The sequence below is a fragment of the Perna viridis genome, chromosome 11 (assembly GCF_037379345.1).
Source record: "Perna viridis isolate PV_CMFRI_1.1 ecotype Kerala chromosome 11, ASM3737934v1, whole genome shotgun sequence".
In the NCBI taxonomy this organism is placed as follows: Eukaryota; Metazoa; Mollusca; class Bivalvia; order Mytilida; family Mytilidae; genus Perna; species Perna viridis.
Genome location: NC_142455.1, coordinates 36,860,175 through 36,932,263, shown reverse-complemented (window position 1 = coordinate 36,932,263; position 72,089 = coordinate 36,860,175). Strand labels below are relative to the sequence as shown.

At 32.6% G+C, this 72,089-nt stretch overlaps 2 long non-coding RNA genes across 4 annotated transcripts; one reads left to right on the top strand and one right to left on the bottom strand.

Moving 5' to 3' along the window:
- The first annotated feature begins 33,650 nt into the window (after nucleotides 1-33,650).
- On the top strand, nucleotides 33,651-36,063 carry LOC148603954 (uncharacterized). The gene is made up of 2 exons (XR_015916495.1): nucleotides 33,651-34,238; nucleotides 35,283-36,063. It is a non-coding gene; the product is annotated as an uncharacterized LOC148603954 (long non-coding RNA).
- Nucleotides 35,702-55,777, bottom strand: LOC148603953 (uncharacterized). 3 transcript variants are annotated; one of them, XR_015916481.1, is made up of 13 exons: nucleotides 55,740-55,777; nucleotides 53,828-53,901; nucleotides 53,401-53,460; nucleotides 53,030-53,091; nucleotides 52,085-52,143; nucleotides 51,749-51,808; nucleotides 51,378-51,439; nucleotides 50,437-50,495; nucleotides 50,099-50,160; nucleotides 46,166-49,426; nucleotides 37,101-42,068; nucleotides 36,828-36,882; nucleotides 35,702-36,358 (listed from the first exon to the last, which is right to left on the bottom strand). It is a non-coding gene; the product is annotated as an uncharacterized LOC148603953 (long non-coding RNA). The 3 variants fall into 3 exon arrangements; XR_015916480.1 differs by lacking the exon at nucleotides 55,740-55,777 and adding an exon at nucleotides 53,991-54,380; XR_015916479.1 differs by lacking the exon at nucleotides 55,740-55,777 and having other exon boundaries at nucleotides 53,828-54,380.
- Between the last annotated feature and the right edge of the window lie 16,312 nt (nucleotides 55,778-72,089).

Below are 72,089 nucleotides of genomic sequence, written 5' to 3'. Positions count from 1 at the left end.
GGTCTGAATCTTTTGTATTTGCTAGTAAATAATATAAATAATGTGAAAAAAAACTTATATATGCATTCCATTGATATTCATGCATCTAATGTAAGTCACTACATGTATATACCTTGTGATGTCTCAAAAACACCTAATTTTAGAGTTCCGCATACAATATAAAGTTTCAAAAATGAAATTTTTTGTAGAGAAACTGGAAAAATACAGCTGACTGTCTGCTTATGTACCTGATAAACTTAGAACCCTACATTATCTTACATTTGTTTCATATTTTTCATCATTCAAAACCCAAATAAAGGCTAACTTTTAATATCGGACACAATCGCACTTGAACAAGCTCTGTACAAGTCTGGTTTAAATTGATCTGGAGTGACAGTTTTAGCTTTGAAACCACTTCTTATTGTTTTCAATGTACATTAGATATGTGTAGAGCACTTTATGTTTGAAGTTGATCAATTTAAGTCATTGTCAGCATCATAAAATGAGTTTTCATATGTGTACCCCTATACATGGTCTAAAAGTGCATTGACCATTGCCGCATGTATAAAAACCCAATTTTTGGCCTTAAAGCAGCTGGAACTTGAGTAAACTGAACTGTATTGCATCAAATACACATAATATGATGCAACCAATGTAAACAATCACAAAAATATTTCATTTACAAAAAAAGATGTACATTTTAGAGGGGCCTTATTTCCTTCGACCATTGGACATGCGAGTCATGCAATGTACCACTGATACTAAATTTGCTATAACTTATAGATTAAAAACTACTAATTCCACTTTCCATAGGCTTCTATGCTAATTTCACAATATTCAATGGCTTCTCTGGACTTTACCTTAACTTTAACCTGCAGAGGACTATATATCAGCATGATTCTACATATGTCAGCTCACAATCCTCAGAATGTCATGTGGGGTTAGCAGACTTGCAGTGCAGTACTGGTCACCGGAAGTGAAGGGTCTATAAATAGCATGGGAAATCCCAGTGTTTTCACAAGATAGGGGTATATTTAAAAATCATTGTGGAGATTAGGCTTCACATCACAAGAAGCAAAACACACCTATAAAATGTACAGAAATGTTTTTCCTTTCAGAAACTGTTTAAATCTTTTAAATAAGATGAGAACTTTTTTCACAGCACTATGAGGAACAGGGGTAATTTCTGCGTAGGACTATTTTTGCGTACGTTCCAAATGCTCATTGGTTGAATTGGTGGTCTGTAACCTATATATTTTTCAACTAATCATGATGAACCTTTGTACTTGAAGTCAAAAAAGGTTCATCTTGACATGAGTGCAGTTTTTATTCAAATTGAGCACATTTATTGATCTAATAAGGGGGTTGCCAGGGTATCAGAAATTGTATTTGCTAGTATTTGCTGGGGGTAATTTGGTGTTTATTTTCAAGAATTCAGTAAATTTACATGAAATAATAAGATTTTGGCCCTTTATTCTCTATTTTCTGAAATTAAAATAAAAAATATGGTTTCTATGGGATTTTCTGTTGAAATTGCACTTTTGCTAAGGTCCTAGGTATGAAATATAGACCAGTGGGGAAAATATTGTACAGCTTTGAGTTTTTCTCCACTAACTATACACTAGGAACATCAAATCAAGAAAAAACATACTTTATGAACAAGGTTTAGGCAGAAATCTGACAATTTAGTGTAATTTTTATGAACCCAGTCAATGAAATATGGCAAAATCAGGGATTTTCACAGCCTTGTCTTAGGATCTATAAAATCACAGATATGTGTTTTATTGGTCTGAATCTTTTGTATTTGCTAGTAAATAATATAAATAATGTGAAAAAAAACTTATATATGCATTCCATTGATATTCATGCATCTAATGTAAGTCACTACATGTATATACCTTGTGATGTCTCAAAAACACCTAATTTTAGAGTTCCGCATACAATATAAAGTTTCAAAAATGAAATTTTTTGTAGAGAAACTGGAAAAATACAGCTGACTGTCTGCTTATGTACCTGATAAACTTAGAACCCTACATTATCTTACATTTGTTTCATATTTTTCATCATTCAAAACCCAAATAAAGGCTAACTTTTAATATCGGACACAATCGCACTTGAACAAGCTCTGTACAAGTCTGATTTAAATTGATCTGGAGTGACAGTTTTAGCTTTGAAACCACTTCTTATTGTTTTCAATGTACATTAGATATGTGTAGAGCACTTTATGTTTGAAGTTGATCAATTTAAGTCATTGTCAGCATCATAAAATGAGTTTTCATATGTGTACCCCTATACATGGTCTAAAAGTGCATTGACCATTGCCGCATGTATAAAAACCCAATTTTTGGCCTTAAAGCAGCTGGAACTTGAGTAAACTGAACTGTATTGCATCAAATACACATAATATGATGCAACCAATGTAAACAATCACAAAAATATTTCATTTACAAAAAAAGATGTACATTTTAGAGGGGCCTTATTTCCTTCGACCATTGGACATGCGAGTCATGCAATGTACCACTGATACTAAATTTGCTATAACTTATAGATTAAAAACCACTAATTCCACTTTCCATAGGCTTCTATGCTAATTTCACAATATTCAATGGCTTCTCTGGACTTTACCTTAACTTTAACCTGCAGAGGACTATATATCAGCATGATTCTACATATGTCAGCTCACAATCCTCAGAATGTCATGTGGGGTTAGCAGACTTGCAGTGCAGTACTGGTCACCGGAAGTGAAGGGTCTATAAATAGCATGGGAAATCCCAGTGTTTTCACAAGATAGGGGTATATTTAAAAATCATTGTGGAGATTAGGCTTCACATCACAAGAAGCAAAACACACCTATAAAATGTACAGAAATGTTTTTCCTTTCAGAAACTGTTTAAATCTTTTAAATAAGATGAGAACTTTTTTCACAGCACTATGAGGAACAGGGGTAATTTCTGCGTAGGACTATTTTTGCGTACGTTCCAAATGCTCATTGGTTGAATTGGTGGTCTGTAACCTATATATTTTTCAACTAATCATGATGAACCTTTGTACTTGAAGTCAAAAAAGGTTCATCTTGACATGAGTGCAGTTTTTATTCAAATTGAGCACATTTATTGATCTAATAAGGGGGTTGCCAGGGTATCAGAAATTGTATTTGCTAGTATTTGCTGGAGGTAATTTGGTGTTTATTTTCAAGAATTCAGTAAATTTACATGAAATAATAAGATTTTGGCCCTTTATTCTCTATTTTCTGAAATTAAAATAAAAAATATGGTTTCTATGGGATGTTCTGTTGAAATTGCATTTTTGCTAAGGTCCTAGGTATGAAATATAGACCAGTGGGGAAAATATTGTACAGCTTTGAGTTTTTCTCCACTAACTATACACTAGGAACATCAAATCAAGAAAAAACATACTTTATGAACAAGGTTTAGGCAGAAATCTGACAATTTAGTGTAATTTTTATGAACCCAGTCAATGAAATATGGCAAAATCAGGGGTTTTCACAGCCTTGTCTTAGGATCTATAAAATCACAGATATGTGTTTTATTGGTCTGAATCTTTTGTATTTGCTAGTAAATAATATAAATAATGTGAAAAAAAACTTATATATGCATTCCATTGATATTCATGCATCTAATGTAAGTCACTACATGTATATACCTTGTGATGTCTCAAAAACACCTAATTTTAGAGTTCCGCATACAATATAAAGTTTCAAAAATGAAATTTTTTGTAGAAAAACTGGAAAAATACAGCTGACTGTCTGCTTATGTACCTGATAAACTTAGAACCCTACATTATCTTACATTTGTTTCAGATTTTTCATCATTCAAAACCCAAATAAAGGCTAACTTTTAATATCGGACACAATCGCACTTGAACAAGCTCTGTACAAGTCTGGTTTAAATTGATCTGGAGTGACAGTTTTAGCTTTGAAACCACTTCTTATTGTTTTCAATGTACATTAGATATGTGTAGAGCACTTTATGTTTGAAGTTGATCAATTTAAGTCATTGTCAGCATCATAAAATGAGTTTTCATATGTGTACCCCTATACATGGTCTAAAAGTGCATTGACCATTGCCGCATGTATAAAAACCCAATTTTTGGCCTTAAAGCAGCTGGAACTTGAGTAAACTGAACTGTATTGCATCAAATACACATAATATGATGCAACCAATGTAAAAAATCACAAAAATATTTCATTTACAAAAAAAGATGTACATTTTAGAGGAGCCTTATTTCCTTTGACCATTGGACATGCGAGTCATGCAATGTACCACTGATACTAAATTTGCTATAACTTATAGATTAAAAACCACTAATTCCACTTTCCACAGGCTTCTATGCTAATTTCGCAATATTCAATGGCTTCTCTGGACTTTACCTTAACTTTAACCTGCAGAGGACTATATATCAGCATGATTCTACATATGTCAGCTCACAATCCTCAGAATGTCATGTGGGGTTAGCAGACTTGCAGTGCAGTACTGGTCACCGGAAGTGAAGGGTCTATAAATAGCATGGGAAATCCCAGTGTTTTCACAAGATAGGGGTATATTTAAAAATCATTGTGGAGATTAGGCTTCACATCACAAGAAGCAAAACACACCTATAAAATGTACAGAAATGTTTTTCCTTTCAGAAACTGTTTAAATCTTTTAAATAAGATGAGAACTTTTTTCACAGCACTATGAGGAACAGGGGTAATTTCTGCGTAGGACTATTTTTGCGTACGTTCCAAATGCTCATTGGTTGAATTGGTGGTCTGTAACCTATATATTTTTCAACTAATCATGATGAACCTTTGTACTTGAAGTCAAAAAAGGTTCATCTTGACATGAGTGCAGTTTTTATTCAAATTGAGCACATTTATTGATCTAATAAGGGGGTTGCCAGGGTATCAGAAATTGTATTTGCTAGTATTTGCTGGGGGTAATTTGGTGTTTATTTTCAAGAATTCAGTAAATTTACATGAAATAATAAGATTTTGGCCCTTTGTTCTCTATTTTCTGAAATTAAAATAAAAAATATGGTTTCTATGGGATTTTCTGTTGAAATTGCACTTTTGCTAAGGTCCTAGGTATGAAATATAGACCAGTGGGGAAAATATTGTACAGCTTTGAGTTTTTCTCCACTAACTATACACTAGGAACATCAAATCAAGAAAAAACATACTTTATGAACAAGGTTTAGGCAGAAATCTGACAATTTAGTGTAATTTTTATGAACCCAGTCAATGAAATATGGCAAAATCAGGGGTTTTCACAGCCTTGTCTTAGGATCTATAAAATCACAGATATGTGTTTTATTGGTCTGAATCTTTTGTATTTGCTAGTAAATAATATAAATAATGTGAAAAAAAACTTATATATGCATTCCATTGATATTCATGCATCTAATGTAAGTCACTACATGTATATACCTTGTGATGTCTCAAAAACACCTAATTTTAGAGTTCCGCATACAATATAAAGTTTCAAAAATGAAATTTTTTGTAGAAAAACTGGAAAAATACAGCTGACTGTCTGCTTATGTACCTGATAAACTTAGAACCCTACATTATCTTACATTTGTTTCAGATTTTTCATCATTCAAAACCCAAATAAAGGCTAACTTTTAATATCGGACACAATCGCACTTGAACAAGCTCTGTACAAGTCTGGTTTAAATTGATCTGGAGTGACAGTTTTAGCTTTGAAACCACTTCTTATTGTTTTCAATGTACATTAGATATGTGTAGAACACTTTATGTTTGAAGTTGATCAATTTAAGTCATTGTCAGCATCATAAAATGAGTTTTCATATGTGTACCCCTATACATGGTCTAAAAGTGCATTGACCATTGCCGCATGTATAAAAACCCAATTTTTGGCCTTAAAGCAGCTGGAACTTGAGTAAACTGAACTGTATTGCATCAAATACACATAATATGATGCAACCAATGTAAAAAATCACAAAAATATTTCATTTACAAAAAAAGATGTACATTTTAGAGGAGCCTTATTTCCTTTGACCATTGGACATGCGAGTCATGCAATGTACCACTGATACTAAATTTGCTATAACTTATAGATTAAAAACCACTAATTCCACTTTCCACAGGCTTCTATGCTAATTTCGCAATATTCAATGGCTTCTCTGGACTTTACCTTAACTTTAACCTGCAGAGGACTATATATCAGCATGATTCTACATATGTCAGCTCACAATCCTCAGAATGTCATGTGGGGTTAGCAGACTTGCAGTGCAGTACTGGTCACCGGAAGTGAAGGGTCTATAAATAGCATGGGAAATCCCAGTGTTTTCACAAGATAGGGGTATATTTAAAAATCATTGTGGAGATTAGGCTTCACATCACAAGAAGCAAAACACACCTATAAAATGTACAGAAATGTTTTTCCTTTCAGAAACTGTTTAAATCTTTTAAATAAGATGAGAACTTTTTTCACAGCACTATGAGGAACAGGGGTAATTTCTGCGTAGGACTATTTTTGCGTACGTTCCAAATGCTCATTGGTTGAATTGGTGGTCTGTAACCTATATATTTTTCAACTAATCATGATGAACCTTTGTACTTGAAGTCAAAAAAGGTTCATCTTGACATGAGTGCAGTTTTTATTCAAATTGAGCACATTTATTGATCTAATAAGGGGGTTGCCAGGGTATCAGAAATTGTATTTGCTAGTATTTGCTGGGGGTAATTTGGTGTTTATTTTCAAGAATTCAGTAAATTTACATGAAATAATAAGATTTTGGCCCTTTATTCTCTATTTTCTGAAATTAAAATAAAAAATATGGTTTCTATGGGATTTTCCATTGAAATTGCACGTTTGCTAAGGTGCTAGGTATGAAATATAGACCAGTGGGGAAAATATTGTACAGCTTTGAGTTTTTCTCCACTAACTATACACTAGGAACATCAAATCAAGAAAAAACATACTTTATGAACAAGGTTTAGGCAGAAATCTGACAATTTAGTGTAATTTTTATGAACCCAGTCAATGAAATATGGCAAAATCAGGGGTTTTCACAGCCTTGTCTTAGGATCTATAAAATCACAGATATGTGTTTTATTGGTCTGAATCTTTTGTATTTGCTAGTAAATAATATAAATAATGTGAAAAAAAAACTAATATATTCATTCCATTGATATTCATGCATCTAATGTAAGTCACTACATGTATATACCTTGTGATGTCTCAAAAACACCCAATTTTAGAGTTCCGCATACACTATAAGATTTCAAAAATTAAATTTTTTGTAGAAAAACTGGAAAAATACAGCTGACTGTCTGCTTATGTACCTGATAAACTTAGAACCCTACATTATCTTACATTTGTTTCAGATTTTTCATCATTCAAAACCCAAATAAAGGCTAACTTTTAATATCGGACACAATCGCACTTGAACAAGATCTGTACAGGTCTGGTTTAAATTGATCTGGAGTGACAGTTTTAGCTTTGAAACCACTTCTTATTGTTTTCAATGTACATTAGATATGTGTAGAGCACTTTATGTTTGAAGTTGATCAATTTAAGTCATTGTCAGCATCATAAAATGAGTTTTCATATGTGTACACCTATACATGGTCTAAAAGTGCATTGACCATTGCCGCATGTATAAAAACCCAATTTTTGGTCTTAAAGCAGCTGGAACTTAAGTAAACTGAACTGTATTGCATCAAATACACATAATATGATGCAACCAATGTAAAAAATCACAAAAATATTTCATTTACTAAAAAAGATGTACATTTTAGAGGGGCCTTATTTCCTTCGACCATTGGACATGCGAGTCATGCAATGTACCACTGATACTAAATTTGCTATAACTTATATATTTTTCAACTAATCATGATGAACCTTTGTACTTGAAGTCAAAAAAGGTTCATCTTGACATGAGTGCAGTTTTTATTCAAATTGAGCACATTTATTGATCTAATAGGTACGAGAACACAATTAATTCCCCTTGGTACGAATATAGTTCCAACTTTGGTAGTAGGTACCTTCCACATTTTTTCATATTTTTACTGGAAACTTATTTGCTGAAGTTTTGCCTCTAATTGGTAGAAAATAGGTTAAAATTACATGGGATTTTTTTTTCATTAATCAATTCTGACTAAAAGTTGTGATTTGGTTCAGTGGAAGAAGGTTAAAATTTAGGACTTTTAACTCAGTTCATTTGTCATGTTTACCCCATCTCCGAATTATATGTATTAATTTCAGAAAATGATAGTAAAATTTTCTACAATTTATATATTAAATCCTGTTTGTACAAATCCTTAGGCCAGAGAAGTTTTATTAAGTTTGCGCCGGTGGAATTTTTTTAATCTGCTCAAATGTGTATATTGAAATGCACTTGAAAATTAATTGCGGTCTGGTGCCTAATAAGGGGGTTGCCAGGGTATCAGAAATTGTATTTGCTAGTATTTGCTGGGGGTAATTTGGTGTTTATTTTCAAGAATTCAGTAAATTTACATGAAAGAATAAGATTTTGGCCCTTTATTCTCTATTTTCTGAAACTAAAATAAAAAATATGGTTTCTGTGGGATTTTCCATTGAAATTGCACTTTTGCTAAGGTGCTAGGTATGAAATATAGACCAGTGGGGAAAATATTGTACAGCTTTGAGTTTTTCTCCTCTAACTATACACTAGGTACATCAAATCAAGAAAAAACATACTTTATGAACAAGGTTTAGGCAGAAATCTGACAATTTAGTGTAATTTTTATGAACCCAGTCAATGAAATATGGCAAAATCAGGGGTTTTCACAGCCTTGTCTTAGGATCTATAAAATCACAGATATGTGTTTTATTGGTCTGAATCTTTTGTATTTGCTAGTAAATAATATAAATAATGTGAAAAAAACCTAATATATTCATTCCATTGATATTCATGCATCTAATGTAAGTCACTACATATATATACCTTGTGATGTCTCAAAAACACCTAATTTTAGAGTTCCGCATACACTATAAGGTTTCAAAAATGACATTTTTTGTAGAAAAACTGGAAAAATACAGCTGACTGTCTGCTTATGTACCTGATAAGCCTAGAACCTTACATTATCTTACATTTGTTTCAGATTTTTCATCATTCAAAACCCAAATAAAGGCTAACTTTTAATATCGGACACAATCGCACTTGAACAAGCTCTGTACAGGTCTGGTTTAAATGATCTGGAGTGACAGTTTTAGCTTTGAAACCACTTCTTATAGTTTTCAATGTACATTAGATATGTGTAGAGCACTTTATGTTTGAAGTTGATCAATTTAAGTCATTGTCAGCATCATAAAATGAGTTTTCATATGTGTACCCCTATACATGGTCTAAAAGTGCATTGACCATGGCCACATGTATAAAAACCCAATTTTTTGCCTTAAAGCAGCTGGAACTTGAGTAAATTGAACTGTATTGCATCAAATACACATAATATGATGCAACCAATGTAAAAAATCACAAAAATATTTCATTTAAAAAAAAAGATGTACATTTTAGGGGGGCCTTATTTCCTTCGACCATTGGACATGCGAGTCATGCAATGTACCACTGATACTAAATTTGCTATAACTTATATATTTTTCAACTAATCATGATGAACCTTTGTACTTGATGTCAAAAAAGGTTCATCTTGACATGAGTGCAGTTTTTATTCAAATTGAGCACATTTATTGATCGAATAAGGGGGTTGCCAGGGTATCAGAAATTGTATTTGCTAGTATTTGCTGGGGGTAATTTGGTGTTTATTTTCAAGAATTCAGTAAATTTACATAAAAGAATAAGATTTTGGCCCTTTATTCTCTATTTTCTGAAATTAAAATAAAAAATATGGTTTCTGTGGGATTTTCCATTGAAATTGCACTTTTGCTAAGGTGCTAGGTATGAAATATAGACCAGTGGGGAAAATATTGTACAGCTTTGAGTTTTTCTCCTCTAACTATACACTAGGAACATCAAATCAAGAAAAAAACATACTTTATGAACAAGGTTTGGGCAGAAATCTGACAATTTAGTGTAATTTTTATGAACCCAGTCAATGAAATATGGCAAAATCAGGGGTTTTCACAGCCTTGTCTTAGGATCTATAAAATCACAGATATGTGTTTTATTGGTCTGAATCTTTTGTATTTGCTAGTAAATAATATAAATAATGTGAAAAAAAAAACTAATATATTCATTCCATTGATATTCATGGATCTAATGTAAGTCACTACATGTATATACCTTGTGATGTCTCAAAAACACCTAATTTTAGAGTTCCGCATACACTATAAGGTTTCAAAAATGAAATTTTTTGTAGAAAAACTGGAAAAATACAGCTGACTGTCTGCTTATGTACCTGATAAGCTTAGAACCTTACATTATCTTACATTTGTTTCAGATTTTTCATCATTCAAAACCCAAATAAAGGCTAACTTTTCATATTGGACACAATCGCACTTGAACAAGCTCTGTACAGGTCTGGTTTAAATTGATCTGGAGTGACAGTTTTAGCTTTGAAACCACTTCTTATTGTTTTCAATGTACATTAGATATGTGTAGACCTCTTTATGTTTGAAGTTGATCAATTTAGTGTCATTGTCAGCATCATAAAATGAGTTTTTATATGTGTACACCTATACATGGTCTAAAAGTGCATTGACCATGGCCGCATGTATAAAAACCCAATTTTTGGTCTTAAAGCAGCTGGAACTTGAGTAAACTGAACTGTATTGCATCAAATACACATAATATGATGCAACCAATGTAAAAAATCACAAAAATATTTCATTTACAAAAAAAGATGTACATTTTAGAGGGGCCTTATTTCCTTCGACCATTGGACATGCGAGTCATGCAATGTACCACTGATACTAAATTTGCTATAACTTATATATTTTTCAACTAATCATGATGAACCTTTGTACTTGAAGTCAAAAAAGGTTCATCTTGACATGAGTACAGTTTTTATTCAAATTGAGCACATTTATTGATCTAATAGGTACGAGAACACAATTAATTCCCCTTGGTACGAATATAGTTCCAACTTTGGTAGTAGGTACCTTCCACATTTTTTTCATATTTTTACTGGAAACTTATTTGCTGAAGTTTTGCCTCTAATTGGTAGAAAATAGGTTAAAATTACATGGGATTTTTTTTTCATTAATCAATTCTGACTAAAAGTTGTGATTTGGTTCAGTGGAAGAAGGTTAAAATTTAGGACTTTTAACTCAGTTCATTTGTCATGTTTACCCCATCTCCGAATTATATGTATTAATTTCAGAAAATGATAGTAAAATTTTCTACAATTTATATATTAAATCCTGTTTGTACAAATCCTTAGGCCAGAGAAGTTTTATTAAGTTTGCGCCGGTGGAATTTTTTTAATCTGCTCAAATGTGTATATTGAAATGCACTTGAAAATTAATTGCGGTCTGGTGCCTAATAAGGGGGTTGCCAGGGTATCAGAAATTGTATTTGCTAGTATTTGCTGTGGGTAATTTGGTGTTTATTTTCAAGAATTCAGTAAATTTACATGAAATAATAAGATTTTGGCCCTTTATTCTCTATTTTCTGAAATTAAAATAAAAAATATGGTTTCTATGGGATTTTCCATTGAAATTGCACTTTTGCTAAGGTGCTAGGTATGAAATATAGACCAGTGGGGAAAATATTGTACAGCTTTGAGTTTTTCTCCTCTAACTATACACTAGGAACATCAAATCAACAAAAAAACATACTTTATGAACAAGGTTTAGGCAGAAATCTGACAATTTAGTGTAATTTTTATGAACCCAGTCAATGAAATATGGCAAAATCAGGGGTTTTCACAGCCTTGTCTTAGGATCTATAAAATCACAGATATGTGTTTTATTGGTCTGAATCTTTTGTATTTGCTAGTAAATAATATAAATAATGTGAAAAAAACCTAATATATTCATTCCATTGATATTCATGCATCTAATGTAAGTCACTACATGTATATACCTTGTGATGTCTCAAAAACACCTAATTTTAGAGTTCCGCACACACTATAAGATTTCAAGAATGAAATTTTTTGTAGAAAAACTGGAAAAATACAGCTGACTGTCTGCTTATGTACCTGATAAGCCTAGAACCTTACATTATCTTACATTTGTTTCAGATTTTTCATCATTCAAAACCCAAATAAAGGCTAACTTTTAATATCGGACACAATCGCACTTGAACAAGCTCTGTACAGGTCTGGTTTAAATGATCTGGAGTGACAGTTTTAGCTTTGAAACCACTTCTTATTGTTTTCAATGTACATTAGATATGTGTAGAGCACTTTATGTTTGAAGTTGATCAATTTAAGTCATTGTCAGCATCATAAAATGAGTTTTCATATGTGTACCCCTATACATGGTCTAAAAGTGCATTGACCATGGCCACATGTATAAAAACCCAATTTTTTGCCTTAAAGCAGCTGGAACTTGAGTAAATTGAACTGTATTGCATCAAATACACATAATATGATGCAACCAATGTAAAAAATCACAAAAATATTTCATTTAAAGAAAAAGATGTACATTTTAGGGGGGCCTTATTTCCTTCGACCATTGGACATGCGAGTCATGCAATGTACCACTGATACTAAATTTGCTATAACTTATATATTTTTCAACTAATCATGATGAACCTTTGTACTTGAAGTCAAAAAAGGTTCATCTTGACATGAGTGCAGTTTTTATTCAAATTGAGCACATTTATTGATCGAATAAGGGGGTTGCCAGGGTATCAGAAATTGTATTTGCTAGTATTTGCTGGGGGTAATTTGGTGTTTATTTTCAAGAATTCAGTAAATTTACATGAAAGAATAAGATTTTGGCCCTTTATTCTCTATTTTCTGAAATTAAAATAAAAAATATGGTTTCTGTGGGATTTTCCATTGAAATTGCACTTTTGCTAAGGTGCTAGGTATGAAATATAGACCAGTGGGGAAAATATTGTACAGCTTTGAGTTTTTCTCCTCTAACTATACACTAGGTACATCAAATCAAGAAAAAACATACTTTATGAACAAGGTTTAGGCAGAAATCTGACAATTTAGTGTAATTTTTATGAACCCAGTCAATGAAATATGGCAAAATCAGGGGTTTTCACAGCCTTGTCTTAGGATCTATAAAATCACAGATATGTGTTTTATTGGTCTGAATCTTTTGTATTTGCTAGTTAATAATATAAATAATGTGAAAAAAAAACTAATATATTCATTCCATTGATATTCATGCATCTAATGTAAGTCACTACATGTATATACCTTGTGATGTCTCAAAAACACCTAATTTTAGAGTTCCGCATACACTATAAGGTTTCAAAAATGAAATTTTTTGTAGAAAAACTGGAAAAATACAGCTGACTGTCTGCTTATGTACCTGATAAGCTTAGAACCTTACATTATCTTACATTTGTTTCAGATTTTTCATCATTCAAAACCCAAATAAAGGCTAACTTTTAATATCGGACACAATCGCACTTGAACAAGCTCTGTACAGGTCTGGTTTAAATTGATCTGGAGTGACAGTTTTAGCTTTGAAAGCACTTCTTATTGTTTTCAATGTACGTTAGATATGTGTAGACCACTTTATGTTTGAAGTTGATCAATTTAGTGTCATTGTCAGCATCATAAAATGAGTTTTTATATGTGTACACCTATACATGGTCTAAAAGTGCATTGACCATGGCCGCATGTATAAAAACCCAATTTTTGGCCTTAAAGCAGCTGGAACTTGAGTAAACTGAACTGTATTGCATCAAATACACATAATATGATGCAACCAATGTAAAAAATCACAAAAATATTTCATTTACAAAAAAAGATGTACATTTTAGAGGGGCCTTATTTCCTTCGACCATTGGACATGCGAGTCATGCAATGTACCACTGATACTAAATTTGCTATAACTTATATATTTTTCAACTAATCATGATGAACCTTTGTACTTGAAGTCAAAAAAGGTTCATCTTGACATGAGTGCAGTTTTTATTCAAATTGAGCACATTTATTGATCTAATAAATTAGGTACGAGAACACAATTAATTCCCCTTGGTTTTCGTTGTATATGAATGTAGTTCCAACTTTGGTAGTAGGTACCTTCCACATTTTTTCATATTTTTACTGGAAACTTATTTGCTGACGTTTTGCCTCTAATTGGTAGAAAATAGGTTAAAATTGCATGGGATTTTTTTTCATTAATCAATTCTGACTAAAAGTTGTGATTTGGTTCAGTGGAAGAAGGTTAAAATTTAGGACTTTTAACTCAGTTCATTTGTCATGTTTACCCCATCTCCGAATTATATGTATTAATTTCAGAAAATGACGGTAAAATTTTCTACAATATATATATATATAATTCTGTTTGTACATATCTTTAGGCCAGAGAAGTTTTATTAAGTTTGCGCCGGTGGAATTTTTTTAATCTGCTCAAATGTGTATATTGAAATGCACTTGAAAATTAATTGCGGTCTGGTGCCTAATAAGGGGGTTGCCAGGGTATCAGAAATTGTATTTGCTAGTATTTGCTGGGGGTAATTTGGTGTTTATTTTCAAGAATTCAGTAAATCTACATGAAATAATAAGATTTTGGTATCAGTTATTGTGTTTCCTGTGGATATATGCGAATTTATTCATTTACAAGTATATTAATCACACCGAACTTCACATTAAAATGATGTTCACACTCATCAACAACTTTACTAAACTTATTGTGTTTTAGATACAAACATATACGGACATACAGGACACACTCTGGCACACCATGAACCTTCCTGGCTTACTGGACTCCAAGACACGATCCGATTCAAAGAACTCGGTTGTTTTATTTTGTTTCATTTGGCAGGGAAAGACAGAATGCTACATTTCTGATAAGGGCAGTTCATCTCTTCAAGTAATAAAACAGTCGTTCCGATCGACGATTAAGATTTGATGTACTTTAAGCAACAAAATGTTAACATATTAATCGTAAGGGACGTATCATTTTTTTGTCTGGGAGGGGGGCTGGTCAAGAAATAGGGCATATCACTGTTTTCTTTTGATGGAAAAGGAGAGTACAGGTTTTTATCTATCTCTATAGATGGTGATCATTTCTCAAAACTTTCCTAATTGCTGAGATGCAAATTATATAAAAAGACTCATGACAGTGTATAATTATATAAAAAGTCTTATATTTGCATGTCCTCATTGTAATGAAACTACCAACAAATATGACATGGCTACCAATATTGGAACACACTCGGTATCTGTCCACCCATCATATTATTGACGCTGAATTTTTACTTTGGGTTTACCGCAATTTACATATCTGTACAATAACTAAATGAAAAAGAGGGATAAAGTATTTTCCCTAGCTTGAAGAGGGGGGACCTAAAAATATCCCTATATTTAGGCGAGTGGTTCTTTGTTTTTTTCTCCAACTTTCAATTCTAAATGACTATCCCCTAGGCCTCCCAGCTAAAACAATGATACGTCCCTAAATACATATGTAAATATATTACATAGTCAAATCCCAATCCCCACTCAGCCTCTATGACGTATATGTTATATATGTATTTTCTTCAAGTCTTTGTAATTTGCTTTGTATATAATGTATGTGTTTTATGTTATGTTTCTAAAGTTGGTGATGGTGAATTGACATGTGTAATACTCTTTGACAGTAGCTGTTATATCATCATATCTGCAACTTCTGTCTCTGTGTTAGATGGCAGGTAATGATCTTACAGAGCAGCCATTGGTTTATTTAACAACAGAAAACTGATTAAATCAATATCTCTAAATTATAGAAATTCAACCTACCTTGATCAGCTTCTCATTAATTTTAATTGTACATTTTTCGTCATCGGCCTTTCATTTCTTCAATCAGTACACCCCAAAGTAGACATAGTTTTTTTCCTGCTTTTTGTACTACACTTCATTCTCATTAAAGGAAATGTTGAAATAAATCCAGGTCCTATAATTAACTCCTCAAAGTTTTCTATTAGCTCCTCCAGTAACGACAACTCCCTTTCACTATATAACATTAGTATACAAAGTATTCGGAACAAACTAGATTTTTTAAACATGTTCTGTGAGGATTTGGATATCATAACCATAACGGAAACACACTTAGATCCAAATATAAAAGATGAAGATATACTTCTTGAATCCTTTTCTAAATCCGTCATCAGAAAAGATCGTAGTAACTTTGGTGGCGGTATATTAATATATACAAAAGGCGATATTCGTGTAAAAAAACAGAATATTTTAGAAAATGATATCGACGAAACACTTTGGGTTGAGATCAGCGCAAAGGGTCAAAGATTTGTACTCTGTAATATTTATCGTGCCCTGGGAACTGATGTTGATTTTTTTACACGATTAAATCATGCGATAGGGTTGAGCTACCAGTTCACTGAAAACATTGTGGTCACGGGTGATTTAAATTCGGATCTATTTATGATTGATAACAATAGACTTGTTGACAAAATAAATCTGTTTAATTTTACAAATGTGATTAACAAGCCTACTAGAACAACTGATAATCGAAGATCTTTATTAGATCTTATTATTATAAGCGACACAGCATCGTACACCATTGCCGATGTCTTTGATATTCCCAGATCTGTAAGTGACCACGACGCATGTATTGTATATTTGGTATGTCCAAGCAAAGATCCTGTCTCTTGTCCGGCTTTACGACCAAACTGACAAACAAAAATTTGCCGAGAAACAAGAGGCCTTGGATTGGGATATACTCCTTCCCGATGGCGCAGATGTGGATGTTATCACAGAAATGTTTACGGAAACATTTCTGTCCATCGCGAAGGAGTGCATTCCAACAAAAGCAGTTATCATTAGAAAAAAATGATAAATGTTGGTTTAATAACAAACTTAGAAAGGAAATTAGAAAGCATGACCGTTCTAGAAAAAAAGCGTTGAAATCAAAAATTGAAAGTGATATTCTGAGGTACAAGAAGCAGAGAAACAGAGTCAATAATTTAAAAAAAGCTGCCATAGGTAAATTTGAAAGTAATCTTGACAATTATATCTTAGAAAATGTAAATAATCCTAAAGCGTATTCGAAGATTGTGAAAATGCTGATAAAATCAAACAAAGGTACAAATTCTATCCCGCCCCTTCAAAATATAATAAACGATGATGCATTAAGTGACATAGTATACACAGATGATGAAAAATGTACATAACTGAATAAATATTTTCTCAAAACTAGAGGAGGAAAACCATTAGTTATCAGATTTCGAAAGTAGGACAAATAGTTGTATTTCAAATATTATAATAGATGACAACTAAATCGTTGATATATTAAAGACCTTAAAACCCAACAAAGCATCGAGACCAGATATTGTTAGTCATAGGATGCTCCAGCTTTGTCCAGAAAAAGTCGCTATCCCCTTAAAGAAATTTTTTAATAAATCAATCCAACAATGCAAATACCCAACTAGCTGGAAGATGGCAAATGTTACTGCTTTATTCAAGAAAGGAGACCCCTCTTTGCCTTCAAACTATAGACCAATATCGTTAATAAGTTGTGTTGGCAAAGTCATGGAAAGAATTATATTTAAACATGCATATAATCATCTATATAGTAATAAGCTAATTTATCAGTACCAATCTGGTTTTCTGCCAAAATACTTTACCGTGCATCAACTTCTTGAGATATACAGTAACATTTTAAATTCTCCTGAGAAAAGAAAATGAACTGTTTTGTTTTTTTGTGATTTTTTGAAAAAAGTTTGATAAAGTTTAGCACAAAGGTTTATTAAAAAAGATTAAAACATATGGTATTTCAGGAAATTTATTCAGTTGGTTTAAAAGTTACTTAGATGATAGACGTCAAAAGGTAATGTTGAATACAGCATCCTCAGATGATTGCCATCTTTCAGCTGGTGTTCCACAGGGATCTGTACTTGAACATCTTCTTTTTATTGTATATCCTTGACATCCTTGTGCAGACTTTTCGCAGACGACACTTCCTTCAATTACTCAGATTCGGACAGTGAACAGATCCTCTCTGTAATCAGTCACAATCTGAGTGAATTGGATGAATGGTCCAAAAAGTAACTGATGTCCTTTAATCCAGATAAAACCGAAATTATGATATTCTCCAATTATGAAACTCCCAACTTCACGTTTTCTTGAATGGAATAGACATTCAAATCAAAAACCAACATAAACATTTAGCAGTAACATTTAGCAGTAATGCCAAGTGGAACAACCATGTAGAAAATATTATTGCTAGTGTTAAAAGACATCTAAATATTTTTTGGAAGTTGAAGTATCAACTTACTAGAAACACTTTAGAGAAGTTATATTTAATATATATAAGACCTTTACTTGAATATGCACCTGAAGTTTGGAATAATTGTGGTGTATGTAATACTTCCAAATTCGGAAGACTTCAATTAGAAGCAGCGAGAGTTGTCACGGGTTTACCTATTGTTACAAAGATAGAAAAAAATATATCAAGAAGTTAAGTGGGAACCACTAGATATTAGACGCAAAAGAAGAGAGTTACAAATGATTTATAACATTAAACATAAAAATGCTCCATCTTATTTGGTTGACATAATACCACCCAAAGTACAATCCCTTACTAATTATCCCCTTAGAAACGGAGATGACATAGCACAGCCATTTTGTAGATTATCTGTAACAAGCGAGTCGTTTTTCCCTGTTACTATTAAAGAATGGAATAAACTTGATGTATCCACAATTAGACACTATTTCCAACTTTAAAGTTAAAGAAGGATACACACAAACCACTGGTGCCTAATTATTATTATATTGGTGAACGAAAATTGAATATTATGTGGACACAATTAAGATGTTCTGCTTCTTCTTTAAACCATGACTTATATAGAGTCAATATCGTAAGTAGTTCTTTATGTAGATGCGGAGATGTTGAGGATGCTCATCATTTCTTTCTTGACTGTCCCTTACACGAATACCTTAAGTAATCCTTATGAATAACATTAGTTGGCTGCACGATGATTTGCCATTGAATGTAAATCTTTTGACTCATGGAAATCCAAATTTAACTTATGATCAAAATGTTCGTTTAATAAAATATGTCAAAGAAACTAAAAGATTTTCTGTTGCTTGATGAAATAGTGATATTCCTGTGTTTTCTTCACCATCACCACATTCCTCTCAACTCTCTTATTTTTTCTTTCCTTTTCTCAAACTCTTCTCTTCTATGTCTTATTTTTCACTTTATTTTTTATCTAGTATTTGAACAATGTAATTGATGCATGCTCGGTTTGACAAAATATTGTATATTGCTATTGTATATGGGAGAGGACCTCGTAAGTATGTTTTTATGTTTTACTTTTGTCCAATCCTTTTTGTTTATTACAAAAAAAAAAATATGTTTAAACTAACAAAATGTCGTGTACAGGGTTGTTTTAGGGTAACAAAAATACCTCCTATATATGTGATTCATTGATAAATGGGAATGATAAATAAAAATAGCCACGTTTAAAAAGGAAACTACAAAATGAATACAAACAAAATCCCAAATAATAGGGCAACATTTTTGCATCGCAGCCTTTGTCAGAATTGATAAAAAACATAAAAGAATCGGCCTTCAAAGCCGAATATAGAAGTAAGTCTTCTTGCGGTTATTAAACACTAATAAAATAAAATATTAGTTCGTAAAATTGTAAGAAGGACACTAAATCTTGGAATAAACCTGAAAACAGGTAAATGCCACTCTCTTCATGTAGTGAATCATAACAGCAGGATATTTAAGTTAGACGTGTATATGCCTTATAAATGATAAATATGACATGGGATCATATTAGTTTAATCATGTCCGTTCGTTCGCCAGTTTGAAGAGAAAGTAAGTACATGGTCTTAATTTCTACTAAAATTACAATTCTGGGGCTTAATATTTGGTTGAAAACCGATTTCATCATTTGGAATGCTCATATAAAAACTACAGATATTTACAAGACAAAATGAATAGATTTAAAAGTGGGTGTATTTCGTGTTATAAAGACATATGTTTTTTTTTCTTTATTTTCATGCGTTTTTTTGGTTTTTTTAAATGATTAGGTCGGTTTTCGTCTTTTATGAATAGTTTTACTTTATTTAGTTTGGGCCTTAGATTTACAACTCGCTTTATTGTTCAATAGACTAGCCAATCACATCAATTTATTAACAAAACAAATAAAATAATTGCTCGGTATGGAGGTGACTTCATTCCTTACTCGACATGCGTGTTACCCGTTTATTTCAAGGTTTACCTATGAATAGCCTTCAGATTTAATTCGTAAAGAGCTCGGTATTGTCACAGCATAGTTTTCATCCTTCTTCACCAATTATATTAGAGTACTTACCGAACATACAGAACGCGCTCGGGTTGTAGAGAGCTATATCAATGATGTGCGTATTGCAATTAAGGATCTATCAAAAGATCAGCCAATTTTACAGGCTACACACTCTTAACAACGGACCCGGTTTACTACTACAAATATGGTAAATTTGTAGCTTTCAGAAATACAACAACACTTCACCTATCATTACAATTCCCTGTTATAACTATTAAGATGAAATACCATGTTTTCCACATTTCGTCCTTTCATGTCCCAGTCCATAATACCACTACACAGTCAATTATTATTAAACATCTTCCGGACTATTTAGTAATCATAGAAGATAAACAACTGTATGCCAACCTCTCAAGTTATACTATTGGTAAATGCACCGATACCATTCCTAGACACTGTCTTTCTAAATCTACTTTCCACCGGATTAATAATACCACTAATGATTGTGTCCTAGATATCTATTTCGATAACCATGACTCAATCAAACAGATGTGATTTTAGGTTTATTCAAGAGGAAATTAAACCCAATATCTTACAAATTGATAATAACAAAAGTTGGCCGACTCTTAATGATTTGTTGTCACTTGTAGCTTTTTTCTTGGGCTTTCTAAACACACTCGCTACGGTTTACCTCATTTACAAATTCCATATTATCGCTGCCGCATTAACATTTCATAAACCGTTACGCGCAGAGGATTTTTTTATCTTCACTTTCCCTACCACCGAGACACCATGAATAAATCAATGGGCTCCAACAATCCGCTATAATAATGAATGAGATCACGTACTGTTCGCAGGGTCCTTTTTGATACTATTAGGAATCTGCATTTTAAGTGAATATAATATCAACATGACTGCCTCCCAGACCATGATTTGTTTCGAAATTATAGATGGAAAACAATGTGCTTTAGTGTTATTCCTAACATTTCCGGTTTGTACTACTTCTTATCATTTTAATCTACCTGATTCAGTCGACAATTTTCAGTTAATATTATCGTTTCCCCTGAGACCTAGTGTAGAATGGGCAAATTTTACAGTTATTGACAGAACATCCAGTCGTTCGATACGTGTTCCATCAATAAAAAAACATTTCATATTTTAATTCTATAAAGATAAGAACCATACTATCCCATCCATTGTTCGCCTATATAGTAGCAACTCACAATGGTATAAGATATCCGATTCAATGGAACTAGCCAAAGAAAAACTCGACCGATATTTCCAGTGATAATATTGTTTGTAAAGGGAAATAATGGTGACACTATGTCCTTAAAGATAAGTCCGCCAATGTACTCAATCTATCCATCTTTACATTCTGTTTGTATTCTGACATAAATTAGCTTTAATTTTATTTTTTTTTCGTTTGATTTTAAATTTAATAATAACAGTGTATACATTGTCATATTTTGTGGTTTCTCAGGCACTTCTAGTGAGAATTTACAGTTTGTTTTGGGTGATTTAAAAAAAATATTTATCCTACAAAGATGGAAAGGAATACTTACCTTCATTCATTTCCTACTAACAAAAGGGTATGCTTCCATAGCGCCAGATTTATTTAATTACAGACTGACAGTGTTTCCGAGTTGCAATTACCCATCTTGTTTGAAATCACATCGGCGTGAATTATATTTTAAAGAAGATGATATACAATTTCCAAAACAAAAAAACTTAAAGAGTTGATTTTTTATCCCAGGATGATAATTACTTTCTACACGTTCTTTCCTTACTACATCATGGATGGCTAGCCTTTGACTACACATAATTCATAGACGTTATATTTTTCCTATACTCATATTCATAATACAAAATATACTTGTAATTGATTGTACATGCACAAACAATGAATATCGTTCTTGCGCATACTTGTCATCGCTGATTTTACTTGTGGTCTTCTACAAGGAGTCTGTTCATTCCTGAACACGCTCCGAGTAGGTGGTATTGTACGCAGTTGCATCGACACTCGTTCAATTGTTGTAATTTCATTGACGACATCCAATTTATGTTATTATTTATATATTTGTGTTTGCCTATGTGACATTATTACAAATATTGTTTATTCTATGTATATATCTTGTTAACTTGTACTTCTTCACACTAAAAAAATAATAATTGTTCTTAACATTTATCTTATATATGTATATATACCTTAAGCTGTCATTTATGTTGTTATTATAAATTTATTACATGTACGTTGATGATTTTATGGATTCTTGTGTTTTTAAACAACTTAGGACAGCTGTTAAACTAAAAAGGGGGTGTTTTGTGATACAAAATTTAGGTTTCGTGTACTTAACAAAATATGTTAACTAGGTCAGAAAAACAAGAACGAGCAATTTCATTACTTGATTAATCCCACTAGTCATTCTTTCGAAATAGATTCAGATACAAGTTATTTCAGAATTGACATGATGGCATTAATAATATTTCTAGCTAAATTTATTTCTTATTTTAAGTCATCACTACAGATGTTTTATGATCGTCATCATGAACTCGTGGATCGTTATGGTGTATCCATCAGTACCATGAAAACTGATTTATTCAACGGTTCATAGTTTTCCTTTCCTCGTTTGTCTAATTGACTTGACTTGACTTTTTATGAGCAACTCGGCGGGTGTTTCTAGAAAAGCAGAGGACGCTTACCCTACCGGTGCACCTGTTCCATGCTCCCAGTTTTTAACGGAGTCCAAGTTGCTCCTTTGCTTTTGTTACTTTGTATGTATGATTTTAGTTACTTTATGTTCTTTGTTGTGTATGTCTGTTTTCCATGTCTGGTCTTTGTCCCTGGATTACATTATTTTGATTACCGCTATTACCTTGGTTCCCTTGATTACCCTTTCAAAGAATTAATCTGAATAGTTCGAGTGGAAGCATAGGAATTTCTATGATATTGTTCCATTATATTTTCTACCATTATAGTCAAGACTTGGACTGATTGTGGTGATAAAACATGAACCTTCCAGAAATTAGAGGCCAAAAAGGGGGCCTAAAAGCATGTATTTTCCATGTAGGGACTTTTGGATTGATTTTGCAGGTTTAACTAGAACCATGTTGAAGTAAGGGCCAAAAAGCGACTTGTTCTGGTCAAATGTGTCCATGCTTGCTCCAACTGTTTAGGGTTTGACCTCTACGTACGTATCAAGCTGTCCCTTAAGAAGTACTTTATTTCTGTAGAGGCATTATTTATATCCGGTTAATTAATTTGATTAGATCAATATTTTTGCTATTTCATTTAATTACATTTAACTTCATCACAAGCTATGCTTTTGCCATATGCATATTTGTATATCAGCATACTCATATATTCATCGGGTATGGTAACTTCCAATTTGCAGATTCACTTGTTTATACCAGGTTGAGCAAAAGTGTAGGTTAGATACATTTTTTTGTCAGCTCCACATGTCTTTAAAGCACAACTCCTTCTAAACGCTTAAGGCATTTTGATGAAATTTTATAGGATTCGTTGCATATTATATGTAGATGTACATGAAGGAATATAATTGCTGTCGGAGGACTCCAAAGGGATATTATCCAAATTAAGTAAGCACAGCTCCTCCTAAACCCCTCTTTTTAATGATTTTATGGGAAATTTTTATGAAATTTTATGGGAAGGTGCGGCATCATGTGTAGATGTGCATGAAGGAATATAATAAGTCAGAGGACGCCAAAAGGAGATAGTCCAAACTAAGGGCCTCGCATGTTAAAACCTTGTAAACACAACACCTCTGAAACCAAGTGCATGACGAAATTTGAGTCTAAAGGGAGATAATTCAAATTAAGGTCTAGGTTCAGGAAGGCGTATCTCCATAGAATAAAATTGTTAGGTGCAGTAAAAGAAATTAAATAGTAAGGCAGTGGACATTGGTCCAGTTAAAAAAAATGACTGGACCGAAAACTTTCAAGTGGACCGACAAATGTGGACGGCCAGGGGTCTGGGAGCCTCTTAAGTCAGAAGCTCTGGGGTAAATGAAGCCAAATCATGTATTCTAGCACTCTCCTGGCACTTTTTTTTTTCACTTTTAAAGACTTTGAAAAACACCATTTTTTGTGAGATTTGAATTAGAAAAAAAGATTTTTTGTTGATTTTTTTATTTTCTTTTTTCTCTAGAATAAAAAAACAAAAGTTTGTCAAGTTCGTCTTCATTCATTTTATTAAACGCATCATCCTCCACATCACTACAATCTGATTCATTCTCATCTTTTTCATCATCAACTCATTTAGAGGGTTGGATAATCAGTCCATCTACTACAGCCTAAAATAATAAAAAATATATTGAGGTTAAGTAGTTTTCCAAAATGTCACACAATTTATACCATTCATTCACTAATATTGAGAAATATGTCATTTGATAATCCAGAGGTACATGCGGCATTTAGACTTACGAGATTAGAAGAGATACTTAGAGGTTTTTAAGATAATATGGGCTGATATTTCTAAAATTTTATTATCAATATTGATAGAAGACCTATAGATCATGAGATATAAATTTGTTGTTTTTTACATATATCCTTTGTCCATTCATATTTTTTTCTGAATATTCACAAAATGTACTGATTTGTACCTATTGAATATTAAGATACATGGCAAGTTTAAGTTCATTTGCTTTCTTAAAATAAATACAACCTCCTTTACAGGGTCTGCCTCTGCACTGTCCGTGGTATTGGAGGTGGCAAAGTCATCTATATTGTTTGGGCTTTAGGTAGCAGGGCCATCAGCAACACCATCCTCTACATCGTCTATTTCAGCGAAAGCTGGGACATGTGTACGTTTTCAAGTCCTATATATTATTCTTTATGCTACGTCATCTACTGCGCCTGAAAGCATACATTTCCTTGCTAGGTGCAATAATTGGGCTATATGAGATTAAGTTGTTTGATTGTGTTTTCAAGAAATCAAGGGGATCAAACTTTTTACTAGGATTATACAATAGCAAATGTCATAATGGTCCATACTTTACTACCTATAAGGCATGAAACAAGTAAAACAGTATAGTAATAGATGACACAATATGTTGAAACACACCAGATTTTAACATTTCAAGAGCTCATGATGTCTGTCATTAGCAATGTGGTTTCAAACGGGGTTTCATTATTTTTTATTAAGCATAAATAGAAAAAAAAGTATTGCCAGAGTTCAAGGAAAAATGAATTTGCTAAACTGATCCGGTTTAATAGTATTTTACAAAATGAACATAATGGTTACTTAAGAAAGCCAGACATAGGGTCGTCTCGTCTCACTTTTTTAGATGGTTTAACTAAATTCGTTATCAGAATTTGAGAAAATAATGCACTGAAAACGAAAGAGTTCATATCAGGTGGATACAGCAATAAAGGTTGGCATGTCAATTTTATTTACACTTAGTTTTCATTGTTTTGTTTTCAAACGGAGGATGGTATATATACATGTTTGGTGCTTTAAATTTTTATTGGATAAGACTCTTTTCTGTGGCCATAAATAATGGAACATACTCTTTCGGTTTAATGGTCTTATGCACAGAATAATTAAGGGAACCGAGGTTATAGCGGTAATCAAAATAATGTAACCCAGGGACAAAGACAAGACATGAAAAACAGACATACACAACAGAAAACATGACGTAACCAAAAACATGCCTACAAAGTAACAAAGGCAAATGAGTAACTCGAACTCCACAAAAAACTAGAAGCATAGACCAGGTGTGCCAGCGGTGTAAGCGTCCTCTGCTTTTCTAGAAACAGCCACCAAGTTCCTCATAAAAAGTCCGGGGTAGACAAACGAGGAAAGAAAAACTATGACACGTTGAATAAATCAGTTTTGATGGTGCTGATGGATACACCATAACGTTCCACAAGTTCATGATGACGACCATAAAACTTCTGTAGTGATGACTTCAATCTTGTAGCAACCTAACCCTGTTCCAGAAGCCTATTTGTTAGAGTTCTAACGCAATACAAAAAAGTCTGATATAGATCTATTAATTTTTATGCAAGACATTGGGAACACCAGGAAAATGCTCTCTGCAGGCCCATTTTTGTTTTCTTTTTTCAAATGGTTCAAGTTATGACCCTAGCTTCACTCATAGCCATCATTTTATGGTATGAATCCTTTCGTACAACTATTCACTTATATTCAAGTTAACTGTCTCACCACAGAATGCAAATAGATGTTAAGAATAAAACATGTATAGAAAGTTGAAAGACCTCTTACGGAGAAGTGGACATATTTAGCTAACCTGTCCTAAAAGATATTAATAGCTATTGCTACCACTTGGTGTCCATCGTCGTGTGTGTCGTAAACAATTTTTCAATGTTTTTATTTTTCAACTTTAGACACTGCACTTCCAAATAATCTCATAAATATATTTGTTCCAATACTTTTAGATCTTTTTAGCTACGAAAAGCATGAAAAGTACTTCTTTTGAAATGCTTACAGCACTCGAATACCTGTAAGACAATGTTTTCATACACTATGGCGACACTGTTTACTGTCAAGTTATTGGAATTCCCTTGGGGACCATTTGTGCACTACTTATTCGGCAAAGGTCCATCCCATCATGCAGAAATATTTTACTCCCTGCCAGACTTAAGCTTAACCCAGCTATTGTTTTAGTTATTGCAGAAATCTTATGGGGCATGGTCCCTTTGACCCCTTAAAATTCATAGAATTTTAAGTGATATCTCCATATCTGAATTTTCAAGAGGAAAATAATATTAAATTTTCGTTTAAATTTGACCAAAAATTTTTAAATGATTGTTTTTTGGGGGGCATGGTCCCCTTTGGCCCTTATTTGAACAATTTAAGAGATATCTGAAATCTGATTGAAAATGAAAGAACAATCAAAATCTGAACAAAGTTAAAAGTTGATTTCTTTGGGTCGGGGAGCAGCCCTTATAGTTAAAAAAAACTAAGAGATATATCCAAAATTAAAAAGCTCAGGCGGAATTTTTCATCTGGAATCCAATAAAAAAAAAGTCAATTATCAAAAATTTAAAAACTTTTTTTTTTTTTTTTTTTGGTGTGGCACATTGACCCTCTATAACTTGAAAACGGCCTGAGATATCTGAACACATCCAGGGATTTTCATAAAGAATGAAAGAAAAATATATTCCAAAATAAACAAGAGGCTCTTAGGAGCCTGAATCGCTCACCTGGTTGAGTTTTGACTTTCAAAGGCAATAAATTTAACAGGAAGTTGTCCAACAATTTTGACTCAAGAAGTCGTTGGTAGGACTTATCATCAGGATCATTTCAACAATAGATTTTTTTTTAATCTCTCACAGTTTTCAGGATATTGACCGAAAACAGTTTAAAAAAGTTATTTTCCCCCTTTAAGGGCAATAACTCTTACAAGGAATCGTCTAACAGTTTTATCCTTAAAGACTTGTAGTCCTAATAATAAGGTTCATTTCAGCTTTTGAAAGAATTTGACTAAACCTGACGGTTTTGGAGATATATACGAAGAACTACTGTCTGCCTCCTATGTTCTATTTTTAGTAACGGCGCCCATGTTTCTCGACGAATCAAAAATCCAAACATCAGTTCTATGCAGGATACCCCAAGGAACATTCATACAAGGTTTGGTTTCAATTGTCAAGTAGTGTCAAAGGAAAAGATTTTTGAAAGAAATAACATTTAAAAATGCAAAATTCGTTGTAAAAGGGCAATAACTCTAACATGGCCTAAAGGATTACAACAAAAATTTGACCACAGATAGATCGCATCATGCTGGACACTTTTACCCAAGTCAGAATTTATCTAAACCTAATGGTTTTGGAGATACATGCGAAAAACTACTGTCTGACTCCTATGTTCTATTTTTGTAACGACGGTCAAGTTTTTTTTTCAACAAATAAAAAATCCCCTCATTAGTTTCTATGCAGGATACCCCCAAGGAACATTCATACCAAGTTTGGTTTTAATTAGACAAGTAGTTTTCAGAGGAGAATAGTTTTGTATAATTGTTAACGACGACGATGGACGACGACAACGGACCCCAAGTGATGGCAATAGCTTACTTGGCCTTTGGCGAGGTAATCTAAAAAAGTTGATTTTTTGGGGGTGTGTGGCCCAATTTTGTACCCCTTTGACTCCAAATCGGTTAATGATAAGCCTAACCTGTAAAAAATTGTTTAACAGAATTTCAAAAGTAACTGACTGACATCTGAATCATAAAAATCAATCAACAATAAACTTTCCTATCAATTCTAATGATAACACCAATTTTCTCCGTTTTTAGCCCTTTATTTCCAAAATTGGTGGGGCAAAGACCTACCAAAACTATCTTGCCCTCTACCATCTATTTAGAAACAGTGTGTAAAAACTTCAAATATGTTGTCTTAATCTTTTTTAAATAGGTTCCTACATGTTGAAGCTTGTCAAAAACAAATTTTGTGCCCACACTTGTCCTAAGTTCAACATGTTGCAGTTCTATCATGCTGCACTTAGCAAAGCTATGTATTTGCATTTGGGATAATCTGTAACATTTAAGAAAAACAGAAATACATTGTAATATTGGTGTATCATAATATTGAGTCAGTTATATCAACAGAAAATACAGGTCTTAAAAAAAAACATAAACAGTCATATATTTTAACCTCCCTGCTGAGATAAATTAACCCCCGTTATGATATTTTACCCCCTGCTGAGATATTTAACCCCCTGTTTGTTTTTTAATCCCTTACCGCGATAAATTACAGCCCCCCTTATGATAATTTAGACCCATGCTGCGATATTTTAACCCTCTGCTGAAATAAATTAACCCCACTGTCATGACATTTTAACCCCTTCCTGCTATAAATTAACCCCCCTGCTGCGATAAATTAATCCCCTGCTATGATATTTTAGCGCCCCCACTGCGATATTTTAACCCCCATGCTACGATGAATTAAACCCCCTGCTACGATACTTACCCCCCCCGGCCGCAATAAATTAACCCCCCTGTTATGATATTTTAACCTCCTGTTGTGCTATACTAACTGCTGGTCTGTGATAAATTGACCCCCTACAGGGGGGTTAAAATATCATAAAGGGGGTTATGTCAAAATTACCCTGGGGATCAATAATTCATACGATATATTGATCCCGGAGTTAAGATATCATATGATATTTTAACCCTGGGGTCAATATTTCGCGGGGGTTAAAATATCATATGACACCGGTATAAGAATTTGAACATTCAGTATCATACAACAGATCGTTAACAAAGACAAATACAACAAGACTGACAAAAAGCACACCCTGTCTCACTCCTTCCCCGTGCAGGTCCTGGTGTTAAAAGAATAGGCCTGCAGCAGCGCTAAGCTCGTCGTAAAAGGCGACTAAATAGTGCTCAGAACCCTAGCCGGGGGCTAGGGCGCTCTGTCCACAGAGCAACTGGGATGTGTGCCCCAGATGGTGGAATGGGGTACCCCTGGTGTGTTACATGCTGGGGTTGTCAGGCTATAATACGGAAAACCTGACCGCAAACCATAGTGGTGCACCGTGTTGGGAAAGATGCCACGTTCCTCGCACGTTAAAGAACCCTACTGTGGTATTCTCCCGGAGTAGGAACCATAGGGCTCCGCCACAGGAGGCTAAATTGCCCGACCCTACCCACCTCTCCCTATTTTCAGTGGCAATCAAAATTTGTCGACCTCATTGTCCTTGTGTCCCATCCGTTTTTCATTTCATTATCATCATTTCATGTTCATTTTATCATCAATGTCATGTTCAGCGTCTGAATATAGCTGAAATATTGCTGCTCGGACGTTAAACCCCAACAAAAAAACAAACAAACAATGTCTCACTCCTTCAAGAATTGTGAAAAAAAAGTGACTAGTGTTCATTTACTCACAATAATACTATGAGTATGAATGTGACAGTCAATTATTTGCCTTAATTTGCCTTTAACCCGTAACTGAGTTAACCTTTATCCCATACTGTAACTGATGCTTTCCTGCAAACTAGGAATGCATCATGTAAACATTTCTAAATTGTAATGCTAGCTGTGCTCTGGGAAACATTTTATTGTTATACTATGCACCAATCTACTTACAGACAGACCTGAATTAACTTTATATCGGAATTCTGATTTTTCAATGCAAGTTTTAACGTTATGATACGTTTTTTACTGTATATTTACTTCTGATTTTGCTATTTTCTGCTTTGTTTCTTGACCTTGGACAATTAGGTCTGTCAATAATAAAGAATTTTGTCTGAATTCTTGGTCTTTGTCATAAACCCAGGAATATATTACACTTTACAGATCGATGTCATTGAGGTGCACAAAGGTAAACACAGTATTATTTAGTAAAATTTAAAAATAATAGGTGAAACTAAATGATGTTGATTGTTGGTAGTAAAGAGCTCACATGTACATATGGGCAATACTTAAACAAAATGCATGTAAAATGCATGCTTTAAGATGTCCAGAAAGCTTTAGATCCTCACTTGATTTCATTACTCTACACAAGCTGGGTTTTTCTCAAAATGCTTATTTTCGTACAAACTTTAAAGCTAAAATTATGAAAAAAATGAGCAAAAACAGGGACATATTTTTAAATATATCACCACAAGTAATGGCAAGGGTAGTATATGATACTCTAAGAACAATTTTGCGGTTGCGTGTCTGTCTGTGCATAAGTTGAATTTTCAGCTTAAACCAAAGTACACTTTTCAAGTTATGCAATTTTTCTCTCTTTACCATTCCCCCTTTTTTCACCTGTATCCGGGTGAAAAATTGAGTGAGAATCTTAATGAATTCTTTTGAAATTTTGCACAGTTGTTTAGGACAGCATTGTTCATGCTTCATTATGTGTGTGTGTATATATATATAGATAGATAGATAGATAGAAAGGTCTGAAAAATTCCCAACGATGTTAGAACTGTCAAATTTGCGCAGCAAATTTTTGTCGTTCCCTCCGCGGGACTCGTACTCATACCGCTGTGACATCTATGGCAACACCGCCTGCACAAAGTCCAGCACCCTAGACCACTCGGCCAGCTAGGCTGGACTTTGTGCAGGCGGTGTTGCCATAGATGTCACAGCGGTACGAGTTCGAGTCCCGCGGAGGGAATGACCAAAAATTTGCATCGCAAATTTGACAGTTCTAAGACCTTTTCAGACCTTTCTATACGTTTACATATCTTCCCTGTATCAATTTGATCCGATGGAGCAGTGTAGCGAATAGAGTCGTCACATTCTAAGACGTTGTATATATATGTGTGTGTGTGTGTGTGTGTGTGTGTGTGTGTGTGTGTGTGTGTGTGTGAAATGACAACAAACTGATTTTACTTAATTTACAAGTCCTGAAGATTGGTCACTGCAATACTGGTCCATTGTGTATGCAATGCACCAAGTCACACTTTTATTGTAATGAATTAAATTAATTTTCTGTACAATACCACCAATTGCCAGAAAAGGGATAGAAGAATATGCCACACAACTTGGCAAGTGTTAGAATTTGCACCCTGCCGGTTCCATTTAGGTAAAACGGTACTATTTATCTCTCATATACATGTAGGCAACAATTGTAAAACGTCTGAAAAATTGACCTGTTTAAATAATAACTGCATTGCATATTGAACTTACCCTGAATTGCATGGTACTTAAAATACTATATATAGCTTCTGAGCAGTTATCTGATTCACATAATACCTCGCCATTTCGCGTGGCGGGGTATACAAAACCCAAGATCAGAAAAAAAACAATATTTTAAAAAATATTTATAAAACACTTGATATATGAACACAAAAAATAATCGAGCATGGCCCTTGTTATGGTTTTATGGATGATATAAACAGCGCACAATCCGATTACATCTACATGTCTGTAAATACAATACATATTTACAGACAATTTCGCGCAGTACATATAAATTTGAAATATTGTATAGGATTCAAAATGTAATACCAAATAAGCGGGGTCTAGGTTAATAATGATGTGGGGGATGCATTTATTTTTTTCCTCATTTAAATAATTCTTCAAACTTAGATATTAAAACCATGTCACATATGTTACATAATTATGTTATTACATATATACACATGTAGGTAATGTTAATGTTTATTTAAGTGTGTTTATCCCCTTTATAATTGAGAATTTAATCTATTTAAAGCAAAATGATGGGCATTTGGTAAGAATCGTTTTACTTGACATGTATACATTTTATTTGGTCTTTAATGAGCGTCTCTGACGGAGATCTTGATTAGTAGATATTGGCAGAGCCAGCTTTCGTGAAACCTTACCGAAGAACTCCGACAGATATGTCCTACTACATATAACAGCCAAGCGGCTGTGTTAATTTCCTGGCTCACACTAATACAAATGTACCCTATGTGGGTCTGAGAGTATTTAACACGCTGAAGTTAGTCAACGTACCGAAGAGTGAAACAAATCTGGATCGGACCAACCTTTTTAATGTAATATGACCCCCCTCCTGATTTTGCAATGCTTTGAATAAATGAGGTATTACACATATGACTGGTTTGTTCAGTATACAGTATGTTATAACAACTGTTAGAGAAAAGTAGATCAATATTTGACACAGGATATTCTTACTAATAAGTGTGTAATACTTTTATATTTTTAGTGGTTTCCATGTACCATGTTTGAGAGTTTAATAAACATCTTGCATTTATCGGGAAAGTAACTCGATTGGTGTGGTAGCACGTGCGGCTTTTTTGCACGGTGTCGGATAGCAATTATCATTATCTGCAAACGCATTTCGCAGTTTGCAATCCTTTATTTGATGAATTTATAAAAACAACTGCATCAAAAACAAGTATACGACATTATAGAATACGGACATGGTTAATGGGTGTTTACTGGAGCTTTTTATTCTACAGAAAATTTCTTTCGGAATTCACAAAGTGTGACTAAAAATTATTATAACAACAAAATGTTTTAAATTACTTAAATATATATATATATATATATATATATATATATATATATATATATATATATATATATACATAATTAATCGTCTAAATAATAGTCAACTATCACCCTTACGGGGTGATGGATCGTTAAAAACGATGCGAAACATAACAATAAATTAAATAAAATAACTGATATCCTTCCTCAGGATAAAACTATATAGTTTTATGAGTTTTTCAATTTAACTTTGACCATCTTCTGGTGATGTTAAACATATTTAGACGTATATATATATATATATATATATATAGATATATATATATATATATATATATATATATATATATATATATATAACGTCTCAGAATGTGACGACTCTATTTGCTACACTGCTCCATCGGATCAAATTGATACAGGGAAGATATATAAACGTATAGAAAGGTCTGAAAAATAGTGTAGCAAATAGAGTTGTCACATTCTGAGACGTTGTATAATATTGATTTGTTGTGACATGCATCATTAATTTGATCCTCTATCCGACATATTAACATCTAAATGAACTGTCCTGTACCACCATACATCGTGTACTAAGTTACAGCCCTAGATAAATCCTACGAGGAGGAATGACCCGGCCAGCGAAAGCTATATTTTATATAGCCTAGCTGGCCGGGTGGTCTAGGGCGCTGGACTTTGTGCAGGCGATGTTGCCATAGATGTCACAGCAGTACGAGTTCGAGTCCCGCGGAGGAAATGACAAAAAAATTGCATCGCAAATTTGACAGTTCTAACGTCGTTGGGAATTTTTCAGACCTTTATATATATATATGTATATATATAAAGTCTAAAGGAATCTGCCAACCAGCAAACTTAATGGGTATCGGAATTCCAGTCATGACGATGCAGCACAAACAAAAATAATAATATAAGTCTAAAGGATTGTACAACGATACCGATAAAGATGTTAACACACTATAATAAAGTATATAATGGGCAAAATCTTCAGTCAACAAATGACCTTCTTCAGTGCCTTAAAAAACTGAGTGTGTATGAGAGTAAATGGTCTGTGAACACAACTCACTACCTAATCAGGTGAGTACCTGTGACGTATACAATTTTACCGACAGTAACATAGATCTTGAACATTGTGCTATAGACACACGTTGTGTGTTCATCTTGAATACTGAACTATAAAAATAAAAATATTTACAAACACTGTTATAAGAAACTATACAAAATAGGAAGAACTTAATGTTTTTTTGTTATTTGTTGTAAATAATTTTAAGAATCAAAAGGAAAAAAAATAATTTTGATGTATATTTACTCACGTTAGCCTGTTCACGTTCAAATTTTACACATTACCGCGTCTTTAAAGCATTAACTCCGGGCATTAGCATTTTCTCTTACGAAGGGCGCCACCTACACTCGTGAAAAATTTAGGCTTCAAAAGAAATTAATGACACATTTTAAACAAAATTAGTGAAAATTTAACTGGAACATCACCGAATTTAACCGAGAACAACGTCGAATTTTATTAGGAACAAGTTCGAATTTAAATAGGAACATCCGTTATCTCAAGTTATTTAGGGTAGATGCGATGTATAAAATACCCGAAACAAGGATAGTGAGCCCTATTTGTTCCTATTGGAATTCTAATCGTTTGCAGAAAAACACGTACGCCACACTGGAGAAGTATGTTGTCAATAAACAATTCCAGCATTTTTAAAACATATTTTTCGATATATTTAGAAGATGATTTGGAATCGTTTTTTACTAAGTATGAGGGATTTCTACCTCTCTCGAAATGGGCATCAAAACGATGTGATTAAAAATTGTAATACAGAACATAACTTAGCCACATTGATTAGTGTCAAAGGGGCACCTTAACTGTGGCAGTTCACATTTCCACTCATGTTTTAGTAATTTGTGTAGGGGAACCTGATGATGATTTGATTTTTCAAGAAGGTATATCCCCATTCCTCCGAGAAATATGGTGCCCCTTGCCAAGACATTTGTATCATAAATGTCTTAAAGCGTGTATAACGTTTGCTCAGAATGCCTTCACTATATACAAAATAAATATTTGCTTTATAGAAACACTAGTAATAATTTTCTCAATCTTTATTTTTTTTTCAGATCCCAATTTTGTCTATTTCGTTTCGTCGATAGCAGCTAAAAAGCATATTTTAAATGACAACTTAATTCGTGGAGGAATTTTAGCAACTCGGAGTATACATATTGCCGAGTCTTCCTTGTACTTCTGTCAAATTATAACCTTAAGAAATATTTATTTTTTGTCATATGCTCTCTTACATGCGAATAGTTTTACTTTGCATAACTCAACCTTAAACATTTTATAGTATAAATAATATCTTATCGATATATGAAATAGATGTTGTTCCCGTCGGGCCTCGTCAGTCAGGTACGGGAACTATTGATGTCTAAAAATGACTCTTGTTTATTAACTTTAACAGCGTCTCAAATAAACTGATCCTGCTGTCAGTTATGTTTTGAAAGATAGATGTGGTAATTAGAGTCAATTTAAGACAACCTGAGACCTTCCTGGTGTGGCAATTTTATGATAGATGTTGTAAGTCAACAGGTTTTTTTTTTTTATTTTTTTTTTTTTAATTCTTTATCTATATTTGTTATCAATTAGTATTATCATATCATTGTTCTTTGTAATTGAATAGGCATTATAGTTAAAATTATCATTGATCTTAGTAATTGAGTATGCATTAGAACTTGAATCATCTCTGTTCTTGATAATTGGGTATGCATTGAAATGTGTACATTTTCATAGTCTGAACAGAAAATGAAACAAAAATACACCAGGAAAGTTTCGGCCCAGATTAGTCAGACAATGACAATTATACGACAATCGTTTGATGTTGTTATAAGCATGAAAAAGAAAATGCATTTATAAAGCCAACTAGTGAACAATTATAAATGTATCATCTGATCCAACAAATACTTGTTATCCACAGAAAAGATTAAACATTCTTAGATCAACCAGAGGTACAAAGTACTTGATTGGTAAAAATGCCTCGTCTTTATTACACTTATTAAAACAAACAACCAACAATACAGGGTTAGAATATAGGACCGTATTAGTACCACTATAATATGAAATAAATACATACATTTTTTTGTCTAACTAATTTACACATCCTGCTTCCAATATTTCAACGTACGTGCCACTACCTCTATTTCTACAATACAATTGATACTATCTGGTAATGAGTTAAATCACCTTTGATCTGCCAATTAGCCTCTTATTGCAATGGGTTCCATTAAAACACTCATATTTTCTCTGTGAGGTTTTATGATGTTACAGTTTTAATAACGATTTACATTTAATAGTCTGGAAAAGATGCATCGACTTACGTTTGTATATTTATTAAACACTTGAATAAATGAATAGCATATTTCAATACAAATATATTTAAAAAGAACTTACCATTTTGAAAACAAATTCAGTACCATTTAGAAATTAGATCATGGGTCTACTATTTGTCACCGGAAATATAAGTAAAACTTCCAGAAATTGAACAATACATCTTGAATATGAATTATCATGAACATCGGAAATGCATATTGTATACTTTGTATCCACCTTAGTATCTAGAATGTTTATATCAAACTGAAGTTCTTATCTTACACCTTAATAAAAGTACTTACCATCTTAATAAAGGTGTTGCTTTAACTGTCCTGTCTCTCCTGGATACAGCTACTACTATAAAGAATGACATAATCCTTTTCATATTTCAAAATAATGACAATGCATATTCTCCTTCAAACCATTATATTTTACCTTTCTGTAAGTGTAATTGTAAAAGGAAATAGTGAAGTAATTGAGTGTAAATATTGCTCTCAAATTTATCAAATGACACGATATATGTAAACAAAAAATATTGGTTTCCAGTTTTAGCGATAAGAAATGTATTTAATTACCACTATCTTCAAGTTCTGTTGTTTGTTAGATAAATCATAAGATTCGTCGATCATTTTCACATCTGAATTGTAACCTGCAATAAAACTTTCTATGGACAAAGCAGAGCATTAAATGATTAGACAATCTGCAAAAGATAGAAAAAAATAATCATTAGAACAAGGTAATAGAAAGTCATATATATCTAGAACATATGAGAATATAGAATCATATTGAAGTGGGACAAACTGTGTTGAGGATGTGTAGTCACACCGTCTGGTCATTATATAGTACATACTAAGTCAAATAATCTGTTTCCACTGTGGAAGAGTGTATGGCTTAATCATAAAACTGTTATATAAACAACAAAAAACATCTAAAGGAGTTAATACATACATCAGGATAAAGTGGGTATCAACACACATCATTCAATGTATGAGTCTTGTATTAGGTGCATACTTGGGGTAAACCGATATAACAGATATTTGATTTACATATATATTGTTTAAATAGTTAAACACATTTTCATTTTAATTAACATGCAATTACAATTTAAGAATAATCAAGTCTATTTGATTAAACAAATATCAAACAGACTTTAATTGCAAGAGTATTCAAGAAAAACAAGATTCTAGGGGAAATCAAAAGAACGCAATACATATATGTATAATCCTTTTGTATGGCATGTAGTCTGATTATATAACAATATAAGACAAATCGGAACAAATTTAAGAACAAACAAAAAAGGTCGTTAAGTCATATATGTTACATATACATTATAAATATTTGATATGCAATGATACAAGTTGACTTATAAGAATGTAAATTTATATTACCCGTTCATCACAAAGATCAAGAAATGGTGAAGAAGGTGAATTAATGAGGAAAAACAATTGTTTCATATTTTTCTGTTTACTAAAAGAATAGGAAACAGGCTTAAAACATAATTTGTACACTAATGACACAAGACATGTTTATCAGACCATCATGGTAGATTTAAACAGATTCTTCAATAAAAATAGATACACAACTAAGGCTTACCTTTTGAAACTGTCTGAAACTAACGTGAATTTTATTTATTAGTATTTTTCTCTGTAATTAGAAGTAAAATATAAATGATTATAATAGATATTACGTTACTCATTTTTTTACAAAACACCGGGAAGATGTAAACAACGGACCGAAACTAGCTACATATTTGGTTCTCGTTTAAAAGAACTATTTAGTAAGTGAAATCTATAGATAAAACTTACCAGTTATCAAAGTCTAAAAATGATGAAAACTTTATATATTATTGTGGAAGTTTACTTTGGACGTTATCGGAAAGTAAACGGAATTGTATCATATATGCACGCATTCTCGATATGAACCGGAATATGACCAAATAACATAAGAAAAAAAAAAAAAAAACGGCGCGGTTTAGTACCATCATTCTATAGAGAAAATTCAGGGAGACACTTCATAGGTAATACAGTCGAAAAATCTGTATTTGTAACAGTAATCAAGGGAACCAAGGTTATAGCGTAATCAAAAGAATGTGATCCAGGGACAAATACCAGACATTGAAAACAGACACACACAAGAAAGAACATAAAGTAACTAAAATCATACATACAAAGTAACAAAATGTAAGTCTTCTTTCACAGTTTTAAAGCTAATTGGTAAAAATATTACTTACCTGGTATCGAAATCTACAAATAATGAAAACTTTATTTATTATTATATTAAAGGCTTACCTTTAGACGTTATCTGAAAGTAAACAGAATGTAACCATACAATGGTTTGCTGAAACCACAGCAATACGACGATTACCACAAAGCCAATACAGATAACGTATTACATAGTATATGTGTACCCAGGAATGACAGTATGTATCACACAACATCAGATAGTATCACCCTTATTCATATTGATATGTATAACATCGATCAGACTCTTTCTGGAAACACTTAGTCGGTGACCATCAGCCATTTATTATATTTTCTTCGTGGATCTATGTGCAAAACATTATACTTTGCAACACATATATGTATTTCTTTCAACGAATACACTGTTATTATTATAAATGGACCAACAATTACTTTGATTGTTCATATATGCACGCATTCTCGATATGAACCGGAGTATGACCATATAGTTAAGAAAAAAAAAACGGCGCGGTTTAGTACCATCATTCTATCGAGAAAATTCAGGGAGAGAATTCATAGGTAATATAGTCGAAAAACCTGTATTTGTAACAGCAATCAGGGGAACCAAGGTTATAGCGTAATCAAAAGAATGTGATCCAGGGAGAAATACCAGACATTGAAAACAGACACACACAAGAAAGAACATAAAGTAACTAAAATCATACATACAAAGTAACAAAATGTAAGTCTTCTTTCACAGTTTTAAAGCTAATTGGTAAAAAATATTACTTACCTGGTATCGAAATCTACAAATAATGAAAACTTTATTTATTATTATATTAAAGGCTTACCTTTAGACGTTATCTGAAAGTAAACAGAATGTAACCATACAATGGTTTGCTGAAACCACAGCAATACGACGATTACCACAAAGCCAATACAGATAACGTATTACATAGTATATGTGTACCCAGGAATGACAGTATGTATCACACAACATCAGATAGTATCACCCTTATTCATATTGATATGTATAACATCGATCAGACTCTTTCTGGAAACACTTAGTCGGTGACCATCAGCCATTTATTATATTTTCTTCGTGGATCTATGTGCAAAACATTATACTTTGCAACACATATATGTATTTCTTTCAACGAATACACTGTTATTATTATAAATGGACCAACAATTACTTTGATTGTTCATATATGCACGCATTCTCGATATGAACCGGAATATGACCAAATAACATAAGAAAAAAAAACGGCGCGGTTTAGTACCATCATTCTATAGAGAAAATTCAGGGAGACACTTCATAGGTAATACAGTCGAAAAATCTGTATTTGTAACAGTAATCAGGGGAACCAAGGTTATAGCGTAATCAAAAGAATGTGATCCAGGGACAAATATCAGACATTGAAAACAGACACACACAAGAAAGAACATAAAGTAACTAAAATCATACATACAAAGTAACAAAATGTAAGTCTTCTTTCACAGTTTTAAAGCTAATTGGTAAAAATATTACTTACCTGGTATCGAAATCTACAAATAATGAAAACTTTATTTATTATTATATTAAAGGCTTACCTTTAGACGTTATCTGAAAGTAAACAGAATGTAACCATACAATGGTTCGCTGAAACCACAGCAATACGACGATTACCACAAAGCCAATACAGATAACGTATTACATAGTATATGTGTACCCAGGAATGACAGTATGTATCACACAACAGCTAGTAGTACCACCCATATTCATATTGATATGCTTAATATCTAATAGACTCTTTCTGGAAAATGAGTTAAGGAAGATAAGAACCAAAAACAGCGCGATTTTCTACCTTCATTCTAGCATGACACCTTAAGTACACATAAGTAATACAGATGAATAAACTGTATTTGTATGTTTCTTTTTTTTTGGGGGGGGGGGGCGGGGGGCGGGTTTCACAACGTTTGAAATATGAAAGAACATTTCAATAAAGGAACAATATGCACAACAATAACAAGGTACGTTTTTATCATGTAACATATAATATGATCATGTCATACAATCCACCATTAATTTGAACATGTATAAAGACTTCAATCAACTAATTTTGTATGAGACAAAGAACAGGACAAATTTTAAGATTCAATTTAGAAATAACAAATAAAATAAAAATGTATAATATTTCAAAATAATCTTACCTTAAAAGAAGCAACTAAAAGGAAGGTAAATTTGATTTGTTAATATGTGTCTGGAATAAAACGTAGCATTAAATCATAAATATAACGAAACCAAACTCCTTAATATTGCATGCTTAACCTTAATGATGACCTGGAAAAAAATCAAATGTAATCTATTAATGTCTAGAATATACCAAAGTCATTAGTACTTAAGGAAATAATTTTGATTACTGAAAAAGAACAAATATTTTATGTATTGATTAATATGTAAGTGTTTGAGGAGAAGAATGCAAGAAAATAAAAGAAAACACAGTACACTTACCATCTATAAATATAAAGTTTAGCATCACTTTAATATATTTATGAACCAATGATACACATAGTATATACAACATAGTTTTCATAATAATTTACACATAAACCGAGAAAGTTTCAAATAACATTATTAATATTAGTCATCATGCACTATTTATGAACGATATAAATTATATGCATTTTTATCAGAATACCTGAAAGTAATCACATTTAATTTCATCATACAAGGTTAAGACAAAATCTAAATCCTGTATATATATCATCCACGGAAAATAATAGATAAACAACACAGTGCTAAATAAATGACGTTAACGACATTATAAGGTGGTTATATACGGCAAATCTTAATACCCTCTTTAAAATTGAAACATAGATCAAATTACTATACAGATTTGTTGTAGTGTTTGATCTGTATTACATAAGTATGTATATGCATGTGTTCCAAAGATGTGAGGATTCGGGTTTTATCATAATCAGAACAACTAAAAATAACGACAAACACCAGTCATACAACAGTTGGTGTTGAAGCCGAGCACGTTGTTTATACTCCGGACGCGGTCCTTATAATCCTCAAATAAAACGACCACATCCTGGAGACATATTTTAATCTATTAAGGGCTTTTTTAACCAAAATATATCATTTAGCAATTTAAGACATCAATCAATAAAAATAGTCCTATATAAATATTTCGTGTCACAACAAAAACTATACTTGATGTTCTTTTAATATTCATTTCGGGATCAATTTTTCCATTGTAAAGATAATCTTTCTGACACGACGACATCAGTAACAGTAAAAGACCAGCAGGACACACTTCACCAATAATCTTTGAAAATGTTGTTTGAAGTATTTGCAGGCAATAAGTATGTGAAAACCTAAAACAAAAATGATATTGAAATTAGTATTACAGTTTTATTAATAAAACAACAAACATAACTATTATTGTCATCTACTGATTTAAAATATACTCGAGGACAATTGAGGAATTGATAATTAAACATTTCTCCTTTTAATATGTACTTTTTTCTTCATTTGTTTTTTGTCTGTCTCTGTATATCTCCTGACAGAAATTACAAACAGAGACATACAATAAGCGCAAAACAATTTGGAAAGTGAAAGAACCAAACATAGCTAACAGATGAATCGAAAGCTTCCATGGAGTTGTTGAATTTGGAAAATCACGTATTTGAAGACAGTACAAGAGTTTAGTAATAGTATGAAAGAGCCTAGGCTAGGCTACAGACCTAACGAACAACAATACAAGTGGAAAATCTTCCAAAAGGGAAGCTACATGTATATGCCAGAAGAATCCTGATAGACTATAAAGCAATATTCAATGTTCAATTTTGACTAAGAAACCGATATCATACCTCTCGCCATAAATTGATTGGGACCACAGAGCAGGAATACCCCGAGAGACGAATTGTGTTGGTAAATCGGCGTGTGTACAAACATTTACACTCATGCATAGTGGGTAAATAGCGGAAAAGAAGAGAGTCGATAAACTTGTCGGTTACTCTTCTATTAGAGTTAACTCTGTCAAATCTAGGAAAATCCCATCACGTTAGTCATGATAGGCAACTGATCTTTAAAGTCCTCTGACAGTAATTATATTGCCTCATGCATATCATCATATGATACCCGTTCTGCTGTAAAATAACATCAAAACACCCGAGCGTTTGAGGGAGGGGTGCGCTTACTTGTTATAATATGTAAAACCCTCAATAAGGATTATACACCTTCAGAGTCCTCTGACAGAAATTATATTTCCTCATGCACATCTACACATAATACCTAACCTTCCTATGAAATTTATTAAAATCCTTTAAGCGGTTATAGAGGAGTTTTGCTCTTGAGATTTCAACATGTAAAACACTGAATTAGGATTATTTCCCTTTGGAGTACTCTGGCAATAAATATATTCCCTCATGCACATTTACAAATTATACATAACCTTTCTATGAAATTTCATCAGCATCCTTTAAACGGTTAAGAGGAGTTGCGCTTACAAGATTTTAACATATTAAAAACACTGGGCTTGGATTATCTAACTGTGGAGTCCTATGAGAACAAATATATTTCTTCATGCACATATACATATGATACCTAATCTTTCTATGAAATTTCATCAAACTCTTTTCAGCAGTTTTGGAGGAGTTATGCTTACGATGTTTTAACATGTTCTTCCTTGCACTTGGATTATATCCCTTAGGAGTTCACTGATGATAAATATACTCCTTTGTGTAAATCTACATAGAAATTTCGCCCCGTGTAGGTCCAGGTGTCAAAAGAATAGGCTTGCAGCAGCGCTTAGCTTGTCGTACAAGACAACTTAATATGGCGCTCTGCCCACATAGAAACTGGGTTGTATGCCCCAGGTGGTGGAATGGGGTACCACTGGTTTGCTAAATGCTGAAGTTGTCAAGCTTTATTACGAAAAACCTGACCGCAAACCATACTGGTGCACGGTGTTGGAAAGATACCACGTTGCTCGCACGTTAAGGAACCCTGCTGTGGTATTCGGTAGGAGTAGGCGCCACAGGAGGCTTAATTGCCCGACCCTACCCATCCGTCCCTTTTTCAAGTGGCAATCAAAATTTGTCGACCCTATTATCCTTTTGTCCGCTACCTTTTTTCATTTCATCATCATCATCATCATTTCGTGTTCATTTTATCATCCACGTCATGTCCATCACCTGGATATAACGGAAATATTGCTGCTCGGGCGTTAAACCCCAAAAATCAATCATTCAATCCTACGAAATTTCAACAAAATCATTGTAGCTCTTTAGGAGGATACTTGCATGCGAGGTTTTAACTTGTAAAACCCTAAATTTGCATAATTTCCCTTTGGAGTCTTCTGACAAAAATATCTTTCATCATGCATATCTACATATTATTCCTTACCTTTACAAGAAACTTCATAAAATCTTTTCAGCGGTTTAGTAGGAGTTGCGTTTACGAAGTTTTAACATGTAAAACCATTGTTTTAACCTCCCTCTGGAGTCCTCCGGTAGTGTACACATTCCTCATGCACATTTACATAAGGTAACCAATTTTTCTCAAAAACTTCATGAACACCCCTCGAGCGGTTTAGGATGAGTTGCGTTTACAAGAAATATGGACGGACGGATTGACTGGCACACAGATAGACCGACAGACAGATAGAAAGACAAAGAGACGAGGTGATTCTTATTTACTCCCCCCAAACTTTGTTGTGGGAGTTGGTTTAATTATGAAAAAGAATAAATCTGAATTTCAGCAAAAATATCGAAGCGTATAAAAACTGAATATAAAGGAAACTTGACACGTAGAAACAAAATTAAGCACTAGTAATATGAACTAGCATCTAAATATCAAACTTATATTGAATATAAAAGTCTTATAGAATGGAGCCCATAAAAGAGAGTTACAAAAGTCCACCTATGCGGAAACCACTATAATTCAAAGCTAGTCAGCAACAAACGATAAAAATGGAGACGTGAAAGATTTTTGCTATAAAGCATTTCAGACTCAGATTGGTAACACCTAACACGATGTTTTATTCATCATTAGTAACAAAAATGTCAACGTAAGTGGAAAGAAAAACAGGAAGAATTAAAACTAAAACTTGTCACGGCTGACCCAACTACAACAACAAAGGCGATTTTTATCTATTTGTAACAGAGTTTCACTTCAATTTTTATAATGACACCTTAATAGAAAGATGATCTTGGAAATTGTGACAACTATAGAGGCATCACCCTAATCTCAATCCAAAAACAATACGGTCTTTTATTATGTACTTCTTAACAAAATTTATATTAAAAAAAAGACAATAAAATTGTGAGTGAATGGAACAAGCAACATTTAGGAAAGGGTGTTTTGCATTGATTGGATGATTACCCCCAGATTCATTATTGGACGATGGATTTGAATGGAAAATGTCACAAATAGTCAATAAAATCGACTTCAAGAATGTATTTTATAGTATTTATAGACATACTCTGCCAAATGTTAAGATCGTATTGATAAGCAAACAAAATTGTGATGCTCATCAAATGCTGGCATACGCAGTTTGAATGTTCTGTCTTATTGAATACCAAGGAAACGAATGGCTTGCTATTATTTTGAAGGTAATACAAGGCTGTATCATCTTTATTATTTTAAATCCAGTAGTCATAGATTGGATATTAAGGAACGCCATAAGTGACGAGAAAAGCGAAATAAATAATGCCCTATAATCATGTAAGCATGATCATGTTCAGAAAACACATTCTGCCTCTTTGCAAATCAAGCTGGACTTCAACAAATGCAAAGGAAATGAGCTTCATTACTTGATTTTGTTGGATACTAAAGGTGAATGGAAATGAGATCCTGCATTTGGAAAAATTAGTTGACCTACGGACACTCATAAGTACTGAAGACTCTCACACAGATTTGCAAAAGCAAAAACGGCATTGTCAGAGCTAACAAGCACTTGTATATTAAATCATTACAGTAGTAAACCAAAGCAAAACTATATAACAACAACATGACATCAGTTCTTCTATATGGTAGTAAATGATGGGGTGTCACAAAAGTAGACACCTAATATAGGTCACTACACAGTTTTTATCACAGCTGTCCCTGATACATTTACATAATATTTTGGCCAAACACAATATCAAATAAGAACCTATTCAAAATGAGAGAATCTACGTGTATGATAGACCAAATAAAAGTACTGCCCTTCCGATGGTTTGGGTATAATATGAAAATGTAAAGTTCAGACATCACAGACACAGTATTAGGTAGACGCTGCAAGGCAAAATCCCTAGTGGCCGACCGAAACCAACATTTCGAAAATGGGTAAAAACACAACATGGATTGAATCAAATGTTTTGTTAAAGAAACGTGCTGAGTGGAGAGACCTTATCTAAACCTTGTGCCGTAAATAAGGTTAAACTTTGATATTGTGAGTATTATTTTATATTTCAATTACGGTACTTACAAGGCTTACTTATAAATTGCAGACAGTGGCATGGCTTGAGTAAATACTGCACTAGTTTATCTGAAGGTTCCAGTTTATTTTGGTATCTCAACTGATATAATCCATTCTGTTCTTCCTTGCATGATCCGTACAAATGCTTCTCCGTAACTCTACTCATAAAGGCATGATGGAGGTAATCATCTATCTTAAATAGAAAGGTTTGTATATTATCTATAGTCGGATATTTATTTACATGAGATATGAAAGGAAAAAAAAAGTTATTTTTCTTTTAGAATGTATAAGTTGTGCCATTGCTGCGTTAACTTAACATATTTCAAATTAAAAAAAGAAACTGAATACACATAAAATACAAATAAAATACAAATACGAAGAAATTGAGGCCTAATGGTAAAAGAAAATATAACCGGCCGATGGAACAACAACTGCCAACTAATGTTCAAGGAAATCAATAGGATCTTCAAAGCAAAGATCGTGAAGGATTAAAGAAATAAAAGACAAGAATTAAGTGTGTCATTATAATTATGTGTACTGTTGTTTATAAGACGGGTACATTCCGGCTCCTAGAAAACTGGTTATGCGTTGTTCCAGTCACTGTCGCCGTTGTTTTTTTTTACGTCAGCAAGTTTGTTTTAGAATAGTCTCTTGCATGTTAAAGATACTGTAATTGACCTCTAGTATTTCACTATTTTCTTTGTGCGAACTCCGTCTTTAAAATAACCATGGAACCCCAAAAACAATAGACGAAGAACAAATAACAAAATTCAAAAGAACCTAAAAAGTGCACGTACTAACCCAAAACCGATGGAAAGCAATGAGTTAAGTCAGTCACTCCTATAGAGTGAGCAACTCTCTTTGAAGCCATTTGGAGAGGAGAGTCTCTCTTTATGACGTTTGAATTTGCGTGCAGCATTTTATCGTCCCATTAATTTCTGCGTAAGCTTGTTAGCCTGTGTAGAAACACTGTGTAATGATTTGAATTTCCTGCAAAGTGTTTGATACGAGGAAAGACGTTCCATTTTCTCTGGAGCTGCTAGAATATCACAATATATGATTAAATAATTGGCCAGAAAAAAAGTCAGGTAAACAGGTAGTTGTTTTAGTGAGTCTGTAATGCCATTGGTTTTATGCTATCCAAGACACTTAAATTAAAGTACTGTGTGTCAACTTTAGTTACAGTGTAAAGGAACTTTGAATAAAGTCTGCAATCTAGGGATGTAGGCAAAGTTCAGTGCGTAGTAGTTCACTGGGATGCATACTATCTGTTCAACATTATAATCCTCCAAAATGGACTTATATTTGGGCAGTTTGAAAACTCAACATAGTAATCGTTCCATGAAAAAAAAAAACATAACAACAAATACGAGGAGGGACAAAAAATAAATCATACAATAAGTCAAATTCAAAGCAAGAACTAAGTGAAACTACCACAATGACAGGTTTATTTCTGGTCTTTTGAGAATTACCTCTGATATGTAAATGTCATATCCATGGGAAAAAGATATATGAAATAAGAGAAATCAAGTTTGTATGCTCTCGTTATGAATGACTGGCCATAATTACTTACAAGGACAAAGTGAAAGCAACATTTTTTGGTTTTTGATCTTCAAACTTAAATTGAATGACGCCTAATATTGGAGTACGAACTCGTTGTGAAAAACAAAATCAACCGGAATTAAGACTGCTAGATAAAATAGCCCAATAAAAAGGTCCACAATGGTAATGAAGGACAAATGGACAAGTACTTTAGGTATAATAGCTTTTAGCAAGATAGCACATTATATTAGTCTACAAACTCATGTCAAGGGGTACACTAGATAGGTCTTCACAAAGATTTTGAGAGCTGTTTACTTGAAAGATTTGGTTGAAAGTTGGCAGCGAAAGAAAAACTATATGACAACTTATAGAAAACCAATCAAACTTAAACATTCGAAATTAATTCAACTGCAACACAAGAAAAAAAAGATCATGTAAATTTGGAGTATGTATTGCTCTCTTTGTCAGGTTGTAATTAGTAGATGACTAATATTACCACAGAGAAACGCAATATTTGAGATTCAAGTGATTATTTGAAGATAAATACAAATATGATTGTTGTGAATATCATGGATGTTATTTACTTTCCAAAGGTGAAATTTTACATCTGTAATTTCGTCATTAGTAATACTTATCTTTTTAAATTACTACCATTTTCATCTCCGGGATTTTCAGCAGTGTATGACGTTTTCATTGAATGTGTCTCTACATACTGCATCTGATTGGTTAATACACCTGTAAACCGATAACAGAAAATTAACAGATTGCAAAACAAGCAGCTAATTTTATCTTTTATAACATACATACGTTTTGAAGATGTTCCATTTCGGTCCTCTCAAATATAACGAAAAAGGCCGAAAAAAAAAACCGAATCCGCTTGTTTATCTGTAACTAAAAAATGAGGACACAGACATTTCACTTAATTACATAATCAATAAATCCGTATGTCAATTAAGTGCATCATAGTTCAAATGAAAAATAATCTCCTAACCTGTAACATCCCAGATTATTTGGTTTAAACCAAAACCAGAGTAAAACTGGGTTTACACATAACATGATACACATGATTGAGTCTTATATGCTATGATTAAAAGTACTAACACACAAATAAACTTACCTTTCTAATATCTTGAAGCACAGCATATCCTTTTGTCATTTACAATATTTTCTCTCAACAGTCCTCATGACTCTTTAATATTACCAAGAAAATGTCTCGTTCAAAAATACGCGATTAAACAATCCGCCTTTAAACAATAATTCAACAATATAGTGCTTAGATAAAGGTCTCATAGCCTTCAAGTATCATGCCATAAAAAAACGTCATGGTGAATAATTTGAATACGTTTGATATACATACATCAAAGCAAACCATATGGTATTTCCAAGAATGGTGATCAATTGTTCAACGAATATACCGTCTGGTCGACTGAAAGAAATTTATTGCACAATGGACTGAATACAAAACGTTTACGTGATGATAAGGGCAGCTGAAATATCAATTATGCATTGAACGTGTAAATCACAAGTGAATATGCTATGAAACATTGTATAGATGACATACTTCTATCAGAGATATGATATAAATTATTGCATGGCATAGTATAGTATATAACTAATATAAGAATATTAAATAATGATTGAACTATAATTCACCGCTTGGTTGGTTATGAATCTTCGTATGTCTTTTGTAGCTTTATAATTGGACATATCAGAGGGACAACCAATTTCCTACAATAGAAATTACAAAAAAACTCTTTAATGATTTTCACTGTCAACGTCAGCTCCTGATTATTTAATTTGCCAAGCTTATGTTATCTTATCCAATTGTATTAATGTGTTTCCAATGTAAGGAATAATTATAGCATTTTATTTCTTCTAACGTCTTTATTTTTATAAAACACCTTGAAATGCGACGGAAAAATGAATATATGTATCTACTTTGTATCTGATTTAGGGAGCGCTATAAAAACCCATCTTTCATATCGGAATGCCCGTACTGCCAGGACCATTTAAGTGGTTTTCAACTTTTTAGTTTTCATCCTGGTATTGCCAATATGTTACACTGACATTTCGTATTGAGTACTGCCAAGAATTTTTATGTTTGGTAATTTTGTAATTAACCTTCATTATTCAAACGTTATATGTACCAAGAGTAATCAAAAGAACCAAGGTTATAGCGGTAATCAAAAGAATGTTATCCAGGGACAAAGACCAGACATGAAAAACAGACATACACAACAAAGAACATAAAGTAACTAAAATCATACATACAAAGTAACAAAAGCAAATGAGCATATCGGATTCCACTAAAAACTGGGAGCATGGACCAGGTGCACCGGTAGGGTAAGCGTCCTCTGCTTTTCTAGAAAATGCCCTAACCCTAACAACAGCACGACTTACCAGTCTGTTTCTTTATTCAACAGTTTCAACGATTCTTGTTCTTTTTTTCTTATTCACTATTTCTAAAACATAAATAATATCATTCTTATTTTCTACAAATTTATTTTTATCAAGCAAATGTTTCGTCATCCTGAAACAATCATTTCATGATTAGGAATATAGTAGTTTAAAATTTCAACTTAACAAAATATCTTTCTAGAAAATTCTATCTACGAATTGTTGCGATGAGTAACGTAAAATGATTGGAGAATAGGAGATAAACATGAAATGATTTGTCATTAACTATATTTGGCTTTATGTTTTATCATCTTCATTCAGGTTACAAGAAAAAGACATACCAGCATGTTTACTCTGTGAATACAAGTTATAACGATCTGTGTCTTCTTTGTTAGTAATTCTGTAACAGAAACGATAGCATGCACAATTGCAACGTTTTTCAGCAACAGGGTTATGTTGCTACAACATTGAAGTCATTACTACAGAAGTTTATGGTCGTCATCATGAACTCGTGGATCGTTAATGTGTATCTATCTGCGCTAGGGAAAACTAATTTGTTCAACGTGTCATTTTTTCCTTTTCTCTTTCGACTACCCCGGACTTGACTTTTTATGAGCAACTCGGCAGGCGTTTCTAGAAAAGCATAGGACGCTTACCCTATCGGTGCACCTGGTCTACGCTCCGAGTTTTTAGTGGAGTCCGAGTTGCTCATTTACTTTTGTTACTTTGAATGATTTTAGTTACTTTATGTTCTTTGATGTGTATGTCTGTTTACCATGTCTCGTCTTTGTACCTGGATTGCATTATTTTGATTACCGCTATAACCTTGGTTCCCTGGATTACTCTTTAACAAACAAATTATCATCCCGATAAATTTATTAGTTACTACTCTAATTGAAGGGTAACAGATACATGCCCAAAAAGCCTATGCGTAAGCCGCTGAATTATATTTTGCAATTTGGTGTATTGGTTACAATTTAACGAACTCGTTATTTTACTGATTGATTCTGTCTTTTTTTTCAAAAAGTAAAACAGTTACATCTTTGAGGCTAAACTTAATATTTTATATCAAAGTCATGTATGATTTTACAAGTAACTCACAGTTTGCTTACACAGCTAGCATTAATAGCAACATGTATTAAAACGTCAGAAGCCTAATATATATTTTTTTCATATCTTAATGTTTTACTTCACCTTCTTATGTAATGTGTGCAAGAAATAATGCATGATTTAGATAGTTTAAGGATGTAATATATCTAAAAACAAGATAAAAATGCCTTACCTGTAAAGACTCCTCTCCAAAATTAATGTTAAAATGATATTTTGTCTTTTTATCAACAGAACCTGTAAGAATAGATATCAATTTGTTTCATCAAATCAATGTACCATTTGACCAACTTTATATTTGTCCACATAAATACTCTCGTCATACAATATAAGGCTAACTCAAACTGTGGTAACAATACACCACGCGTTTACTGCACCTCAAATAAAAGACAATCTTAACCCGTGTTAACCCGTTCTCATGACATTCCAAATGCAATGATTTAATTTGGTTTAACTATTCTTTGCAATTAACAGCGCATCATTTATTTTTACTTTGTAATATTTAATCAGACTGTACACATCTATAATAACAACAGCGGGACTTACCAGTCTGTTTCTTTATTGAAAAGTTTCAACGATTCTTGTTCTTTTTCGTATTCACTAATTCTAAAACATAAATGATATCATTCTTATTTTCTACAAATTTATTTTTATCAAGCAAATGTTTCGTCATCCTGGAACAATCATTTCATGATTAGGAATATAGTAGTTTAAAATTTCAACTTAACAAAATATCTTTCTAGAAAATTCTATCTACGAATTGTTGCGATGAGTAACGTAAAATGATTGGAGAATAGGAGATAAACATGAAATGATTTGTCATTAACTATATTTGGCTTTATGTTTTATCATCTTCATTCAGGTTACAAGAAAAAGACATACCAGCATGTTTACTCTGTGAATACAAGTTATAACGATCTGTGTCTTCTTTGTTAGTAATTCTGTAACAGAAACGATAGCATGCACAATTGCAACGTTTTTCAGCAACAGGGTTATGTTGCTACAACATTGAAGTCATTACTACAGAAGTTTTATGGTCGTCATCATGAACTCGTGGATCGTTAAGGTGTATCTATCTGCGCTAGGGAAAACTAATTTGTTCAACGTGTCATTTTTTTCCTTTTCTCTTTCGACTACCCCGGACTTGACTTTTTATGAGCAACTCGGCAGGCGTTTCTAGAAAAGCATAGGACGCTTACGCTATCGGTGCACCTGGTCTACGCTCCGAGTTTTTAGTGGAGTCCGAGTTGCTCATTTACTTTTGTTACTTTGAATGATTTTAGTTACTTTATGTTCTTTGGTGTGTATGTCTGTTTACCATGTCTCGTCTTTGTACCTGGATTGCATTATTTTGATTACCGCTATAACCTTGGTTCCCTGGATTACTCTTTAACAAACAAATTATCATCCCGATAAATTTATTAGTTACTACTCTAATTGAAGGGTAACAGATACATGCCAAATAAGCCTATGTGTAAGCCGCTGAATTATATTTTGCAATTTGGTGTATTGGTTACAGTTTAACGAACTTGTTATTTTACTGATTGATTCTGCCTTTTTTTTTTCAAAAAAGTACAACAGTTACATTTTTGAGGCTAAACTTAATATTTTATATCAAAGTCATGTATGATTTTACAAGTAACTCACAGTTTGCTTACACAGCTAGTATTAATAGCAACATGTATTAAAACATCAGAAGCCTAATATATATATTTTTATATCTTAATGTTTTACTTCACCTTCTTATGTAATGTGTGCAAGAAATAATGCATGATTTAGATAGTTTAAGGATGTAATATATCTAAAAACAAGATAAAAATGCCTTACCTGTAAAGACTCCTCTCCAAAATTAATGTTAAAATGATATTTTGTCTTTTTATCAACAGAACCTGTAAGAATAGATATCAATTTATTTAATCAAATCAATGTACCATTTGACCAACTTTATATTTGTCCACATAAATACTTTCGTCAAACAATATAAGGCTAACTCAAACTGTGGTAACAATACACCACGCGTTTACTGCACCTCAAATAAAAGACAATCTTAACCCGTGTTAACCCGTTCTCATGACATTCCAAATGCAATGATTTAATTTGGTTTAACTATTCTTTGCAATTAACAGCGCATCATTTATTTTTACTTTGTAATATTTAATCAGACTGTACACATCTATAATAACAACAGCGGGACTTACCAGTCTGTTTCTTTATTGAAAAGTTTCAACGATTCTTGTTCTTTTTCGTATTCATTAATTCTAAAACATAAATGATATCATTCTTATTTTCTACAAATTTATTTTTATCAAGCAAATGTTTCGTCATCCTGGAACAATCACTTCATGATTAGGAATATAGTAGTTTAAAATTGCAACATAAAAAAATATCTTTCTAGAAAGTTCTATATACGAATGGCTGCGTTGAGTAAAGTAAACTGATTGGAGAATAGGAGATAAACATGGAATTATTTGTCATTAACTATATTTTGCTTTATGTTTTATTATATTTATTACTTTATATCTTAATGTTTCACTTCATCTTATAAAGTAATGTGTGCAAGACATAGTCCATGATTTAGATAGATGAAGAATGTAATATATTTAAAAGAAGATAAAAATGCCTTACCTATAACATATGTATAAGGACTCCTTTCCAAATGTAATGTTAAAATGATATTTTGTCTTTTTTATCAACAGAACCTGTAAGAATAAATATCAATTTGTCACATCAAATAAATGTGCCATTTGACCAATTCGTATATTTGTCCACATAAATACACTCATCATACCAGATAAGGCTAACTGAAACAATGGTAACAACACACCACACTTTTTACCACCTTAAATGAAAGACAAACGTAACCCGTGTTCGACCGGTCTCATGACATTCACGCAACAAGGATTTAATCCGGGTGAACTATTGTTTGTAATTAATTAACAATATATAGTTTATTTTACTGTGTGATATTTAGCCAGCCTGTACACAACTATAATAACTTTCTTTTACCTTTTGGTTATAAAGTTTGGATTTTGCTATTTTGCTGTTCTGTTAAATTGATTATACTGAGTGTTGAATTGAAATATACCTATAATATTCACAATTTTATCAAATACTTGCAACATCTACAGATGTGTGTTACCCCTTTTTTATTAGTACCTATTATTTTACTGTCTGCTTAATGTAGAGATGAAATTCATGGTCAACAACATCAAGTGATCAGAACGTATCACATAATAGATAAACTTATTCTTTGCACATCGGTCAAGCGTTTTTGGTTTTGGTAAAAATGAATGCAATTGATTCGACGATAAAATGAAGAAAATCACCTTTATTGCAGCATATCAATTTTATTATTCATCCATGTATGTATTATCCTTGAACATATTAATTAGACCCCCATCTAAGTAAAAACTTTGGTTGCCGGGGTTTTCGTTATATATCGCAAACACGCCATACAATCGAAATCAAAATGTTTACTTAGAATGTTTAAAGGATATCTATTATGTTTTATTTCAAGATTGGGGGATAATCATTCGAACGAAGATAAAAATGCAATATAATTTTAAATATGATATAGGTATTTTTTGTTTTGTTTTGGCATTATATTACTTATTGACTCTTACAGAAGACTGTTTTTGTATCTTTAATATTTGAAACATTTTATGCTTACATTACACAGAGAAAACAATGCAACATAATGTTTCCCATCTGTTTTTAATATGTTTAGGACCGCCATGTAAAACATATGAAAAACATATATTGAGACTTACAAATTATTTCATGAAAAACAGGTAATAAATTCATTTGGTGATTATATGTCTTCCTTGTGACTTCATGTATGGAAACTGTATGATTTTTCATATTATTTAGGAAGACTGTAGTTCCCGTGTGATTTTATAGGCACAAAACATACCTTCCCCTATTGGTCCTAAGCATAGGTCTCCATATGCTTTAAAGTAACGAATAATAAACATTTTAAGATTACATAATTAGCCATTATTTTCTCCTCTACCAGTTGCATCGGATTCGCATTATTTGTTAATTAAGAAATCAACGGATGTTTTTTTTTAAGTTACGGATAGTAGACAAAAGATCTTTTTAAGTCAATCAAAAGAAAATTAAAGGTTATTGTATTGAGCATGTAGTATCAAAAATATATCATCACTGTACTAATCTGTAAATCGAATACATTACGACGTTTTAAGAAACATTATTATATCAAAACGCAACGTAAATAACATATGACTTTTCATACACACACCTTTCTAAATTTATGGAAAGTTTAAACAGACATATAGTGAATCCTTTAGCACACATAAACACACAGAGAGAGAAAGTAGTATTGAAATAGGTACCATAAACACTAGAATACCTAAAATCAATCTTATTATTTGTCATTTTAATTTCAGATAAAAAGTATGAATTGTTTGTTTAGCTTGTTTTCTAACTTTTACAAGATATAATGGATACACAAAGCACTCAAACATAGACTTTGCCAATAAATTTAATCTAAAGAGGAAAAACAACAGTGAATTACCGTAATATAGTGTCTAGGTGAACTGCTGGCAAATTGACCGCTGACTAACATTTATATGATATTGTAAAAATACAAATTTATTTTACTGTCCTTCGAGTTGATGTGTTTGGTGATACTAATGAAGACTTAGAACAGGCCTTATTGGTGGCTATGAATGTATCCCGTTGAAAGTGGGACGTCCGAGAGAATCTTTAAGAGTGAATACTGTGAAACTAGTTTTCAAATGTAACAAATGGGTAGTTTTAAGAACTCTTTCATGACTTGAACAGATTAAAAGAAGGTTTTTATTGTCAAATGAATTCATTAGAATTTAAATGCACAAAGAAATGATAATTGTGAATTCTGTCAACACCAATACAATCTCAACGATACCTTTTATTCAGTTCTTGTACATAAGCAATTAAATGAAAAAAACAAAACCTTTCAGAAAGTGGTAAAGTTAAAGCGTAGTAATTTACTTTGATTGTATCTCTACTTCAACAATATTACACTCCGTCCTTTCGTATACCTGATACTTAAAAACAAAACAAGTACTTTATCAATGTTTCTACTTGGTTAGATGGATGCTCGTTTAGATCAGGATAATTTGATTTCGGATGAGATATTGCGACGAAGATAAATGAACAAAACAGCAGATTTAATCTTTGCATGAAAGAAAAGAAGAAATTGTACGAATTTCCAATCTTCCAATTGTGCATTTTATCACACTTTAGTCCAGGTGTCCACTATATTCTACAAAAAAAAAAAAAAAAAAAAAAAAAAATATGCCCACTAAATGCAATACTCTTCCAGCGAAGTCTTCCATATCTTGCATCCAATGTTAAGAACAACTGCGACCGAAAACAATAATGAGGATAGGATAATAAACTAAGGCACAATGAGGGTCGTTTGTATGTATATATTTAGAAATTATTATCCCTTAATTACGGCGTATTGTAAAGACTCAAAAAATAAATTCAAGTGTTCTATAAATGACTAAATCAAAAAGGCAATAACCGAAGTTGTATTTCAAAAGGACGAGGCATTACTTTAAATGTCTGCAAAATTCTATCAATTTTTTTTAATAGTTTTAGCTAGAATTTTTAACACAACTATACTAAGACAATTGTCCGAATAATTTGTCGTGTTTAGAATTAAAAGAGCACTAAGGTGGTTATAATGTATGACATATTACCAAGGTCATTTAATAAAATTTCAACAATACAAGTCCTTACTAAGAAACAAGCTGCAGATTTTAACATTATTAAATATAATCAAATTGACAGGTATTTGTACGGACTGTGGTTACATGGCAAACTACAAGAACTTTTAGAAACGGGCAAAAAGATAATGAGAGAAAATAAACTGACATGTCGTTTTCAGATTTGTTCGGTCAAAATCTTACTACACAAACATCCTATCGTATGTGTCGTTTATAAACAGTGCGTTGGTCAGCTGTCCTGGATTCTAATCTTTGTATTATTAATGATAGTCAAATATTGATGTTTAAATAACATCTTTATACCGCGTCCTAATGTTGATCGTCGGAAAGGTCACACATGTATGGTAGTAATTCAGTTTTTGGTCTATGAAAATCGTTTTCATAATAATGATAGTAATTTACGCATATAACAAAATTGAAAAAAAATAATGTCAATTCTATAAATATTGCAAATTGTGAAAAACACGTGAAATGTACACATCTATCAATTAGAAGCAACATTGGAATCGTTTATACAGGAAGTTAAAGATTCAAAGGTAAAACAAATATGGTAATAGAAAGCCCAATCTAGCACCGAAAAGTTCATGTCATGTTTAGTAGTTATAGTAAATAGATAGCACTATTTTGTACTAACACAAATTGACCCCCATAGTGTCTTTACATAGAAAGTAACACAGTATGTTTAGAAAGCAGCTTTTGACATGACATTTGTTGTGTCTTTATTGTATGACTTATGATGTATCGTACTTCTCAACCCAACATTGAAGGACTTGGGATTGATATGACATATGATGATGACATAACTTCCTGTAGTTTTAAACTGGTCTGATCATGAAGTTGGCATGTCGGTGAACTGATTTTAAGTGCGTTTTATTGTGTAATGTTTTTGCCAACAATGGCTAAATTTAAATGGGGAGAGTTGTGATCATGCCAAAGTACATTAACTTCACGGGTTTGTTTTTTAATTTGTATTGCTTGCTTGTTTGTTTGTATGTTTGTTCGTTTGTTTTGTTTTGTTTTTGTTTTGTTTTGTTTTGTTTTGTTTTGTTTGTTTTTATTTTTTGCAGCAAACCTGTGAAGTGAGGGTTCCCTCGTCCTTCATTGAAAACCTATAGGTAGCCTGATTTACAGTTACGACACTATAGGATGCACATGTCATGTTATCGCCATTGGTGTATTCACGACAAAATGGAAGAGGGGGTTTTGTGTAAAACCTGAATTTAATCCACCATTTCGTTTGAAATGCATCAACCAAGTCAAGACTATTCCGGTAAAAGCTACTCTGATGATGTAATGACTGTGAAAATGAAAAAAAGCATCGATTGTATTTAAAATGTATTTTGTGGATACTAGTAATTTTTAGTAAATGACATTTTTCATTTGAAAAATATTTGAATTTCTTGTAAGTCGTGAAAACAAGCGCCAAGTTAAAAACTTGTATTGTCAACAAATGTGTGCTTGTACAGTTAGTTTTCATGATGTTGTATGCTATAAAAACCATTTTGATGCAATGTATCGGTTTCACAGAATACTGTCATTATGATGCAGAATAAAATCATTCATGAGAAATAACCTTGTATTGAATTTGCTTAACGCTGTTTCTTAATAAATTGAGATCACATTTTAAGTTAACGGGCTGCAATAGTGATTATGTTCGAATACAATATGTTTATGACGTCTAAAATACATTGTAGTGAGCTATCATAAGAAGCATCAATTACCGATTACACCTTTCGTCTCAACTGAATGATTTATGGTGTCTTCATGAAAGATTTAAAGTTTCAAAAATTAAGAAAGTTTCACATACTATCATTGCCAATAATTATCAATATGTTTAAACAATCTTTCATTTGGTGAATTTTTATACAAACTAGTATACAAGGAAATGGAACACCAAAAATTTCAATGTATAGATCAAATATCTTTTTCAACTTATTTATAAAATGTAAATTATTTATCAAGGTTTCCCTTTTTCTATAAAAAAAAAAGTGGTCTTACGATAGAGTCGAGACTGACATTGCCTGTTTACTCTTAGAAAAACGATTTTTAATATCGTTTGGCTAGATCCTTCAATCTCAATTTCCGCTATATAGATGACGTATTATCTTTAAACAATCCCAATTTCGGGGGTTTGATACATCGCATATACCCAAAAGAACTTGAGATAGAAAATACTACAGACACTGTGAAGTCGGCATCATATCTTGACCTACACATAGAAATCGATGGTAAAGGAAAACTATTGACCAAACTTTACGACACACGTGATGACTTTTCATTCAGAAGTGTCAACTTTCCTTTCATCTGTGGCAACATCCCTTCGGCATCTGCGTATGGAATGTTCATATCACAACTCATACGTTATGCAAGAGCTTCCCGAAACTACGCCGACTTTTTGTATCGCGCTAGAACTCTAACAAATAGACTTCTGGAACAGGGTTATGTGCTACAAGATTGAAGTCATTACTGCAGAAGTTTTATGGTCGTCATCATGAATTCGTGGATCGTTATGGTGTATCCATCTGCACCATGAAAACTGATTTATTCAACGGGTCATGGTTTTCCTTTGCTCGTTTGTTTACCCCGGACTTGAATTTTTATGAGCAACTCGGTGGGTGTTTTTAGAAAAGCAGAAGACGCTTACCCTACCGGTGCACCTGGTCCATGCTTCCAGTTTTTAGTGGAGTCCGAGTTGCTCATTTGCTTTTGTTCCTTTGTATGTATGATTTTAGTTACTTTATGTTCTTTGTTGTGTATGTCTATTTCCAAGTCTGGTCTTAGTCCTTTGATTACATTCTTTTGATTACCGCTATAACCTTGGTTCCCTTGATAACCCTGTAACAAATTTTCACTGACTTTCGCTACTGCATATACAAAAATGTAACTCTTCAGCGTTTGCCAGGTTTCATTATCAATCTCTAAGACTTGTTTGTATGATTATTATTATTATTTCGTTTTTTTTGTATCTTGATATTTTTTTCTATATTATGTAACCAATTTACACATTATTGGATATGTATTTCAATCGCCCGCCTACAAATAATATCTTATAATCTACGGATTTCAAATTTGATAAAAGGAAATATAGGGAACCGAGATTCTTACGGAAATCGAAGGAATATAATCCAGGGACGAAAACCTAGACTTGGAAAACAGCAAACACAACAATGAACACAAAATTACTGAAAAAAATACATACAAAGAAACAAAAGTATATGAGCAACCCGGACTCTGCTAAAACTGGAAGCATGGACCAGGTGCACCGATAGGGTAATTGTCCTCTGCCCTTCTAGATTCATGCGTCGTGGTACTCATAAAATTCAAGTTCAGGGTCGACGAAAGGGTAAAGGAAATCTATGATCCGCTGAACAAATCAGTTTTTATGGTGGAGATGGATACACCGTAATAATCGCCGATCAATGTTTGTTTATTATTATTTGCTCTCGGTTTTGTTTTTCCGCGTTTTTTTCTGTTGACTTACCTTTTACTGGAAACTTCATTAGTTCTTCTTTCCCCATCAAGTCAATTCAAACAAAATGTAATGCATCAGCTATCTTTTTTTCTAAAGTTTTAGTACTAAAAGGTCGCTCTGATACTATTTTCCTTTAGACTTCTCCTCTCACAACATTATCTTAGTTGAAATGTGTTCCTCAAACTTTATGCACTGATTGTAATATTTATATTTTTCACTCATATGCATCCATTAACTAGGTTATGTTAGCGACATCACTTCACATCAGTCGGAAATTTGTTATTGTCTTATACAATTGTAAAATAATACAAATTTACAATATATTCTAAAATATATGCTTAGTTAAAGGGATGTACCGTATATGAATCAGGAATTTAGTTAAATAATACAATTTCTATATAATTCTATTCTATATGTAAATAATAACAATGACTTGTATTATGTCAATAGTTGTGCTTAATTCTCTAAAAGTATACCTAATCTTCACCTTCTACATCAGTTCCAAGTTTTTTTCACATTGCAGATTTTAAGAGTCTGAAAGTGAAATGTTTCAGATTTCTGTACATAAATGAAATTGTAGGGTTATCAATATTACCTCCGTTGTCACACATCTTGTTCAGGAAGTCCAGCGTCAGGCTTAACACGAGTGGTACTTTAAACAGATAAATAATCCAATGTCTGTCATACAAAAATATTGAATTCACTTTAGTCAATTAACTCAGATAACAATGTTCAAATAACGAGAAATAAATACCTCTGTGATAAAAAATAAAGGACATCTTGGACAGGTTTTCTTTCATTAAATGTTAGAAAGAGTAATCAAGGCAACCAAGGTTATAGCGGTAATCAAAAGAATATAATCCAGGGACAAAGACAAGACATGGAAAACAGAAATACAAAACAAAGAACATAAAGTAACTAAAATCATACATACAAAGTAACAAAATTAAATGAGCAACTCGGACTCCACTAAAAACTGGAAGCATGGACCAGGTGCACCGGTAGGGTAATCGTCCTCTGCCTTTCTAGAAACACCCGCCGAGTTGATCATAAAAAGCCAAGTCCGGGGTAGACAAACGAGGAAAGGAAAACTATGACCCGTTGAATAAATCAGTTTTCATGGTGCTGTTGGATACACCATAACGATCCACGAGTTCATGATGACGACCATAAAACTTCTGTAGTGATGCCTTCAATCTTGTAGCAACATAACTGCATGTATGATGTTCATGTTTAACATTGGAACAACCAGCAATATAAATATGGTCTCTCACGGAAAGAACATTTATAGGAAAATAAAATAATGTTTGTCCGTAAAATACATGTCATAATAGATTGGTCAATCTATTAATGATTGTATCGGATTTCTATGGGTCATGAGTGTAAGATCGATTTATCTCGGATGTGCATGCATGATACATGCGTGATCATGTACATGCATTCATCTGACTGGTCAATTGGTACATGATCCTGGGGATATTGGGTTACAGCAAGAGCTGGTCCTCGTGGTCAGTCGCCGTAAACATTCCCAAGGATCAAGTCTGTATTTAACAAATGTTGGCACTTTTTAATTGGTAGCGGAAAACTCACAGTGTAGGCTTAGAATTGGAGAAAAACAGAATCCATAATAATAATAATAATAAATGGCACAAACATATTTACAATAATTTACAAATGCCGTGGTTTTAATAACATGCTAAAATTATGAACAGAATGCTGTTCTCATAGAAAGTGAATTGTTTATATGATTACAAAACACTTCCGATAAAGTTTACAAACTACTGTATAAACATCAATGGAGAAAATCACTACTTAATGAACCTTTTTATAACCCTTATGTAAAGCAAATCTATTCATCAAAGGTTTAACTGTCTTGTTATTTATATGATATCACTGCTTTATGATATTTTTTCTTCAACATTTTGTATACAGGTATTTACAAGGATTCCTTACAGCTTACTTAACACGTTGTTTACATCCAAAGTCTTTATCGCTGTAATTTCAAATCTGTTTGAAAATCATGATGTCATTAAATTAACTAATTGCATGTTTTAATTTAACATTTAACCTTGGAACTAATTCTTACTACAATCACTAAAAACGAAAGCCTATCATCCTAATACATACCTTGACTTTTAAACCACAGTTTGTGCTAAAAACTAAGGTTTACTCCCAGGATTTATAACTTGTACGAACCACAGTTCTAATCTAAGTTTTTATTACAGAGAATATATATTTTAAAGTCTGAAAAAGAAATGAAATACTATTTAGAATACATACTCCAGTATAAAAGATACAAATAAAATATGATATCATTAATGTTATCAGTATTACCTCCCTTGACATATACTTGTGACTTCAGATCAAATTTTCTGATATCAAATAATTCTTTTCTGTTGTTCTGATATTTACTTAACAAAACCAAAAAGACAATGGTGTAAAGACAGAAATATATTATAACCAAATCATGGTTCCAAGAAACCTTTGGTCAAAGTTGACAAAGAAGAATTATTCATCAAACTGTAAGAACAAGCCTTTTCTATCATTGCTTTTGACAGTCAAGTATTTATAACTGTTGACATCTTATCCAATATAACTTTATGTATTTTCTTCAACTTAGATATATTTACATTTATTCCATATAGCGTGTTTATGATGTTATCATCAACTGTCATTCACATTACAGTTCATAGCTAATGAAACATATTTCAAACATCAAAAACTTAATTAGTTATATGGAAGTTATTTGACTTTGAAACAACTTTTCTATTGTTAAGTGATTCGGAATAATTTTACCAGTCTTTCAATGTTCCATACCACTTACAGTAATAACATCTACCGCTGCCCTCTAATGCCACTTTATGCAAATAACTTCCGTGATTTGTTTCTGCCTTTCCCTTTACTTGTACTTGTTAAATTCCTCATCTTTCCTTGGTTACAGTTTGATTTCAGCAATTATTTTTACTGAAAATTGTACAATATACAGTCTGGGATCCTTTGATGTGAAGAAATGAAAGGATATTGTTAGAAAGTAAGGTAAAGTGAAGACAAAGTATGATTTTGGGTGAGACAAACTTAAAAAAAACAAATATGATAAAAAATAGCCACAAATCTATGTTAGCTATATACCAAAAGAAAATAGTGTGCATGTATAAATCCAAATCAGTAATCCATTCTACATGTGTTTGGTGTGACTTTTGAATCAAGCACTGTCATGGAATCAAACTGCTCAGAAAATCATCATTTCATATATCATTCTCTAGAATAATGTTATTAAATAAAATTAGCATTGGTACTATTATAAAGGATATTAACGCCATCACACGTGCACTGTGACCTTTTCCTTAGTAACCATTTTAGTTCCTTTACATGTATTTCCTTGTTTTGTCTATTCATAGTCACATTTTCTAATTGATAATACAAACTCATTGTAAATAATAACAATGACTTGTATTATGTTAATAGTTGTGCTTAATTCTCTAAAAGTATACCTAATTTTCACCTTTTATAACAGTTCTAAGTACTTTCCACACTGCAGGTTTTAAGAGTCTGAAAGAGAAATGTTTCAGATTTCTGTACCTATATGATATCTGTAAGGTTATCAAGGTAAGCTCTGTACAGGTCTGGTTTAAATTGATCTGGAGTGACAGTTTTAGCTTTGAAAGCACTTCTTATTGTTTTCAATGTACGTTAGATATGTGTAGACCACTTTATGTTTGAAGTTGATCAATTTAAGTCATTGTCAGCATCATAAAATGAGTTTTCATATGTGTACCCCTATACATGGTCTAAAAGTGCATTGACCATGGCCGCATGTATAAAAACCCAATTTTTGGCCTTAAAGCAGCTGGAACTTGAGTAAACTGAACTTTATTGCATCAAATACACATAATATGATGCAACCAATGTAAAGATTCACAAAAATATTTCATTTAAAAAAAAAGATGTACATTTTAGAGGGGCCTTATTTCCTTCGACCATTGGACATGCGAGTCATGCAATGTACCACTGATACTAAATTTGCTGTAACTTATATATTTTTCAACTAATCATGATGAACCTTTGTACTTGAAGTCAAAAAAGGTTCATCTTGACATGAGTGCAGTTTTTATTCAAATTGAGCACATTTATTGATCTAATAAGGGGGTTGCCAGGGTATCAGAAATTGTATTTGCTAGTATTTGCTGGGGGTAATTTGGTGTTTATTTTCAAGAAATCAGTAGATTTACATGAAATAATAAGATTTTGGCCCTTTATTCTCTATTTTCTGAAATTAAAATAAAAAAATATGGTTTCTATGGGATTTTCCATTGAAATTGCACTTTTGCTAAGGTGCTAGGTATGAAATATAGACCAGTGGGGAAAATATTGTACAGCTTTGAGTTTTTCTACTCTAACTATACACTAGGAACATCAAATCAACAAAAAACATACTTTATGAACAAGGTTTAGGCAGAAATCTGACAATTTAGTGTAATTTTTATGAACCCAGTCAATGAAATATGGCAAAATCAGGGGTTTTCACAGCCTTGTCTTAGGATCTATAAAATCACAGATATGTGTTTTATTGGTCTGAATCTTTTGTATTTGCTAGTAAATAATATAAATAATGTGAAAAAAAAAACTAATATATTCATTCCATTGATATTCATGCATCTAATGTAAGTCACTACATGTATATACCTTGTGATGTCTCAAAAACACCTAATTTTACAGTTCCGCATACACTATAAGGTTTCAAAAATGAATTTTTTTGTAGAAAAACTGGAAAAATACAGCTGACTGTCTGCTTATGTACCTGATAAACTTAGAACCCTACATTATCTTCCATTTGTTTCAGATTTTTCATCATTCAAAAACCCAAATACAGGCTAACTTTTAATATCGGACACAATCGCACTTGAACAAGCTCTGTACAGGTCTGGTTTAAATTGATCTGGAGTGACAGTTTTAGCTTTGAAACCACTTCTTATTGTTTTCAATGTACATTAGATATGTGTAGACCACTTTATGTTTGAAGTTGATCAATTTAAGTCATTGTCAGCATCATAAAATGAGTTTTTATATGTGTACCCCTATACATGGTCTAAAAAAGCATTGACCATGGCCGCATGTTTAAAAACCCAATTTTTGGCCTTAAAGCACCTGGAACTTGAGTAAAGTGAACTTTATTGCATCAAATACACATAATATGATGCAACCAATGTAAAGATTCACAAAAATATTTCATTTAAAAAAAAAGATGTACATTTTAGAGGGGCCTTATTTCCTTCGACCATTGGACATGCGAGTCATGCAATGTACCACTGATACTAAATTTGCTGTAACTTATATATTTTTCAACTAATCATGATGAACCTTTGTACTTGAAGTCAAAAAAGGTTCATCTTGACATGAGTGCAGTTTTTATTCAAATTGAGCACATTTATTGATCTAATAAGGGGGTTGCCAGGGTATCAGAAATTGTATTTGCTAGTATTTGCTGGGGGTAATTTGGTGTTTATTTTCAAGAAATCAGTAGATTTACATGAAATAATAAGATTTTGGCCCTTTATTCTCTATTTTCTGAAATTAAAATAAAAAAATATGGTTTCTATGGGATTTTCCATTGAAATTGCACTTTTGCTAAGGTGCTAGGTATGAAATATAGACCAGTGGGGAAAATATTGTACAGCTTTGAGTTTTTCTCCTCTAACTATACACTAGGAACATCAAATCAACAAAAAACATACTTTATGAACAAGGTTTAGGCAGAAATCAGACAATTTAGTGTAATTTTTATGAACCCAGTCAATGAAATATGGCAAAATCAGGGGTTTTCACAGCCTTGTCTTAGGATCTATAAAATCACAGATATGTGTTTTATTGGTCTGAATCTTTTGTATTTGCTAGTAAATAATATAAATAATGTGAAAAAAAAACTAATATATTCATTCCATTGATATTCATGCATCTAATGTAAGTCACTACATGTATATACCTTGTGATGTCTCAAAAACACCTAATTTTACAGTTCCGCATACACTATAAGGTTTCAAAAATGAATTTTTTTGTAGAAAAACTGGAAAAATACAGCTGACTGTCTGCTTATGTACCTGATAAACTTAGAACCCTACATTATCTTCCATTTGTTTCAGATTTTTCATCATTCAAAAACCCAAATACAGGCTAACTTTTAATATCGGACACAATCGCACTTGAACAAGCTCTGTACAGGTCTGGTTTAAATTGATCTGGAGTGACAGTTTTAGCTTTGAAACCACTTCTTATTGTTTTCAATGTATATTAGATATGTGTAGACCACTTTATGTTTGAAGTTGATCAATTTAAGTCATTGTCAGCATCATAAAATGAGTTTTTATATGTGTACCCCTATACATGGTCTAAAAGTGCATTGACCATGGCCGCATGTTTAAAAACCCAATTTTTGGCCTTAAAGCACCTGGAACTTGAGTAAACTGAACTTTATTGCATCAAATACACATAATATGAGGCAACCAATGTAACGAATCACAAAAATATTTCATTTAAAAAAAAAAGATGTACATTTTAGAGGGGCCTTATTTCCTTCGACCATTGGACATGCGAGTCATGCAATGTACCACTGATACTAAATTTGCTGTAACTTATATATTTTTCAACTAATCATGATGAACCTTTGTACTTGAAGTCAAAAAGGGTTCATCTTGACATGAGTGCAGTTTTTATTCAAATTGAGCACATTTATTGATCTAATAAGGGGGTTGCCAGGGTATCAGAAATTGTATTTGCTAGTATTTGCTGGGGGTAATTTGGTGTTTATTTTCAAGAAATCAGTAAATTTACATGAAATAATAAGATTTTGGCCCTTTATTCTCTATTTTCTGCAATTAAAATAAAAAAAATATGGTTTCTATGGGATTTTCCATTGAAATTGCACTTTTGCTAAGGTGCTAGGTATGAAATATAGACCAGTGGGGAAAATATTGTACAGCTTTGAGTTTTTCTCCTCTAACTATACACTAGGAACATCAAATCAACAAAAAACATACTTTATGAACAAGGTTTAGGCAGAAATCTGACAATTTAGTGTAATTTTTATGAACCCAGTCAATGAAATATGGCAAAATCAGGGGTTTTCACAGCCTTGTCTTAGGATCTATAAAATCACAGATATGTGTTTTATTGGTCTGAATCTTTTGTATTAGCTAGTAAATAATATAAATAATGTGAAAAAAAAAAAAAAAAACTAATATATTCATTCCATTGATATTCATGCATCTAATGTAAGTCACTACATGTATATACCTTGTGATGTCTAAAAAACACCTAATTTTACAGTTCCGCATACACTATAAGGTTTCAAAAATGAATTTTTTTGTAGAAAAACTGGAAAAATACAGCTGACTGTCTGCTTATGTACCTGATAAACTTAGAACCCTACATTATCTTACATTTGTTTCAGATTTTTCATCATTCAAAAACCCAAATAAAGGCTAACTTTTAATATCGGACACAATCGCACTTGAACAAGCTCTGTACAAGTCTGGTTTAAATTGATCTGGAGTGACAGTTTTAGCTTTGAAACCACTTCTTATTGTTTTCAATGTACATTAGATATGTGTAGAGCACTTTATGTTTGAAGTTGATCAATTTAAGTCATTGTCAGCATCTTAAAATGAGTTTTTATATGTGTACCCCTATACATGGTCTATAAGTGCATTGACCATGGCCGCATGTTTAAAAACCCATTTTTGGCCTTAAAGCAGCTGGAACTTGAGTAAACTGAACTTTATTGCATCAGATACACATAATATGATGCAACCAATGTAAAGAATCACAAAAATATTTCATTTAAAAAAAAAAGATGTACATTTTAGAGGGGCCTTATTTCCTAAGACCATTGGACATGCGAGTCATGCAATGTACCTCTGATACTAAATTTGCTATAACTTATATATTTTTCAACTAATCATGATGAACCTTTGTACTTGAAGTCAAAAAAGGTTCATCTTGACATGAGTGCAGTTTTTATTCAAATTGAGCACATTTATTGATCTAATAAGGGGGTTGCCAGGGTATCAGAAATTGTATTTGCTAGTATTTGCTGGGGGTAATTTGGTGTTTATTTTCAAGAATTCAGTAAATTTACATGAAATAATAAGATTTTGGCCCTTTATTCTCTATTTTCTGAAATTAAAATAAAAAATATGGTTTCTATGGGATTTTCCATTGAAATTGCACTTTTGCTAAGGTGCTAGGTATGAAATATAGACCAGTGGGGAAAATATTGTACAGCTTTGAGTTTTTCTCCTCTAACTATACACTAGGAACATCAAATCAACAAAAAACATACTTTATGAACAAGGTTTAGGCAGAAATCTGACAATTTAGTGTAATTTTTATGAACCCAGTCAATGAAATATGGCAAAATCAGGGGTTTTCACAGCCTTGTCTTAGGATCTATAAAATCACAGATATGTGTTTTATTGGTCTGAATCTTTTGTATTTGCTAGTAAATAATATAAATAATGTGAAAAAAAAAAACTAATATATGCATTCCATTGATATTCATGCATCTAATGTAAGTCACTACATGTATATACCTTGTGATGTCTCAAAAACACCTAATTTTAGAGTTCCGCATACACTATAAGGTTTCAAAAATGAAATTTTTTGTAGAAAAACTGGAAAAATACAGCTGACTGTCTGCTTATGTACCTGATAAACTTAGAACCCTACATTATCTTACATTTGTTTCAGATTTTTCATCATTCAAAACCCAAATAAAGGCTAACTTTTAATATCGGACACAATCGCACTTGAACAAGCTCTGTACAAGTCTGGTTTAAATTGATCTGGAGTGACAGTTTTAGCTTTGAAACCACTTCTTATTGTTTTCAATGTACATTAGATATGTGTAGAGCACTTTATGTTTGAAGTTGATCAATTTAAGTCATTGTCAGCATCATAAAATGAGTTTTCATATGTGTACCCCTATACATGGTCTAAAAGTGCATTGACCATTGCCGCATGTATAAAAACCCAATTTTTGGCCTTAAAGCAGCTGGAACTTGAGTAAACTGAACTGTATTGCATCAAATACACATAATATGATGCAACCAATGTAAAAAATCACAAAAATATTTCATTTACAAAAAAAGATGTACATTTTAGAGGGGCCTTATTTCCTTCGACCATTGGACATGCGAGTCATGCAATGTACCACTGATACTAAATTTGCTATAACTTAAAGATTAAAAACCACTAATTCCACTTTCCATAGGCTTCTATGCTAATTTCACAATATTCAATGGCTTCTCTGGACTTTACCTTAACTTTAACCTGCAGAGGACTATATATCAGCATGATTCTACATATGTCAGCTCACAATCCTCAGAATGTCATGTGGGGTTAGCAGACTTGCAGTGCAGTACTGGTCACCGGAAGTGAAGGGTCTATAAATAGCATGGGAAATCCCAGTGTTTTCACAAGATAGGGGTATATTTAAAAATCATTATGGAGATTAGGCTTCACATCACAAGAAGCAAAACACACCTATAAAATGTACAGAAATGTTTTTCCTTTCAGAAACTGTTTAAATCTTTTAAATAAGATGAGAACTTTTTTCACAGCACTATGAGGAACAGGGGTAATTTCTGCGTAGGACTATTTTTGCGTACGTTCCAAATGCTCATTGGTTGAATTGGTGGTCTGTAACCTATATATTTTTCAACTAATCATGATGAACCTTTGTACTTGAAGTCAAAAAAGGTTCATCTTGACATGAGTGCAGTTTTTATTCAAATTGAGCACATTTATTGATCTAATAAGGGGGTTGCCAGGGTATCAGAAATTGTATTTGCTAGTATTTGCTGGGGGTAATTTGGTGTTTATTTTCAAGAATTCAGTAAATTTACATGAAATAATAAGATTTTGGCCCTTTATTCTCTATTTTCTGAAATTAAAATAAAAAATATGGTTTCTATGGGATTTTCCATTGAAATTGCACTTTTGCTAAGGTGCTAGGTATGAAATATAGACCAGTGGGGAAAATATTGTACAGCTTTGAGTTTTTCTCCTCTAACTATACACTAGGAACATCAAATCAACAAAAAACATACTTTATGAACAAGGTTTAGGCAGAAATCTGACAATTTAGTGTAATTTTTATGAACCCAGTCAATGAAATATGGCAAAATCAGGGGTTTTCACAGCCTTGTCTTAGGATCTATAAAATCACAGATATGTGTTTTATTGGTCTGAATCTTTTGTATTTGCTAGTAAATAATATAAATAATGTGAAAAAAAAAACTAATATATGCATTCCATTGATATTCATGCATCTAATGTAAGTCACTACATGTATATACCTTGTGATGTCTCAAAAACACCTAATTTTAGAGTTCCGCATACACTATAAGGTTTCAAAAATGAAATTTTTTGTAGAAAAACTGGAAAAATACAGCTGACTGTCTGCTTATGTACCTGATAAACTTAGAACTCTACATTATCTTACATTTGTTTCATATTTTTCATCATTCAAAACCCAAATAAAGGCTAACTTTTAATATCGGACACAATCGCACTTGAACAAGCTCTGTACAAGTCTGGTTTAAATTGATCTGGAGTGACAGTTTTAGCTTTGAAACCACTTCTTATTGTTTTCAATGTACATTAGATATGTGTAGAGCACTTTATGTTTGAAGTTGATCAATTTAAGTCATTGTCAGCATCATAAAATGAGTTTTCATATGTGTACCCCTATACATGGTCTAAAAGTGCATTGACCATTGCCGCATGTATAAAAACCCAATTTTTGGCCTTAAAGCAGCTGGAACTTGAGTAAACTGAACTGTATTGCATCAAATACACATAATATGATGCAACCAATGTAAAAAATCACAAAAATATTTCATTTACAAAAAAAGATGTACATTTTAGAGGGGCCTTATTTCCTTCGACCATTGGACATGCGAGTCATGCAATGTACCACTGATACTAAATTTGCTATAACTTATAGATTAAAAACCACTAATTCCACTTTCCATAGGCTTCTATGCTAATTTCACAATATTCAATGGCTTCTCTGGACTTTACCTTAACTTTAACCTGCAGAGGACTATATATCAGCATGATTCTACATATGTCAGCTCACAATCCTCAGAATGTCATGTGGGGTTAGCAGACTTGCAGTGCAGTACTGGTCACCGGAAGTGAAGGGTCTATAAATAGCATGGGAAATCCCAGTGTTTTCACAAGATAGGGGTATATTTAAAAATCATTATGGAGATTAGGCTTCACATCACAAGAAGCAAAACACACCTATAGAATGTACAGAAATGTTTTTCCTTTCAGAAACTGTTTAAATCTTTTAAATAAGATGAGAACTTTTTTCACAGCACTATGAGGAACAGGGGTAATTTCTGCGTAGGACTATTTTTGCGTACATTCCAAATGCTCATTGGTTGAATTGGTGGTCTGTAACCTATATATTTTTCAACTAATCATGATGAACCTTTGTACTTGAAGTCAAAAAAGGTTCATCTTGACATGAGTGCAGTTTTTATTCAAATTGAGCACATTTATTGATCTAATAAGGGGGTTGCCAGGGTATCAGAAATTGTATTTGCCAGTATTTGCTGGGGGTAATTTGGTGTTTATTTTCAAGAATTCAGTAAATTTACATGAAATAATA